Consider the following 72,089-nt stretch of genomic DNA (forward strand, 5'->3'; position numbering starts at 1 on the left):
GAGTTAGAGGAGAGGTGATGGCAAACCCGATCTGCAGAGCCTAAGGGCAGCTCCTCAAAATTTGAAATTCGGACATCTGGGAGGCAGGAGGATAGGCTTTTCTGTCTGATTTGTTTGTCTAAGATGGCCACGAAATGGAGGGGTGTCCTCATTGGTCCATCTGAGATTCTACCTCTCTGGGAATTCTGCCAGGCACCTAAGAGTTTGATGTCTTTCTGGGGAAGAGGAAAACGCTGTTTTCCATCTCAGGGGTCCTGTCCAAACAGGGATTCCAGAGATGGGTTATTGGTCCAGACACCTGGAAAACCCAACCATGGCTTCAGTTTTGTGCCTAGGGGCATGACAGACCCTCTCTGTGGGATCCTGGTCCAGCTCCCAAGGGGATTCTTTGGAAAGGGGTCTCATTCAGAGGGTCACAATGCCAGTTTGTGCCTAGCTTCCCATCCTGTGTTGGCGTGGTCTCATGGGCCATGCACTTGGCTCCCACTCTGAGGGTTGGACAGCCATCTAAACATTCAGTTTTCTGGCCATGGGGAAGGATGATTACTTTTTTGTGCTTCAGGATCCCCTATGGGCAGGAATTTGAGCTAAGCCTGGGACAGATACCTGAATACTCAGGTTGGTTCGATATGATGGCCTCAGGCTAAGGCTGGACCCACCTGAAGGATATGGGGCCCACTATCTGGGTGGCTGACCGGAGGTCGGGGATCGGGCTGTGTCAGACAGAACATTTGTGCAGAGGTCGGCCTATTATATTGGGGTGCCATTGAGGGCCGTGCAGGAGGATCCTCATGTGGGTTTCTGCGAAGACCCATAGAGCAATTCTTCTTTCTGGTGGGCAGGCAGAAGGCAGCGTTGTGGCTCCAGAATTCCCAATATGGAGGGCTTGCAGGGGGGGAGTGTGAGCACAGAAGTCTGAAAACACAAGCCACGGATAAGCTCAGTGCCTAGCACATGGCCATTCCAATGTGCAGTGGTTGTTTCGAGATCTCCAGCACCTGAGTATGGGCGAGGGTCAGATGTCTGCTCATGCTGGAGTTTGTGTCCATAAGGTCAACGAATTGTGGGGTGGCCTCAAGAATTCTTGGAGATTTTCCCAACATGACCTTGTGAGCTGCTCCAAACAGCAAGGTGTCCTACTGCAGGACAGGGGAAGTCTGCTTACTAGGCTCCAGGGTCCCCCATAAGGAAAGATTTGATAGCAGAGCTCTCTGAATGGAGGCCTGTGAAGCCTTCCTTGCATTACCATTGCAGCCAAGGAACAGGGCGGGCTTGATATGCTGGTTCTGGTTCCAATTTCCAAGTGATCTAATTTGACGGATGTTCTCAGTCTATCAAGTCACAATGCTGCTTGGTGTCCAGGGAGACCTTAGAATGTGGTGGTGGGTCTGAGGCCATGCAGGATTCTCCTACCTGAGGGTTAGACCCAGTTCCCAGGAGCCAGGTTCCCTTTTCGGGATAGATGGGTTCTGTTGTATGGCTCAGGGACCACATGTCCGATCATATGTTGGATTTCAATAACAGGCCTCTGGGCACAGAGGCCTGAATATCTAGGGTAGGGTTCTGATGAGGTTGTAGTGGCATGTCAAGTTCAACCTTCGAACTCAGGGCCTTTGACCTGCATGTCTTCCTGGAGGTAGGTGCTGAGGCTGTGTCAGACTGTGCATTTTTTCCAGAGCGGCCTATGAAATTGGGGTGGGCTCAGGGGCCTTGCAGGTTTCTCCTAGCGGATATGGATCCTGCTAACTGGGTGGCTGCCAGGAGGTCAGGGCTCGGGCTGTGTCAGACAGAGCATTAGTGCACAGGGTGGCCTATCATACTGGGGTGCCATAGAGGGCCACAAGAAACCATGTGTCTCAGGAAACTGAGATGGCAGAGTTTCTCCAGAGAGCAGGCCCAGTGATGTAGTGGGTTCTGGTGGCCCCATCCTGGAGGCCATGTGGTTAAGGGCTCTGGGACCCAAGTCTTCAGACACAAAATTGGGTAAGAGTTAGGGGCGAGGTGATGGCAGGCCCAATCTGCAGATCCTATGGCAGCTCCTCAAGATTTGAAGTTCGTGCGACTGGGAGGCAGGAGTAAAGGTTTTTCTGTCTGGATTTTGTCTATGATGGCCTTGGAATGGTGGGGTGTCCTCATGTGTCCATGGGATATTCTACCTTTCTGGGGATTCTGCCTGGCACCCAAAAGTTTGGTGTTTTACTCGGGGAAGGAGAGAGCGTGGTTCACCTTGTCAGGTTTCCTGTCAAAACAGGGATTCCAGAGATGGGTTCTGGATCCTTGTGTCTGGATAAACCCACAAAGGCTTAGGATTTGGTCCTAGGGGCATGACAGGCCCGCTCTGTGGGGCCCTGGTCCAGTTCCCACGGGATATGCTGGAAATGTGTCTCAGGGTGAGGGTCACAATGCCAGTTTGTGCCCAGCTATCCATCCTGAGTAGGTGTTGGCTCTTGTTCCATGCACCTGGATCCCAATCTGAAAGTCGAAACACCTTCTCAGCGTTGAGTTTTCCTGCCATGTGGAAGGAGGAGTACTCTGTTGTTCTTCAGGTTCCCCCTGGAACCTGAAGGAATTAGGCAGGAATTTGAACTATAATTGGGATAGGTATGTGAATATCCAGGTTGGTTCGAGATGAAGGACTCAGGTCAAGGCAGGTCACACCTGCCTGATATGGATCCCGCTAACTGGGTGGCTGCCAGGAGGTCAGGGCTCGGGCTGTGTCAGACAGAGCATTAGTGAACAGGTTGGCTTATCATATTGGGGTGCCATAGAGGGCCGTGCAAGTGGATCCTCATGTGGGGTTTCATGCAGACCCTTAGGGCACTTCTTCTTTCTGGTGGGCAGGCAGAAGGCTGCATTATGGCTCCCAAATTCCCAATATTGAGGGTTTGAAGGTTAGGAGTGTGAGAACAGAAGGCTGAAAACACAAGCTATGGTTAAGCTCAGTGCCGAGCACATGGCCGATCCAATGTGCAGCGGTTGTTTCGAGATCTCCAGCACCTAAGTACGGGTGAGGGTCAGATGTCTGCTCACAATGGAGTTTGTATCTATGATGGCCAACAAATGAAATATCCAGAACCTGAGTAAGGGCGGATGTCAGATATTTGCTCACACTGGAGTATGGGTCTATGATGACGGAGAAATGGAGGAGCGGCATCAAGAGGCCATGAAGGATTCCACATGTTGATGCATGTGAGATGCTCTAAACAACAAGGTTTCTTTTTCTACTGGACAGGTGGAGTCTGGTTTGTTTGCTCCAGGGTTCCCCATGTGAAAAGTATGGGTAGCAGAGCTCTTCCGCTTGGATGCCTGGAAAGCACTCCTCCATTGACCAATGCAGCTGAGGAACATGGCAGGTTCTTAAGGGTGGCTCTGGGGCGAAGTACCAAGTTCTTGAGTTGACATGGAATCTCTTGCAGATGGGCCACAATGCTGGTTTGTTACCAGGTAGATCTTAGAATGTGTTGGTGGCTAAGGTGCCATGCATGATTCTCCTACCCTGAGGGTTTAACACAGGTCGAAGAGCATGGTTTCTTTCTGGGGATAGGAGATGTAGTGTTGTGTGGCTCAGGGACCACATATTGTATCATAAGTTCATATTCCAGAACAGGACTCTGAATACAGATGCCTGTCAACATAATCTAGGGTTCCAATGAGGTCCCAGGGGCATGAGAGGTTCAATCTTCAGACTCAGGACAGTTGACTTGGATATCTGCCAGGACGTAGGTGATCAGGGTTTTTCAGACTGCGCACTTGTATCCAGAGTAGCCTCCAATATTAGGGTGGCCTCAGAGGGCTTGCATGTTTCAACCTACTCTGGAGGGTTTGGGTAACTCTGACAGACACAGTTTCCATGGGGGTGGCAGGCACAGTCCTGTTTTGTGGCTTCAGAGACCCCATCCTGTAGGGCATGTGTGCCATGGTTTTGGGAGGAAAGTCTGCAAACACAAACTCGTGTTAGGGTTAGTGGCGAGGTTATCGCAGGGCAATGCGTAGACCTGGAGGGCTACTCGTCAGGAAAAGTAATCCGAGTGACTCGAAGGTGGAAGCACATGCTTTTACATCTGGATTGTGTTTCCAGGATGGCCTCGGAATGCAGCTGTGGACTCATGGTTCCATGGGAGATTTTTCCTCTCTAAGGATCCTGATGGCTCCCAATAGTTTGATGGCTTTTCGGGATGGGAAGAGTGCTATTTTCGATCTTAGGTGTGCCCCAAAACAGGGATTCCAGAGATAGGCTCTGGGTCTGGGCACATGGAAAATCCCACCAAGGGTTAGGATTTGGGCCTATGGGCATACCAGGACTGCAATGCAGGATCCTGGTGGTGCAACTGAGAGGGCTCGTTTGAAAGCATGCTCAGGCTGAGCGTCACAATGCCTGTTTGTAACCAGGGTGGCTCTCATGAATGGGCATGGTCCCATTGCCCATGTGCTGGCTCCCACCCTGAGGGATGGACACCCATTACAATGGCCAGGTTTCAGCCATGGGGAAGGAGGAGTTATGTATTGTGCTTCAGTTTCCCCCATTGGCTGGGATTCCAGGCAATGTCTGCGGACAGATGCCTGAATACCAAGGATGCATAGAGATGACAGATTTGGGCCATGGCCATTCTCACATGCCGGATATGGGCCCCATTCTCTGGGTGGCCGATACGAAGTCTGGGCTCAGGCTCTGTCAGACACAGCAATAGTGGCCAGAGAAGCCTATAAATCAGGGTTCCCTTGAGGGCCGAGCAGATTGATCCTCATGTTGGGTGTCTGCACAGACTCACGAAGCACTTCTTCTTTCTATGGTGAAGGAAGAATCCATCATGGTGGCTCCAGAATTCCCTATTAAGAGGGCTTGGGGACAAGTAGGGTGAGTATGCAATTGTAAACACCAGCTATGCTTGAATTGAGTTCCAAGCAGAAGTCAGTTCCAATGTGCAGCAGCTTATAGGAGATATCCAGCACCTGAGTAAGGGCAGATGTCAGATGTTTGCTCACACTGTAGTTTGTGTCTAGGATGACCGACAAATGGAGAGGTGGCTTCAAGAGGCCATGGAGGATTACCCACGCTTAGTATTGTGAGATGCTCCAAACAACAAGGTTTCCTTCTAATGGACAGGAGGAGTCTGGTTTGTTTCCTTCAGGGTCCCCCATGTGGAAAGTTTGGGTAGCAGAGCCCTCCCCCATGGATGACTGGAGAGCACACGTCCAATGGTCATTGCAGCTGAGGAACATGACAGGTTTGTTTTGGTGGTTCTGCGGCCAAGTACCAAGGACTTGAGTTGACTTGGAATCTCTTGCAAAGGTGTCCCAATACTGGTTTGTTACAAGAGAGGTCTTATAAGGTGCTGGTGGATAAGGATCCATGAAGAATTCTCCTACCCTGAGGGTTTTCCACAGGTCGATGCGCACAGTTCCCTTTTTGGGAGAGGAGATGTTCTGTTTTGTGGCTACAGTACATATGTTGTATCCTAACTTGGTATTCAAGAACAGGCCTCTGAGGACAGATGCTTGAAACCTAATCTAGGTTTCCAAAGATGTTCTAGGTGCACTCAGGTTCAATTTTCTGACTAGGGCACATTGACTTGGGTGTCTGCCTGGATGTAGTTGATCAAGGTGTTTCAGACTGTGCATTTGCATCCAGAGCCACTTCCAATTTTGGGGTGGGCTCCGGGGCCTTGCAGGTTTCTCCTAATCTGGAAGCTTTGGGCAACTCTGATGGGCACTGTTTCCTTGGGGATGGAAGGCCCAGTCTTGTGGTAAGTCTCCAGAGACCCCATCCTGGAAGGCATGAGAGCCATGTTTTGGGAGGAAAGTCTGCAAACAAAAATTTGGGTTAGGAATAGTGCCGAGGTGATCGCAGGCCCAATGCATATACCTAGAGGGCAGCACTTCAGGAACTGTAATTAAGGTGACTGGAAGCTGGTAGCACAGGTTTTTCCATAAGGATTGTGTGTCCAGGATGGGTTCGGAATATAGCTGTGGTCTCATGGTTCAATGGGAGACTTTTCCTCTCTAAGGATCCTTGTGGCTTTCCATAGATTGTGGCTTTTTTGGAGAAGAAAAGAGTGCTCTTTTCCATCTTAGGGGTGCCCCAAAACAGGGAAGAGTGCTGTTTTCAACTTAGGGGTTCCCCAAAACAGGGATTCCAGAGACGGGCTCTGGGTCTGGGTGCCTGGAAAATCCCAGAACGTTTTAGGATTTGGGCCTAGGGGCGTTCCAGGCCTGCAATGAGGGATCCTAGTGGTGTAACTGAGGGGGCTTGTTTGAAAGCATGCTCAGGCTGAGCATCACCATGCCTGTGTGTGCCCAGGGGTCCTTCAGGAGAGGGTGTGGTCTCATTGGCCATACAGCTGGCTCCCACTTTGAGGGTTGGACACCCAAAGCAACAGCCAGGCTTCCTGCCATGGAAGGAGGAGTTCTCTATTGTGCTTCAGGTACCCACATTGGCAGTGTTTCCAGCAAAGGTGTGGGGAAAGGTGCCTGAATACAAAGGATGTATAGAGATGACGGACTTGGGCCATGGCCAGTCTCACATGCTGGTAATGGGGCCTGCTCTCTTGGTGGCTGACACTGTGTCGGGGCTCATGTTCTGTCAGAACACAGCACTAGTGGCCAGTGCAGTCTATAAATCGGGGTTCCCTTGAGGGCCGAGCATATTTATCCTCATATGAGGTTTCTGGGCAGACTCACCAGGCACCTCTCCTTTCTATGGGTAAGTCAGAAAGCTGCGTTATGGCTCCAGAATTCCCTATCATGAGGGCTTGGGGACTAGTAGGGTGATGATGGATTTGTAAACACAAGCTATGGTTCAATTCAGTCCCAAGTAGAAAGCAGTTCCAATGTGCAGCGGCTTATTTGAGATATTCAGCAGCCGAGTAAGGGCAGATGTCAGATATTTGCTCACTCTCAATTTGTGTTTATTTTGACTGACAAATGGAGGGTGGCACCAAGAAGCCATGGAGGATTTCACACGCCAAAGCTTGTGAGATGCTCCGAATAGCAAGGTTTCCTTCTACAGGACAGTTGAAGTCTGGTTTGTTTGCTCCAGGGTCCCCCATGTGGAAAGTATGGGTAGCAGAGCCCTTCAACTTGGAAGCCTGGAAAGCACAACTCCATTAACATTTGCAGCTTAGGAACATGATAGGTTCGTTTGGTGGCTCTGGGACGAAGTACCCAGGCCTTGAGTTGACAGGAATCTCTTGCAGTTTGGTCACAATGCTGGATTGTTATGAGGGATATCTTAGAATGTGCTGGTGGCTAATGTGCCGTGCAGGATTCTCATACACGGAGGTTTGGCACAGGTCAAAGAGCACAATTTCCTTCCTGGGACAGGAGATGTTATGTTGTGTGGCCCAGAGACAATGTGATGTATCCTAACTTGTTGTTCCAGAACAGGCCCCTGAGCACAGATGCCTAAAACCCTAACCTAGGGTTCCAATACAGTCCTAGGGACATGTCAGGTACAATCTTCTGACTCAGGACCATTGACTTGGCTCTCTGCGAAGATGTAGGTGATCAGGTTGTTTCAGACTGTGCATCTGCGTCCAGAGTGGGCGCCAATATTGGGGTTGGCTCAGGGGCCTTGCTGGTTTCTCTTAAAATGAAAGGTTTGGGCAACTGTGACGGGCACAGTTTCCTTGGTGATAGCAGCACAGTCCTGTAGTGTGGCTCCAGAGACCCCATGCTGTTGGGAATGTGATCCATGGTTTTTGGAGAGAAATCTGCAACCACAAATTCAGGTTAGGGTTAGTGGTGTTGTGGTCTCAAGCCTAATGTGGAGACCTGGAGGGCAGCTCGTCAGAAATTATAATTGGGGTGATAGGAAGGTGATAGCACAGAATTTTCTATCAGGATTTTGTGTCTAGGATAGCCTTGGAATGAAGGTGTGTTCTCATGGGTCTATGGGACACTTTTCCTCTCTAAGGATCCTGGCGGCTCCCCATAGATTGATGGCATTTTCGGGGAAGGGAAGAATGCACTTTTCCATCTTAGGGTTGCCCCAAAACAGGGATTCTAGAGATGGGCTCTGGTGTCTGTGGGCCTTGAAAAGCCACCAAGTGTTAGGATTTGGGCCTAGGAGCATAATGGAACTGCAATACAGGATCCTGGTGGTGTAACTGAGAGAGCTTGTTTGAAAGCATGAAGAAGGGACTGGTGAGTCTGCCCAGAAAGTCCCCATGAAGATCAATCTACTCGGCCCTCAAGGGAACCAGGATTTATACTCGCCCTGGCCACAGGTGCTGTGCCTGAAAGTGTCTGAGCCTGACATCGTGTCAGCGACCCAGAGTGTGGGTCCTCATCCAGCATGAGAGACCAGCCATGGCCCAGGGCCGTCATCTCTACCCATCCCTGGTATTCATGCAACTGTCCCAAACCTTTGCTGAAATCCCTACCAACAGGGGAACCTGAAGCACAATAGAGAACTCCTCATTCCATATGGCAGGAATCCTGACTGTTGGAATAGATGTCAAACCCTCAGAATGGAAACCATCTGCATGGCCAAGGAGACCACTCCCACTCCTGAGGGCCGCCCTGAACACAAGCAGTCATTATGACCCTCAATCTGAGCATGCTTTCATAGAAATGCTCTCAGTTGCAATTCAAGGATCCAGCATTGCATGACTGGTATGCACCTAGGCCCGAATCCTAACTCTTGGTGGGATTTTCCATGTGCCCATTCTCAGAGTCCGTCATTGGAATCCCTGTTTTGGGGTACCCCTAAGATGGAACAAAGCACTCTTCGCTTCCCCTAGAAAGCAACCAAACTATTAGGAGCCGCCGGGATCCTTCAGAGGAAAAATCTCCCACGCACCCATGAGACAACACCTGCATTCCAAAGCCATCATGGATACAAAATACAGATATAATAGCCTGTGCTACTGCCTTTGAGTCACCTGATTTACAGATCCTGACGTGTTGCCCTCTAGGTCTATGCATTGGGCCTGCAATCATCTAACCACTATTCCTAACCCAAGTTTTTGTTTGCAGACTTCTCTCCCAAAACCATGGCTCACATGCCCTTCAGGATGGGGCCTCTGGAGTCACACCACAGGACCATGCCTACTATCCCTAAGGAAACTGTTCCCAACACAGATGCCCAAACCCTCCATTTAGGATAAACCTGCAGGGCCCCTGAGACCACCCCCACATTGCAAAATGCTCTGGGCGCAAATGTGCAGTCTGAAACATCCTGATCACCTCCATCCAGGCAGACACCCAAATCAATGGACTTAGTCAGATGATTGTACCTGTCATGCACCTAGAACCTCATTGGAAGCCTAGATTAGCTTTTCAGGCATCTGTCCTCAGAGGCCTCTTCTGGAATACCAACTTATGACAGAACATATTGTCCCTGAGCCCCACAACAGAACATCTCTTGTCCCCAGATGAAAGCTGTGCTCAGGACCTTTGTCAAACCCTCAGGGTATATGAATCCTGCACAGCCCCTTAGCCACCAGAACATACTAAGATCTCCCTGGTAACAAACCAGTATTGTTACACATATTCAAGAGACTCCATGTCAACTCATGACCTTGGTACTTCGACCCAGAGCCACCAGAACGAACCTGCCATGTTCCTCAGCTGCAATGGTCAATGGAGGGTTGCTTTCCAGGCATCCATGCGGGGTGCTCTGCTACACAAACTTTCTACATGGGTGACCCTGGAGCAAACAAACCAGACTTCCCCTGTCTGGAAGAAGTTACACTTGCTGTTTGGAGCATCTCATAAGCCACAGCTTGGTAAATCCTCCATGGCCTCTTGATGCCACCCCTACATTTGTTGATCATCATAGACACAAACCCCTGCATGAGCAAACATCTGACATCCGCCCTTACTCAGTTGTTAGATATCTCGAATAAGGCGCTGCACATAGGAACTGCCTTCCGCTTGGCACTGAATTGAACCATAGCTTGTGTTTAAAATGCCATACTAACCTACTGGTCTGCAAACCCTCTTGATAGGGAATTCTGGAGCCACAACGCAACATTCTTCCTTCTGCATAGAAAGAAGAAGGGCCTGGTGCGTCTGGCCAGTAACTCTACATGAGGATACATCTGCTCAGCCCTCGAGGGAACCCCGATTTATACGCTGCCGTGGTCACTAGTGCTGTGTGACAGAGTCTGAGTCCTGACCTCGTGTAAGTCACCCAGGGGGCGGTGCCCATATCCAGCATGTGAGACTGGCCATGGACCAGGGCCATCATCTCTTCCCACTTTGGTATTCAGACCTTTCCTAGAATCCCTATCAGTGGGGGAACCTAAAGCACAATAGAGAACTCCTCCTTCCCCATGGCAGGACTCCTGGAAGTTGGGATGGATGCCAACCCTCGAAGTGGGAGCCAGCTGCATAGCCAATGAGACCACGCCCACTCCGGAAAGCTGCCCTGGGCACAAGAAGTCATTGTGAATCTCCGCCTGAGTATGCATTCAAACAAACATTCTCAGTTGCACCTCCAGGACCCGCATTGCAGGCCTGGTAGGCCTCTAGGCCCAAATCTTAAATCTTGGTGGGATTTTCCAGGTGCCCAGACCAAGAACCCATCTCCAGAGTCCCTGTTTTGGGGCACCCCTCAGATGGAAAACAGCACTCTTCCCTTCCTCGGTTAAGGCACCAAACTATTGGGAGCCGCCATGATCATTAGAGAGGAATAATCTCCCATGGACCCATGAGACCACACTTGCATTCCAAGGCCATTCTGGACACATTATACAGACAAAAAAGCCTGTGCTTCTGCCTTCGAATCATCCAACCTACAGTTTCAGACAAACTGCTCCCCAGGTCTACACAATGGGCCTGTAATTACCTTGCCATTAACCCTAACCCGAACTTGTGTTTGAAGACTTCTCTCCCAAAACCATGGCTCATATGCCCTCCAGGATGGGATTTCTGGAGCCACACCACAGGAGAGTACCTGCAATTTCCCAAGGAAAAAGTGTCCATCACAGTTGCCCAATTATCTCCAGATTAGGAGAAATCTGCAAGGCCCCTGAACCCAGCCCAATACTGGCCGCCATTCTGGGTGCAAATGTACAGTCTGAAACTACCTGATCACCTCCTTCCAGGCAGACACTGAGTCAATGGCCCTGAGTCAGAAGATTGAACCTGGCATGCCCCTACGACCTCATTGAAACTCTAGATTAGGTTTTCAGGCATCTGGCCTGAGACGCCAGATCTGGAATACCAATATGATACAACATATGGTCCCTGAGCCCCACAATAGAACATCTCCTGACCCCAGACGTTATACGTGCTCTTGGACCTGTGTCAAACCCTTAAGGTAGATGAATCCTGCATGGCCCCTTAGCCAACGGCATTTCTAAGATCTCCCTGGTAAGAAACCAGCATTCTTACCCATATTCATGAGATTCCATGTCAAAATAAGTCCTAGGAACTTCGCCCCAGAGCCACCAGAATGAACCTACTATGTTTCTAAGCTGCAATGGTCAGTGGAGGTGTGGTTCCCAGGCATCCATACGGGAGTGCTCTGCTACACAAACTTTCCACATGGGGGACCCTGGAGACAACAAACCAGAATTTCCCTGTCCGGTAGAAGAAAACCTTCTGTTTGGAGCATCTCACAAGCCCCAGCTTGGTAAATCCTCCATGGCCTGTTGACGCCACCCCTCCATTTGTCAGTCATCATAGACACAAACTCCAGCATGAGCAAACATCTGACATGCACCCTTACTCAGGTGCTGGATTTCAATTCAATCGCTGCACACTGAAACTGCCTTTCACTTGACTGAATTTACTTGGGTTTACTTGCCATTACTTGGGTTTATTCTATCCTCAACCTCCTGGTCAGCAAGCCCTCTTGAGAGGGAATTCTGGAGCTATAACACAACACTCTGTATTCCCCATAGAAAGAAGGGTCTGGTGAGTCTTCCCAGAAACTCCACATGAGGACCAATTTTCTCGGCGCTCAAGGGAACCCTGACTTATAGACTGCCCTGGGCACTAATGCTGTGTCTAACATAGCCGGAGCCAAGACTTAGTGTCAGCCACCCAGAGATCGGGGCCCATATCCAGCATGTGAGACCGGCTATGGCCCAAGTCCGTCATCTCTTCCTATCCTTGATATTGAGGCATCTGTCCCCAGATCTTTGCTAGAATCTCTGCCAATGGGGTAACATGAAGCACAATAGAGAACTCCTTCCCCATGGCAGGAATCCTGGCTGATGGGATGCGTGTTCAACCCTCAGTGTGGGAGCCAGCTGCATGACCAAGGAGACCACACCCACTCATGAGGGCCACCCTGGGCACAAACAGGCATTGTGACCCTCAGCCTGAGAGTGGTTTCAAACAAATGCTCCCAGGTGGACCACCAGGATCGCACATTGCAGGCCTGATAACACTTAGGCCCAAATCCGAACCCTTGGTGGGATTTTCCAGGGGCCCAGACACAGAGCCCATTTCTGGAATCCCTATTTTGGGGCACCATTAATATGGAAAACAGCAGGGGGACAAGATGGCCGGGAAATAGGAGGAGACGCCTTTTTCAGCCAGTACCCCAAAGTGAGCTGATTGCCTACCAAAGAACTCCATTCACCCATGAAATCAGTCTGAGATCAGAATTATACACGTTTGGATCTCTACAGGGACAGAAGACGCCAGTGGGCAGGGAAAGCAGAGTGGGAATGGGGGACTGATATCAGAAGATAAACAAAAGAGGGAGGGAGCCACCAGAGGCGACAAATTGGAAAGTAACACGCCAATACGAGTGAGAGTGCCCTGCATCTGGGGACCAGCATTAACTTGGAAACTGGTTGAAAGCACTCCAAAAGAGCAAAGGATCACGGGGGACAATTGTGGGAATCGGGGCGGCTAGGGACAGGGGCTTAAGTCCCCAGTCCCAGGACAGCCTCCCTGGCGCTGAGGCAGAAAGAGTGTGGTGGAGAAACCAGGTCTTGGTCCCTAAGCCATCAGCACGCCCAAGAAAGCTTGGGTTCTAGCTCCTGTGAGGGGATGGGAGCCCCGCCAGTCAGCAGACCGCATGAGCCCTACCAAAAAGCCTGAGATACATGCGCACGTCCCTCATGCTCCCCTGAGTTACAAAGGCCCGACCGGCGCTCTTTGACCTGCACCATTGTTTCAAAGCCTAAGCTGTGCGCCCCAAACTCTCCCCTGACAGAGGTGCGCAAAAGCCCAGCCTGGTGCTTTTGGACCTGCTCCCCATTCTCAGTGCCTGAGACGTACGCACGACCCATAGCCGCCTCTGAAAAAGGTGCGTGCAAGCAGGGCACTCTTAGACCCAGCAAGACCAGGCACTCCCAGCCCAGGCCAGCGGCAAAATCTCGGTGTGCAATTGCTGCTTGGAACCTCTCTGGTTGTCGGGAGCTCCCAGACAGCTCCCAATGCCTTGGCTTTGGGTACAAACAAAAGATCCTGCACCCCCAGGGTTTGCAACTTGGAGCCTGCTCTGCCAGTAGCCAAGGGGGAACTTATTTAGGCTCTGCACCCAGACTGAGGCTTCTCTCTGAGAGGGAGATCAGGGTGCGGTTTGTTTTCCTCTAAAACTACAAAAACCATCAAAGGCAATCAAGGTGAGAGAAAAAAAAAAGTGAAGAAACATAAAAACCGTCAGAGAACAAAAGCCTGAAAAAAACCAGTTTCCTCGGGGGCGCCTGGGTGGCTCAGTGGGTTGGGCCACTGCCTTCGGCTCGGGTCATGATCTCAGGGTCCTGGAATCGAGTCCCGCATCGGGCTCTCTGCTCAGTAGGGAGCCTGCTTCCCTCTCTCTCTCTCTGCCTGCCTCTCCATCTACTTGTGATTTCTCTCTGTCAAATTAAATAAAATCTTAAAAAAAAAAAAAAACAGTTTCCTCAGAGCCCACCCCCTTGAGGGGGGCAGAGGACTTAACTCAGGAAACATCATTGACTGACAACAACCGTGGCAGGCCCCTCCCCCAGAAAACAAACCAAGAAAAAAAAAAGGACTACAAGAGAACAACCACTACTTCATAGGAAAATTTGTATTGTTCACTCATTCCCACTATTTCGGTTCATTTTTTTTTTACACATAGGTAATTTTTTAACCTATTTATCATCACAGAAAGTTGTACAGTACATCAAATTCCATAATACCTTTCTAACCTGAACTTTTTGATACATACACCTGTTTCTCTTTTGAATTTTTTTGAATTCCTTTTTTTAAATTTTAGTTTAGTGTAGTCTAGTTTATTCCTTTTTATTTTTATCCTCTAATATTCATATAGAGTTAAACTTCAAAGTAATCCCTTTTCCCCAATCAATACTACCCCTATAGGTAAACCAATTTTTAATCCCCTTTATCTTAGGAAATTTGAGTCCTTTAACAAAGATATCAAGATACATCCAGGAAGAATCAAAACTACCTTCCTCGTTCACACTGAGAATTTATAAGAACTCTCCCATCTCCTCCACCAGTGTTTCTGTGTTTTTTGTGTTAGTCCTGAGAGCATATACATCTTACACTTGGGGTTCTTTTTGACGAGGTTCTTTCTTTATTTTCATATATTTTTTTTTCTCTTGTCATATTCTTCTATCAGTCTTTTCATCTCTTTTTGTTTGTCTACTTCATAAATCTTACCTTGGGGATTATCTGGCCTGAACCTTCTTTTTCATCTTCCCTTTCTTTCATATATATATATATATATATATATATATATATATATATATATATATCTTTTTTTCCCCTTCTTTTCTTTTTTCTTTTTCCTTATCTTTTCTTTTGTCTCTCGTTGGGAATCCTGATTGCTCAGAAGTGTTCCAGGGTGCACATTGACAGCACCACGGTTGATATATCCAGCTACATCTGTTCCGTCATCTCCCACCAAAATGACTAGGAGGAGGAATTCCCAACAGAAGAAAAATACAGAGGATGGACCTTCTGCAACAGAGCTAACAGCTATCAACAGAGCTAACAGCTATTCAACAGAGAATTCAGGCTAACAATTATCCAGGCAATATCTAGGTTGGAGAAAGCCATGGATGACCAATCGGAATTGATTAGGACCGAACTGAAAGCGACCAGACAGGATGTTCACAATGTTAGGGAGGAGCTTAAAACTACCAGGGCAGAGTTTCACAATGCTCTCAGTGAGTTCCAATCTAATGTAAACTCTCTCAAAGCTAGGTTAACTGAGACAGAAGATAGAATTAGTGATCTGGAAGACAAACAAATAGAGAGAAAGGATAAGGAGGAAGCCTGGAACAAACAGCTTAGAAACCACAAAAACAGAATCAGGGAAATAAATAATGCCATGAAGCATTCCAACGTCCAAATTATTGGAATTCCTGAAGGGGAGGAGAAAGAAAGAAGTCTAGAAGATAGAGTGGAACAAGTCCTTCATGAAAATTTTTCCAATCTCACGAATGGAACCAGCGTTCATGTACTAGAGGCTGAATGGTCTCCACCAAAGAGTATATATTCCAAAAAAAACATCATGACACCTGATAGTCAAATTGAGGAATTATAATTGTAGCTATAATCTCTCGAAAGCCGCCAGGGCAAAGAGGCTCCTTACTTACAGAGGGAAGCCCATCAGAATACCGTCAGACCTGTCCACAGAGACCTGGCAAGCCAGAAGAGGCTGGCAAGATATATTCAGGGCATTATATGAGAAGAACATGCAGCCAAGAATACTTTATCCAGCAAGACTGACATTCAAAATGGATGGAGAGATAAAGAGTTTCCAAGACCGGCAAGGCTTAAAAGACTATGCAACCACCAAGCCGACACTGCAGGAAATATTAAGGGGGGTTCTATAAAAGAGGAAAAATCGAAAGAATAGCATTGAACAGAAATATAGAGACAGTCTACAGACAGAAAGACTTCAAAGATAACTCAATGTCAATAGAAACGTATCTATCAATAATCACTTTCAATGTGAATGGCCTAAATGCGCCCATAAAATGGCACAGCGTTGCAGATTGGATAAAACGACAGGACCCATCCATATGTTGGCTACAGGAGACGCATTTTGAACCTAAAGATACACACAGACTGATAGTGAAGGGATGGAGAAGCATCATTCATGCCAATGGGACTCAAACGAAGGCTGGGGTAGCGACTTTCATATCAGATAAATTAGACTTCAAACTAAAGACTGTAGTCAGAGATACAGAAGGACACTACATAATCCTTAAAGGGACTATCCACCAAGATGATCTAACAATTGTAAATATCTATGCTCCCAATATGGGAGCAGCCAATTACTTAAGAAAACAGTTAATCAAGATAAAGAGTCATATTGATATGAATACACTAATCGTAGGAGATCTTAACACGCCTCTCTCAGAAATAGACAGATCATCAAAGCAGAAAATCAATAAAGAAACAAGAGCACTGAATGACACATTGGACCAGATGGACCTCATGGATATATACAGAACATTCCACCGTAAAACAACAGAATACTCATTCTTCTCAAGTGCACACGGAACCCTCTCCAGAATAGACCACATACTGGGTCACAAATCAGGACTCAACCGATACCAAAAGACTGAGATGATTCCCTACATATTCTGTGATCACAATGCTTTGAAACTGGAGCTCAATCACAAGGAAAAGTTCTGAAGGAACTCAAACACCCGGAAGCTAAAGGCCACCTTGCTTAAGAATGCTTGGATCAACCAGGAGATCAAGGAAGAAGTGAAACAATTCATGGAAACCAATGAGAATGAAGAAACTTCTGTCCAAAACCTATGGGATACAGCAAAGGTGGTCCTAAGGATGAAATACATAGCCATCCAAGCCTCCCTCAAAAAAACTGAAAAATCCAGAATACACCAGCTCTCTCTACACCTTAAAGAACTGGAGAATCAACAACAAATCAAACCAACTCCACACATAAGAAGGGAAATCATCAAGATTAGAGCTGAGATCAATGAGGGAGAAACCAGAGATACAGTAGAACGTATCAATGAAACTAGAAGCTGGTTTGTTGAAAGAATCAATAAGATTGATAAACCGTTGGCCACACTAATCCAAAAGAAAAGAGAGAAAGCCCAAATTCATAAAGTTATGAATGAAAAGGGAGATATCACAACTAACACCAAGGAAGTAGAAACAATCATCAGAAGTTATTATCAACAGTTATATGCCAATAAGCAAAGCAACGTAGATGAAATGGATGCATTCCTGGAAAACTATAAACTACCAAAATTGAACCAGGAAGAAATCGACAACCTGAACAGACCGATAACTAATAACGAAATTATTGAAATTATAGTGATCAAAAACCTCCCCAAAAACAAGAGCCCCGGACGTGATGGATTCCCTGGAGAATTCTACCAAACCTTCAAAGAAGAAATAACACCTATTCTCCTGAAGTTGTTTCAAAAAATTGAAGCAGAAGGAAAACTTCCAGACTCTTTCTATGAAGCCAGCATTACCCCGATCCCCAAACCAGGCAAGGACCCTACCAAAAAGGAGAATTTCAGACCAATATCACTGATGAATATGGATGCTAAGATTCTCAACACGATCCTAGCCAACAGGATCCAACAGCACATTAAAAAGATTATTCACCATGATCAGGTGGGATTCATCCCTGGGTTACAAGGATGGTTCAACATTCGCAAATCAATCAATGTGATACAACAAATTCATATGAGAAGAGAGAAGAACCACATGGTCCTCTCAATTGATGCAGAAAAAGCATTTGACAAAATCCAGCATCCGTTCCTGATTAAAAAGCTTCAAAGTATAGGGATAGAGGGAACATTGCTGAACCTCATCAAATCTATCTATGAAAGACCCACAGCAAATATCATCCTCAATGGGAAAAAGCTTGCAGCCTTCCCATTGAGATCAGGAACAAGACAAGGATGCCCACTTTCACCACTCTTGTTCAACATAGTATTAGAAGTCCTAGCAACAGCAATCAGACAACAGAGAGAAATAAAAGGTATCCAAATTGGTAATGAAAAAGTCAAACTCTCTCTCTTCGCAGATGACATGATTCTTTATATGGAAAACCCAAAAGACTCCACCCCCAAACTACTAGAACTCATACAGCAATTCAACAACGTGGCAGGATACAAAGACAATGTGCTGAAATCAGTGGCTTTCTTATACACTAACAATGAAAATACAGAAAGGGAAATTAGAGAATCGATTCCATTTACTATAGCACCAAGAACCATAAGATACCTGGAAATAAACCTAACTAAAGAGGTAAAGGATCTGTACTTGAGGAACTACAGAACACTCATGAAAGAAATTGAAGAAGACACAAAAAGATGGAAGACCATTCCATGCTCCTGGATCGGAAGAATAAACATTGTTAAAATGTCTATACTGCCTAGAGCAATCTATACTTTTAATGCCATTCTGATCAAAATTCCACCGGCATTCTTCAAAGAGCTGGAGCAAATAATCCTAAAACTTGTATGGAATCAGAAGAGACCCCAAAACGCTAAGGAAATGTTGAAAAACAAAAACAAAGCTGGGGGCATCACGTTACCTGAATTCAAGCTTTATTACAAAGCTGTGATCACCAAGACAGCATGGTACTGGCATAAAAACAGACACATAGATCAGTGGAACAGAGTAGGGAGCCCAGATATGGACCCTCAACTCTATGGTCAATTAATCTTTGACAAAACAGGAAAAAATATACAGTGGAAAAAAGACAGTCTCTTCAATAAATGGTGCTGGGAAAACTGGACAGCTATATGTAGAAGAATGAAACTCGACCATTCTCTTACACCGTACACAAAGATCAACTCAAAATGGATAAAAGACCTCAACGTGAGACAGGAATCTATCAGAATTTTAGAGGAGAACATAGGCAGAAATCTCTTTGATATCAGCCACAGCAACTTCTTTCAAGATACGTCTCCAAAGGCAAAGGAAACAAAAGTGAAAATAAACTTCTGGGACTTCATCAAAATCAAAAGGTTCTGCACAGCAAAGGAAACAGTCAAAAAAACAAAGAGGCAACCCACGGAATGGGAGAAGATATTTGCAAATGACAGTACAGACAAAAGGTTGATATCCAGGATCTATAATGAACTTCTCAAACAAAACCCACACTAAACAGACAAACACATCAAAAAATGGGCAGAAGATATGGACAGACACTTCTCCAATCAAGACATACAAATGGCTATCAGACACATGAAAAAATGCTCATCATCATTAGCCCCCAGGGAGATTCAAATTAAAACCACATTGAGATATCACCTTACACCAGTTAGAATGGCCAAAATTAACAAAACGGGAAACAACATGTGTTGGAGAGGATGTGGAGAAAGGGGAACCCTCTTACACTGTTGGTGGGAATGCAAGTTGGTGCAGCCTCTTTGGAGAACAGTGTGGAGATTCCTCAAGAAATTAAAAATAGAGCTTCCCTATGACCCTGCAATTGCACTCCTGGGTATTTACCCCAAAGACACAGATGTCGTGAAAAGAAGGGCCATCTGTACCCCAATGTTTATAGCAGCAATGGCCACAGTCGCCAAACTATGGAAAGATCCAAGATGCCCTTCAACGGATGAATGGATAAGGAAGATGTAGTCCATATACACTATGGAGTATTATGCCTCCATCAGAAAGGATGAATACCCAACTTTTGTAGCAATATGGACGGGACTGGAAGAGATTATGCTGAGTGAAATAAGTCAAGCAGAGAGAGTCAATTATCATATGGTTTCACTTATTTGTGGAGCATAACAAATAGCATGGAGGACAAGGGGTGTTAGAAAGGAGTAGGGAATTTGGGTAAATTGGAAGCGGAGGTGAAACATGAGAGACTATGGACTCTGAAAAACAATCTAAGGGGTTTGAAGTGGTGGGGTGGTGGGAGGTTGGGGTACCAGGTGGTGGGTATTATAGAGGGCACGGCTTACATGGAGCACTGGGTGTGGTGAAAAAATAATGAATACTGTTTTTCTGAAAATAAATAAATAAATAATAATTTAAAAAAAAAAAAGATTAAAAAAAAAAAAAACTTCCAGTCTCTTTATATGAAGCCAGCATTACCCCGATCCCCAAACCAGGCAAATAACCTACCAAAAAGGAGAATTTTAGACCAATGTCCCTGATGAATATTAATGCTAAGATTCTCAACAAGATCCTAGCCAACAGGATCCGACAGCATATTAAAAAGATTATCCACCATGATCAGGTGTGATTCATCCTTGGGCTACAAGGATGGTTCAACATTCACAAATCAATCAATGTAATACAACAAATTAATATGAGAAAGGAGAAGAACCACATGGTCCTCTCAATTGATGCAGAAAAAGCATTTGACAAAATTCAGCATCTGTTCCTGATTAAAATGCTTCAAAGTATAGGGATAGAGGGAACCTTCCTGAATTTCATAAAATCTATCTATGAAACAACCACAGGAAATATCATCCATAATGGGAAAAGTCTTGCAGCCTTCCCGTTGATATCATGACCAAGACAAGGATGCCCACTTTCACCACTCTTTTTCAACAAAGTATTAGAAGTCCTAGCATCAGCAATCAGACAACAAAGAGAAATAAAAGGTATCCAAATTGGTAATGAAGAAGTCAAACTCTCTCTCTTCACAGATGACATGATTCTTTATATGGAAAACCCAAAAGACTCCACCCCCAAACTACTAAAACTCAAACAGCAATTCAGCAACGTGGCAGGATATAAACTCAATGTGCAGAAATCAGTGGCTTTCTTATACACTCACAATGAAAATACAGAAAGGGAAATGAGAGAATCGATTCCATTTATTATAGCACCAAGAACCATATGATACCTGGGAATAATCCTAACCAAAGAGGTAAAGGATCTGTACTTGAAGAACTACAGAACACTCATGAAAGAAATTGAAGAGGACACAAAAAGATGCAAGACCATTCCATGCTCTTGGATCGGAAGAATAAACATTGTTGAAATGTCTATCCTGCCTAGAGCAATATATACTTTTAATGCCATTCTGATCAAAATTCCACCAGTATTCATCAAAGAGCTGGAGAAATAATTCCTAAAATATGTATGGAATCAGAAGAGACCCCAAAACACTAAGGAAATGATGAAAAACAAAAACAAAGCTGGGGGCATCACGTTACCTGAATTCAAGCTTTATTACAAAGCTGTGATCACCAAGACAGCATGGTACTGGCATAAAAACAGACACGTAGACCAGTGGAACAGAGTAGAGAGCCCTGATATGGACCCTCAACTCTATGGTCAAGTAATCTTCGACAAAACAGGAAAAAATATACAGTGGAAAAAAGACAGTCTCTTCAATAAATGATGCTGAGAAAACTGGAAAGCTATGTGTAGAAGAGTGAAATTCGACCGTTCTCTTACACCATACACAAAGATAAACTCAAAATGAATAAAAGACCTCAACGTGAGACAGGAATCCATCAGAATCCTAGAGGAGAACATAGGCAGCAATCTCTTTGATATCAGCCACAGCAACTTCTTTCAAGATACGTCTCCAAGGCAAAGGAAACAAACGTGAAAATATTCTTTTCATCAAAATCAAAAGCTTCTGCACAGCAATGGAAACAGTCAAAAAAACAAAGAGGCAACTCACGGAATGGGAGAAGATATTTGCAAATGACAGTACAGACAAAAGGTTGATATCCAGGATCTATAATGAACTTCTCAGAGTCAACACACACAAAGCAGACAATCATATTAAAAAATGGTCAGAAGCGGCGCCTGGGTGGCTCAGTGGTTTAAAGCCTCTGCCTTCGGCTCGGGTCATGATCTCAGGGACCTGGGATTGAGCCCCACATCAGGCTCTCTGCTCAGCAGGAAGCCTGCTTCCTCCTCTCTCTCTCTATCTACTTGAGATCTCTGGCTATGAAATAAATAAATAAAATCTTAAAAAAATGGGCAGAAATTATGGACAGACACTTCACCAATGTAGACGTACAAATGGCTATCAGACACATGAAAAAATATTCATCATCATTAGCCCTCAGAGAGATTCAAATTAAAACAACATTGAGATATCACCTTACACCAGAATGGCCAAAATTAACAAAACAGGAAACAACATGTGTTGGAGAAGATGTGGAGAATGGGGAATGCAAGTTGGTGCAGCCTCTTTGGAGAACAGTGTGGAGATTCCTCAAGAAATTAAAAATAGAACTTCCCTATGACCCGGCAATTGCACTCCTGGGTATTTACCCCAAAGACACAGATGTCGTGAAAAGAAGGGCCATCTGTACCCCAATGTTTATAGCAGCAATGGCCACAGTCGCCAAACTATGGAAAGAACCGAGATGCCCTTCAACAGATGAATGGATAAGGAAGATGTGGTCCATATACACTATGGAGTCTTATGCCTCCATCAGAAAGGATGAATACCCAACTTTTGTAACAACATGGATGGGACTGGAAGAGATTATGCTGAGTGAAATAAGTCAAGCAGAGAGAGTCAATTATCATATCATATCATATCAAATTTCACTTATTTGTGGAATATAACAAATATCATGGAGGACAAGGGGTGTTATAGAGGAGAAGGGAGTTGGGGTAAATTATAAGGGGAGGTGAATCATGAGAGACTATGGACTCTGAAAAACAATCTGAGGGTTTGAAGTGGCAGGGGTGTGGGAGGTTGGGGTACCAGGTGGTGGGTATTATAGAGGGCACAGATTGCATGGAGCACTGGGTGTGGTGAAAAAATAATGAATACTGTTTTTCTGAAAATAAATAAATTAAAAAAAAAGATGTAAAACAGCACTCTTCCCTTCCCTGAAAAAGGCACCAAAGTATTGGTAGCCACCAGGATCCTTGAGAGGAAAAATCTGCCATGAACCCATGAGACCACACCTGCATTCCGAGTCTATCTTGGACCTACAATACAGTTACAAATCGTGTGCTACCACTTTCGAGTCATCTGATTTACAGTTCCTGATGAGCTGCCTTCCAGGTCTGTGCATTGGGCCCACAATCACCTCGCCATTAACCCTAACCCGAGTTTGTGTTTCCAGACTTCCCTCCTAAAACCATGGTTCACATTACCTCCAGGTTCTGATATCTGAAGCCACAACACAGGACTGTGCCTGCGATCCTCATGGAAACTGTGCCCATCACTTTTGCCCAACACCTCTAGATTAGGAGAAACCTAAAAGGCCTTGAGCCCAGTCCAGTAATGGAGTCCATTCTGGACGCAAATGTACAGACTGAAACACCCTTATCACGTCAATCCAGGCAGACGGATCCAAGTCAATGGTCCTGAGTCAGAAGATTGAACCTGACATGCCCCGAGGACTTCATTGGAACACTAGATTAAGTTTTCAAGTATCTGTCCTCAGAGGCCTGTTCTGGAATACCAACTTAAGATACAACATATGGTCCCTGAGCCACTGAACTGAACATCTCCTCCCCGAGAAATAAGCCATGCTCTTGGACCTGTGTCAAACCGTCAGGGTAGATGAATCCTGCATGGCCCCTTAGCAACCAGCACATTCAATGTTTCCCTGGTAACAAATCAGCATCGTGAGCCATCTTCATGAGACTCCATGTCAACTGAAGGCCTCAATACTCGCCCCAGAGCCACCAGAACGAACCTGCCATGTTCCTCAGCTGCAATGGTCAATGGAGGGGTGCTTTCCAGGCATCCATGCAGGGTGGTCTGCTACACAAACTTTCCACATGGAGAAACCTGAGAAAACAAACCAGACTCCCACTGTCCGGTAGAAAGAATCTTTGATGCTTGGTTTATGCTTGGGGCATCTCACAAGCCCCAGCATGAAAAATCCTCCATGGTCTTTTGACGCCACCCCTACATTTGTGGGCCATCATAGACACAAACTCCAGCCTGAGCAAACATCTGACATCCGCCTTAACTCAGGTGCTGGATATTTGAAACAGTAACTGCACACTGGAACTGCCTTTTGCTTCACACTGAATTTAACCATAGCTTTGTATTACTATTCTAACCTCACCCTACTGGTCCACAATATCTCTTGATAGGGAATTCTGGAGCCACAACGCAGCATTCTTCCTTCCATATAGAAAGAAGAAGGACCTGTTGAGTCTGTCCAGAAACTGCACATTAGGATCAATCTACTCTGCCCACGAGGCAACCCCGATTAAGAGTTTTCCATGGCTACTAGTGCTGCATCTGACAGAGCCTGAGCCCCGAACTCATGTCAGCCACCCAGGGGTCAGGGCCCATGTTCAGCATGAGAGATCAGCCATGGCGGCGCTTGGGCATCATCTCTACCCATCGTTGGTATCCAGGCATCTGTCCCCTGACCTTTACTGGAATCTTTACCAATGGGGAACCTGAAGCACAATAGAGAACTCCACCTTCCCCATGGCAGGAATCCTGGTTGTTGGGATGGTTGTCCATCCTGCAGCGTGGGAGCCAGAGGCATGGCCAATGAGACAACACCCACTCCCGAGGGCCGCCCTGGGCAAAAGCAGGCATTGTGTTCCTCAACTTTTGCGTGCTTTCAAACAAAGGCTCTCAGTTGTATCTCCAGGATCCCACATTGCAGACCTGGTATTCTCCTAGGACCAAATCCTAAGACTTGGTGGGATTTTCCATGCCACCATACCCAGAGCCCGTCCCTGGAATCTCTGTTTTGGAGCACCTCTATGATGGAAAGCAGCACTCTTCCCTTCCCCGAGAAAGGTTCCAAACTATTGGGAGCTGCCAAGATGCTTAGAGAGGAAAAATCTCCCATGGACCCATGAGACCACACCTGCATTCTGAGGCCATCCTGGACACACAATCCAGATACAAAAGCCTTTGCTACCGCCTTCGAGTCACCTGATTTACATTTCCAGATGACCTGCCCTACAGACCTATGCATTGGGCCTGTGATCACCTCGCCATTAACCCTAACCCAAGTTTGTGTTTGAAGACTTTTCTCCCAAAACCATGGGTCACATACCCTCCAGAATGGGGTCTCTGGAGCCACACCACAGGAAAGTTCCTGCCACCCCCAAGGAATCTGTGTCCTTCACAGTAGCCCTAAACTTACAATTAGGAGAAACCTGCAAGGACCCTGAGCCCAGTCCAATATTGGAGGCCGCTCTGGATGCAAATACGCAGTCTGAAACACCATGATCACCGCCATCTAGGCAGACACCCATGCCAATGGTCCTGAGTCAGATGATTGAAATGGACATTCCCCTAGGACCTCATTGGAAGCCTATATTAGCTTTTCAGGCATTTCGCCTCAGAGGTCTATTCTGTAATACCAATATGATACAACACCTGGTCACTGAGCCCCACAATAGAATATCTTCTGTCCCCAAACGGAATCCGTGCTCTTCGACTTGTGTCAACCTTCAGGGTATATGAATTCTGCACAGCCCCTTTGCCACCAGCACATTCTAAGATCTCCCCAGTAACAAACCAGCATTGTGACCCATCTTCATGAGATTCCATGTCACATCAAGTCCTTAGTAATTCGCCCCAGAGCCACCAGAATGAACCTGCCATGTTCGTAAGCTGCAATGGTCAGTGGAAGTGTGCTTTCCAGGCATCCATGTGGGAATGCTCTGCTACCCAGTCTTTCCACATGTGGGACCCTGGAGCAAATAAACCAGACTGCTACTGACCGGTAGAAGGGAACCTTCTATTTGAAGCATCTCAGAAGAACCAGCGTGAGAAATCCTCCATGGCCTCTTGACACAACCCCTCCATTTGTCGGTCATCATAGACAAAAACTCCAGCATGAGCAAACATCTGATATCCGCCCTTATTTAGTTTCTGGATTTTCATTTCCACGGGTGCACACTGGAACTGCATTTAGCTTGACACTGAATTTAACCATAGCTTGGGTTTAGAATTCCATCCTCATCCTCCTGGTCTGCAAGCCCTCTTGAGGTGGAATTTGAGAGCCACAAAGCAACATTCTGCATTCCCAATAGAATGAAATGGGCCTGCTGAATCTGCCCAGAAACTCCACATGAGGATCAATCTACCTGGCGCTCGAGGGAACCTTGATTTATAGGCTGTCCTGGGAATTAGTTCTGTGTCTGACAGAGCCTGAGCCAAGACCTAGTATCAGCCATCCAGAATTCTGAGCCCATGTCCAGCATGTGAGATTATCCAGGGCCCAAGTCCGTCACCTCTACCCATCCTTGGTATTCAGGCATCTGTCCCCAGACCGTTGCTGGAATCCCTGCCAATGGGGGAACCTGAAGCACAATAGAGAACTCCTCTTTCCCCATGGCAAGAACCCTGGCTGTCGATATGGGTGTCCAAACCTCAAAGTGAGAGCCAGCTACATGGCCAAGGAGACCACGCCCACTCTTGAGGGCCACCCTGGGCACAAGAAGGCATTGTGATCCTCAGCCTGAGCATGATTTCAAACAAGCCCTCTCAGTTGCACCTCCAGGATCCCGCATGCAGTCCTGGTAAGCCACTAGGCCCAAATCCTAACACTTGGTGGGATTTTCCAGAAGACCAGACACAGAGTCTGTTTCTGGAATCCTTATTTTGGAGCACCCCTCTCATGGAAAACAGCACTCTTCCCTTCCCTGAGAAAGTCATCAACTATTGAAATCCACCAGGATCCTTAGAGAGGAAAAATCTCTCATGGACCCATGAAGCCACAACTTCATTCCAAGGCCATCCTGGACATACATTCCAGACAGAAAAGCCTTTGCTACCGCCTTTGAGTCACCTGATTAACATTTCCTGATGAGCTCCCCTCTATGTCTATGCATTGGGCCGGCGATCACCTTGCCACTATCCCTAACCCGAGTTTGTGTTTGTAGACTTCCCTCTCAAAACCATGGCTCACATGCACTCCAGGTAGTGGTATCTGGAACCACACCACGGGGGTGTACCTGTCTTCCCCAAGGAAACTGTGTCTGTCCCTATTGCACAAACCCTCTAGATTAGGAGAAACCTGTGAGGCCCCTGAGTCCACACCAATATTGGAGGCCACTCTGGACGCAAATGCACAGTCTGAAACACCCTTTCACCTACATCCAGGCTGACAGCCAAATCAATGCTCCTGAGACAGAAGATTGAACCTGACATGCCCCTACAATTCATTGGAAAACTACATTATGTTTTCAGGTATCTGTATTCAGAGGGATGTTCTGAATTTCAACTTATGATACAACATGGTCTCTGAGCCACACTACAAAACATCTCCTGTCCCCAGAAGGAAGCCGTGCTCTTGGACCTGTGTCAACACTCTGGGTAGATGAATCTGCAAGGCCCCCTGGCAACCAGCACATTCTCTGATCTCCCTGACAACAAACCAGCATTGTGACCCATCTTCATGAGACTCCATGACAACTCAAGGCCTTGGTACTTCGCCCCAGAGCCACCAGAACGAAACTGCCATGTTCCTCAGCTGCCATGGTCAATGTAGGTGTACTTTCCAGGCATCCAGCGGTAGTGCCCTGATACCAACTTTCCACATGGGGAGCCCTGGAGAAAACAAACCAGACTCCCCTGTATGGTAAAAGGAAACCTTGCTGTATGGAGTATCTCACAAGCCCAAGCGTGGGTATCCTCCATGGCCTCTTGAGGCCACCTATCCATTTTTTGGTCATCATAGGCATAAACTCCAATGTGAGCAATCAACTGACATCCACGCTTGCTCAAGTGCTGGATATTTGAATCAGCTGCTCCACACTGGAATTGCCTTTTGCTTGGCACTGAATTTAAAAGTAGCTTGGGTTTACAATTCCATCCTCACCCTAGTGTTCAGTAAGCCCTCTTGATATGGAATTCTGGAGCTACTTACTTGCCCATAGTAAAAAAAAGGGCCTGGTGAGACTGCCCAGAAACCCTACATGAGGATCAATCTACTCGACCCTCGAGGGAACCCCAATATGTAGGTTGCCCTGGCTACTATTGCTGTGTCTAACAGAACCTCATCTCCAACCTTTTTTCAGGACCCAGAGGGCAGATCCCATCTCCAGAATGTGAGACTGGCCATGGCCCAGGGCTGTCATCTCTACCCATTCTTGGTTCAGGCATCTGTCCCCAGACCTTTGCTGGAATCCCTCTAATTGGGGGAACCTGAAGCACAATAGAGAAATCTTCCTTCCCCATGGCAGGAATCCTGGCTGTTGGGATAGGTGTCCAAACCTTAGAGTGGTAGCTAGCTGAATGGCCAAGGAGAGCCCGCCCAATCATGAGGGCCGCCCTGGACACAAACAGGCATTGTGACCCCCCAACCTGAGCATGCTTTGAAACAAATGCTCTCAGTTGCATCTCCAGGATCCTGCATTGCAGGCCTGGTAAGTCCCAAAGTCTAAGTCCTAACCCCTGGTGGGATTTTTCAGGCACCCAGAACCACAGCCCGTCTCTGGAATCCCTGTTTTGGGGCACCCCTAAGATAGAAAATAGCACTCTTCCCTTTGCCGAGAAAGCCACCATAGTATAGGGAGCTGCCAGGATCCTTAAGAGGAAAAATTTCCCATGGATCCATGAGACCACACCTGCATTCTGAGGCCATCCTGGACACATAAGCCAGATACAGAAGTCTGTGCTACCGCCATCGAGGCATCTGATTTACAGTTCCTGACGAGCTGCCCTCCAGGTCTATGCATTGCGCCTGTGATCACCTCGCCGCTAACCTTCACCCAAGTTTGTGTTTTCAGACTTCTCTCCCAAAACCATGGCTCATATGTCCTCCAGGACAGGATCTCTGGAGCCACATCAAAGGACTATGCCTGCCATCCCCAAGGAAAATGTGTCCATCACAGTTGCCCAAATCCTCGAGATAAGGAGAAACCTGCAAGAACCCTGAGCCCACTCCAATACAGGAGCCCGCTCTGGACACAAATGCACAGTCTAAAACACCATGATCACCAGAATCCAGGCAGACACCCAAGTCAATGGTCCTGAGTCAGAAGATTAAACCTGACATGCTCCTATGACCTCACTGTCACCCTAGATATGGTTTTCAGGCATCTGTAATCAGAGGCCTGTTCTGGAGTACCAACTTATAATACAACATATGGTCCCTGAGCCCCACAACAGAACATCTCCTTTTCCCAGAGGGAAGCCGTGCTCTTGGACCTGTGTCAAACCCTCAGTGTAGATGAATCCTGCACGGCCTATAGCCACCAGCAGATTCTAAGATCTCACTGGTAAAAAGCCAGCATAGTGAGCCATCTTCATGAGATTCCATGTCAACTCAAGGCCTTGGTACTTCGCCCCAGAGCCTCCAGAATGAAACTGCCATGTTCCTCAGCTGCAATGTTCAATGGAAGTGTGCTTTCCAGGCATCCATGTGGGAGTGCTCTGCTACACAAACTTTCCACATGTGGGACTCTCGAGCAAACCAGACTGCCCCTGTCCAGTAGAAGGAAAACTTGCTGTTTGGAGCATCTCACAAGCCCAAGTGTGGGAAATCCTCTATGGCCTCTTGTCACCTCCCCTCCATTTGTTAGTCATCATAGACACAAACTCCAGCATGAGTAAACATCTGACGTCTGCCCTTACTCTGGTACTGTCTATTCAAATCAGCCGCTGCACAGTGGAAATGCCATTCGCTTGTCACTGAATTTATCCATAGCTTGGGCTTACAATTCCATGCTCACCCTACTGGTCCAAAAGCCCTTATGACAGGGAATTCTGCAGCCACAACACAGCATTCTGCCTTCCCTATAGAAAAAAGAAGGGCCTGGTGAATCTGCCCAAATATTCCACATGAGGATCAATCTACTCAGCCCTCGAGGGAACCCCAAATTTTAGACAGTCTTGGCCTCTAGTGATGTGTCTGACAGAGACTGAGCCCCCGACCTCGTGTCAGCCACCCAGAGGGCGGGGACCATATTCAGCATGTGAGACAAACCAAGGACCAAGGCTGTCATCTCTACCCATCCTTGATATTCAGACATCTGTCCCCAGACATTTCCTGGAATCCCTACCAATGGGGGAACCTGAATCACAATAGAGAAATCCTCATTCCCTATGACAGGATTCCTGGAAGTTGGGAATGGTGTCCAACACTCTGAGTGGTACCCTACTGCATGGCCATTGAGACCACGCCTATTCCTGAGGGCCACCCTTGGCAAAGGCTGGCATAGTGACCCTCAGTCTGAGTATGCTTTCTCATTCATCCCTCCAGGATTTGCATTAGAGGCCTGGTAAGCCCCTAGGCCCAAATCATAATCCTTGGTGAGTATTTCCAGGTGCCCAGAGCCAGAGCACGTCTCTGCAATCCCTGTTATGGACCACCCTTAATATGGAATACAGAACTCTTCCTTCTCTGAGAAAGCCACCAAACTATAGGGAGCCGCCAGGATACTTGGGAGGAAAAATCACCCATGGACACCTGAGACCACACCTGCATTCCTAGTTCATCATGGATACACAATCCAGATACAAAAGCCTGTGCTACCGCCTTCGAGGCACGTGATATACAGTTCCTGATGAGCTGCCTTCAAGGTCTATGCATTGGGCCTATGATCACCTCGCCACTAAACCTAACCCGTGTTTGTGTTTGCAGACTTCCCTCCAAAAACCATGGCTCACATGGCCTCCAGGATGGGGTCTCTGGAGCCACACCACAGGACTGTGCCCACCATTGCCAATGACTCTGCCCAACAAATTTGCAAAATCCTTCCAGATTAGGAGAAACCTGCAAGGCCCCTGTGCCCACCCTAATACTGGTTGCCACTCTGTACACAAATTCACAGTCTGGAACACCCTGATCGCCTACATCTAGGCAGACATCGAAGTCAATGGTCCTGAGAGAGAAGATTGAACCTGACATTTCCCTAGGAATTCATTGAAACCCTAGATTAATTTTCAAGCATCTATCCTCAGAGACCTGTTCTGGAGTACCAACTTATGATACAACATGTGGTCCATGAGTACAACAGAACATCTCCGGTCCCAGAAGGAAACCGTGCTCTTCAACTGGTGTCAAACCCTCAGGGTAGATGAATCCTACATGATCCCTTAGCCATCAGCACATTGTAAGATCTCCCTGGTAACAAACCTGCATTGTGACCCATCTTCATGAGACTCCATGTCAAGTCCAGGCCTTGGTACTTAGCCCCAGAGCCACCAGAATGAACCGGCCATGTTCCTAAGCTGCAATAGTCAATGGAGGTGTACTTTTCAGGCATCCATGTGGGAGTGCTCTTCTACCTAAACTTTCCACATGGGGGACACTGGAGCAAATAAACCAGACTCCCCCTGTTCGGTAGAAGGAAACCTTGTTGCTTGGAGCAACTCACACATCCCAGCGTGTGAAATCCTCCATGGCCTCTTGACGCCACCATTCCATTTGTCAGTCATCAAAGACAAAAACTCCAGCATGAGCAAATATCTGACATACACCTTTACTCCAGTGCTGGATATCTGGAATCAGCCACTGCACACTGGAACTGCCTTTCGCTTGGCACTGAATTGAATAGTATCTTGGGTTTACAATTCCATCCTCAGCCTACTGGTCCCCTAGCCCTCTTGATAGGGAATTCTGGGACCACAACACAGCTTTTTGCCTTCCCTTTAGAAAGAAAAAGGGCCTGGTGATTCTGCCCAGAACCTCTACATGAGGATCAATCTGCTCGGCCCTCGAGGGATCCCCGATTTATTGTCAGCCCTGGTCACTAGTTCTGTGTCTGACAGAGCCTGAGCCCTCAACTCATGTCAGACACTCAGAGAGTTGGGCCCATATCCAGCATGTGAGACTGGCCATGTCTCGGATCCCTCATTTCTACCCATCCTTGATATTCAGGCAACTTTCCCCAGACATTTGATAAAATCCCTAACAATGGGGGAACCTGAAGCACAATAGGGAACTCCTCCTTCTCCATGGAAGAAATCCTGGTAGTTGGGATGGATGTCCTACCTTAAAGTGGGAGCCAGCTGCATGGCCAAGGAGACAACGCCCACTCATGAGGGCCACCCTAGGCACATCAGGCATTGTGACACTCAGACTAGCATGCTTTCAAAAAAAAGCTCTCACTTGCACCTCCAAGTCACGCATTGCAAGACTGGTACTCCCATAGGCCCAAATCCTAATACTGGTGGGACTTTCCAAGCACCCAGAACCACAGTCCATCCCTCGAATCCCTGTTTGGAGAACCTCTAAGATGGAAAACAGCACTCTTCTCTTCAACGAGAAAGCCACCAACTATTGGGAGCTGTCAGGATCCTTAGAGAGGAAAAGTCTCCCATGGACCCATTAGACCACACCTGCATTCCGAGGCCGTCATGGACACACAATCTGGATTCAAAAACCAGTGCTACCACTTTTGAGGCACCTGATTTAAAGTTCCTGATGATCTGCCGTCCAGGTCTATGCATTTGGCCTATGATCACCTCACGACTAAACCTAACCTGAGTTTGTGTTTGCAGACTTCTCTCCCAAAACTATGGCTCACATGCCCTCCAGGATGGGGTCTCTGGAGCCACAACACAGGACTGTGCCCAACATCTCCAAGGAAACTGTGCCCATAAAAGTTGCCCAATCCTTCCATTTAGGAGAAAACTGCAAGGCCCTAGAGCCTACCCAAATAGTGGAGGCCTCTCTGTACACAAATGTACAGTCAGAAAACCCTAATAGCCTACATCTAGGCAGACACTGAAGTCAATGGTCCTGAGTAAGATTATTGAAACTGACATTCCCCTAGGTCTTCATTGAAAGCCTAGATGAAGTTTTCAGGCATCTGTCCTCAGAGGCCTGTTCTGGAATAACAACTAATTATACAATATTTGGTCCATGAGCCCCACAACAGAACGTCTCTGATCCCCAGAAAGAAACCGTGTTCTTCTACCGGTGTCAAACCCTCAGGATAGATTAATCCTACATGGCCCCTTAGCCACCAGCACACAGTAAGATCTCCCTGGTAACAAACCTGCATTGTGACCCATCTTCATGAGACTCCACGTCAACTCCAGGCCTTGGTACTTCGCCCTAGAGCAACCAGAATGAACCTGCGATGTTCCTCAGCTGCAATGGTCAATGGGTGTGCATTCCAGACATTCACGTGGGAGTGCTATGCTACCCAAACTTTCACATGGGGGAACCTGGCATAAACAAACCAGACTCCCCCTCCCCGGTAAAAGGAAACCTTGCTGTTTGGAGCATCTCACAAGCCCCAGCTTGTGAAAACCTCCATTACTTCTTGACTCCACTCCTCCATTTGTTGGTTATCATAGACACAAACTCTGGTTTGAGCAAATATCTGACATCCACCCTTATTCTGGTGCTGGATGTGTTTAATAAACCACTGCACATTGGAACTGCCTTCTGCTTGGCACTAAATTGACTGTAGCTTGTGTTTACAATTCAATCCTCAACCGACTGGTCTACATGCCCAATTTATAGGGAAATCTGGAGCCACAATGCAACATTCTTCCATCACCATCGAATGAAGAAGTGCCTGGTGAATCTGCCCAGAAACCCCACAGGAGGATCAATCTGCTCGGCCCTCGAGTCAACCCCTATTTATAAGCTGCCATGGACACTAGTGCTCTGTCTGACAGACCCTGAGCCCCGACCGAGTTTCAGCCACCAGAGAGCAGGCGCCATAACCAGCATATGGTATGGTCATGGCCCAGATACGTCATCTCTACACATCCTTGATATTCCGGGCACTGTCCCCAGAATTTTGCTGAAATCCCTGCCAATGAGGGTACCTGAAGCAGAATAGAGAACTCCTCCTTCCCCATGGCAATAAACATGGCTGTTGGGATAGGTGTCCAACCATCAACAGGGAGCCAGTTACAAGACCAAAGAGACCACACCCACTCCTGAGGTTCACCCTGGGCACAAACAGACATTGTAACCCTCAGCCTGAGCATGTTTTTGAACAATCCCTCTCAGTTGCACCACTATGATCCGGCATTGCAGGCCTCATACGCCTCTCGGCACGAATTCTAAAACTTGGTGGGATTTTCCAGGTGCCCAGACCCAGAGCCCGTCCTGACATCCCTGTTTTGGGGCACCCTCAGATGGAAAACAGCTCTCTTCCATTCTCCGAAAAAGCCACCAAACTATGGAGAGCGACCAGGATTCATAGAGAGGAAAAGTATCCCAAGGACCCATTAGACCACACCTGTATTCCGAGGCCATAATGGACACACAATCCAGATACAAAAGCCAGTGCTACCACCTTTGAGGCACCTGATTTACAGTTCCTGATGATCTGCCCTCCAGGTCTATGCATTGGGCCTATGATCACCTCGCCACTAAAGCTAACATGAGTTTGTGTTTGCAAACTTCTCTATCAAAAGCATGGCACACGTGCCTTCCAGGATAGGGTCTCTGGATCCACACCACAGGACTGTACCTGCCATCCCCAGGGAAACAGTGCCCATCACAGTTGCCCAAAATTCTAGATTAGGAGAAACCTGCAAGGCCCCTGAGACTACCCAAATATTGGTGGCCGCTCTGAATGCAAATGCGCAGTCTAAAACAGCCTGATCACCTACTTCCAGGCAGACAGCCAAATCAATGATCCTGAGTCAGAATAGTGAACCTAACATGCCCTAAGGACGACATTGGAACCATAGATTTGGTTTTCAGACATCTGTCCTCAGAGGCCTTTCGGGAATGCAAACATAGGATATAACATGTGATCCCTGGGACACAACAGAACATCTCCTGTCCCCAGAAGGAAACCGTGCCCTTCCATCTGTGCCAAAGCCCAGGTTTTAGAGTCCTGCACAGCACCTTTGCCACCAGCACAACCACAGGGTAGTAGAATCCTGCACAGCACCTTAGCCACCAGCACATACTAAGATCTCCCTGGTAACAAACCAGCGTTGTGGGACCATCTGAAAGAGATTCCATGTCAACTCAAAGACTTGGTACTTCGCTCCAGAGACACCAGAACTAACCTGCCGAGTTCCTCAGCTGCAATGGTCAATGGAGGTGTGCTTTCCAGGCATCCATGCGGTAGAGCTCTGCTACCCAAACTTTCCACATGGGGGAACCTGGAGCAATAAACCAGACTTCACCTGTCCAGTAGAATGAAAGCTTGCTGTTTGGAGCAGCTCATAAGCCTCAACGTGAAAACCCCTGCATGGCCTCTTGACGCCACCCCTCTGTTTGTCAGTCATCATAGTCACAAACTCCAGTGTGAGCAAATATCTGACATCCGCCCTTACTCAGGTGCTGGATACCTCGAATAAGCAACTGCATATAGGAACTGCCTTCCCCTTGGCACTGAATTGAACCGTAGCTTGTGTTTACTATTCCATCCTCACCCGACCGGTCCCCAAGCCCTCTTGATAGGGAAATCTGGAGCAACAATGCAGCACTCTGCCTTTCCTATAGAAATAAGTGCCTGGTGAGTCTGGCCAGAAAACCCACATGAGGATCAGTCTGTTCGGCCCTTGAGTCAACCCCGATTTATAGTCTGCCATGGCCACTAGTGCTGTGTCTGACAGAGTCTGAGCCCCAACCTAGTGTCAGTCACCAGAGAGGGGGACCCACCTCTAGCATTTAGGATTGCCATGACCCAAGTATGTCACCTTTACCCATCCTTGGTTTTCAGGCACCTGTCCCCAGATCTTTGCTGGAATCTGTGCCAATGGGGGAACCTGAAGCACAATAGAGAACTCCTCCTTCCCCATGGCAATAAACTTGGCTGTTGGGATGGGTGTCCAACCCTCAACGGAGAAGCCAGATACAAGACCAAGGAGACCACGCACACTACTGAGGGCCGCCCTGGTTGCAAACAGGCCTTGTGAGCCTCAGCCTGAGCATGCTTTCAAAGAATCCCTCTCAGTTGCACCACCATGATCCTGCATAGCTGGCCTTGTACGCCCCTAGGCCCATAAGCTACCCCTTGGTGGGATGTCCCAGACGTCCAGAACCAGAGCCCGTCTCTGGAATCCATGTTTTGGGGCACCTTTAAGAGGGAAAATAGCACTCTTCCCTTCTCCGAAAAAGCCACCAAACTATGGAGAGACACCAGGATCCATAGAGAGGAAAAGTCTCCCATGGACCCATGAGACCACACCTGCATTCCGAAGCCATCCTGGACACACAATTCAGAGAGAAAAGCCTGTGCTACTGCCTTCCAGGCACCCTAATTAAAGTTCCTGATGAGCTGCCCTACAGGTCTATGCATTGGGCCTACAATCACATCACCACCAAGTTGCTAACCCGAATTTGTGTTTGCAGACTTCTCTCCCAAAACCATGGCTCACATGCCCACAAGAATGAGATCTCTGGAGAAACACCACAGAACTCTGGCTCCCATCCCCAAGAGCACTGTGCATATCCAAGTTGCCCAAGCCTTCCAATTTAGGAGAAACCTGTAAGGCCCCTGCACCCACCCCAATATTGCCGGCCATTCTGGACACAAATGCACAGTCTGAAGCATCCTGATCACCTACATCCAGGGAGACAGCCAGGTCAATGATCGAGAGTTATAAGATAGAACCTGAAAAGCCCCTAGGCCTTCAATGGAACCCAATTAGGTTTTCAGGCATCTGGCCTTAGTGGCCTGTTCTGGAATACCATTTTATGGCTCATAATGTGGTCCCCGAGCCACACGACAGAACATCTCCTGTGCCCAGAAGGAAAACGTGCTCTTTCACTGGGGGAGTCTGGTTTGTTTGCTCCTGTGTCCCCCATGTGGAAAGTTTGGGAAGCAAAGCTCTCTCACATGGATGCCTGGAAAGCACACCTCCATTGACCATTGCAGCTGAGGAACATGGCAGGTTCATTCTGGTGGTACTGAGCGACGTACCAAGGCCTTAAGTTGACGGGGAATCTATTACAGATGGGCCACAATGCTGGTTTGTTACAAGGGAGGTCTTACAATGTGCTCGTGGCTAAGTTGCTGTGCAGGATTCTCCTACGCTGAGGGTTTGGCACAGGTCGAATGCACGGCTTCATTGTGGGGAAAGGACAAGTTCTTTTGTGTGGCTCAGGGACCCAACGTTGTATTATAAGGTGGTATTCCAGAATAGGCCTTGGAGGACAGATGCCTGAAAACCTATTCTAGGGTTCCAATGAGGTCCTAGGGGCATGTCTGGTACAATCTTCTGCCTCAGGCCCATTGACTTGGGTGTTTGCCTGCATTTAGGTGACCAGGGTGTTTTAAACTGTGCATTTGCTTCCAGAACAGCCTCCAATATTGGGGTGGCCTCAGGGTCCTTGCAGATTTCTCCTAATCTGGTGGGTTTGTGCAACTGTGACTGGAAAAGATTCCTTGTGGATGGCAGGCCCAGTCCAGTAGTGTGGCTCCAGAGACCCCATCCTGTAAGGAATGTGAGCCATGGTTTTGGGAGAGAGGTCTGCAAACACAAACTCGGGTTAGGGTTAGTGGCGAGGTAATCTCAGGCCCAATGCATAGACATGGAGGGCAGCTCGTCAAGAACTATAATTAAGGTGACTGGAAGGAGGCAGCACAGGCCTTTTTATCTGGATTGTGTGACCAGGATGGCCTCGGAATACAGGTGTGGTCTCATGGGTCCATGGGAGATTTTTCATCTCTAAGGATCCCCTCTGCTCCCAATACTTTGGTGGCTTTTCCGGGGAAGCCAAGAGTGCTGTTTTCTATCTTAGCCCTGCCCCAAAACACGATTCCAGTGACAGGATCTTGGTCTACATGCCTGGAAATTCCCAAGAAGGCTTAGGATTTGGGCCTAGAGGCGTCCCAGGCCTGCAATGCAGGAAACTGGTGGTGCAACTGGGAGGGTTTGTTTGAAAGCATACTCTGGCTGAGGGTCACAATGCCTGTTTGTTCCCAGGCCGGTCCTTAGGAAGGGGCGTGGTCTCATTGGCCTTGTAGCTGGCATTCAATTTGAGGATTGGACACCCATCCCAACATCCAGGTTTTCTGCAATTGGGAAGGTGTTCTCTATTTTGCTTCAGGTTCCCCCATTGGCAGCGATTCTGTAAAAGGCCTGCAGACAGGTGCCTGAATACCAAGGATGGGTAGAGTTGATGGACTTGGGCCATGGCTGGTCGCACATGCTGGATATGGTGCCCTCTCTCCGGGTGGCTGACACGGGTTCGGGGCTCAGGCTCTGTCAGTCACACCACTAGTGGCCAGGGTAACCTGTAATTCGAGGCAGCCTTTAAATCCCTCGATGGCTGAGCAGATTGATCCACATTTGGCATTTCTTGGCAGACTCTCCAGGCACTTCCTCTTTCTAGGGGGAAGGCAGAATGCTGCAATGTGGCTTGAGAATTCCCTACCAAGTGGGAGGTGAGGATGGAATTCTAAACCCAAGCTACAGTTAAATTCAGTGCCACACAGAAGGCAGTTCTCGTGTGCTGTGGCTCATTCGAGATATTCATCACCTGAGTAAGGACGATGTCAGAGTTTTGCTCACACTGGAGTTTGTGTCTATGATGACCAACAAATGTAGGGGTGGCCTCAAGAGGCCATGGAGGATTTCGCTCGATGGGGCTTGGGATATGCTCCAAATGGTAAGGTTTCATTCTACTGGACAGGTGGAGTCTGGTTTATTTGCTCCAGTGTCCTCCATGTGGAAAGATTGGGTAGCAGAGCACTTCCGCAAGGTTGTGTGGAAAGCACACCTCCAATGATAATTGCAGCTATGGAACATGTCAGATTCGTTCTGGTGGTTATGGTGCAAAGTATCAAGGCCTTGAGTTGACATGGAATCTCTTGCAGATCGGTCTCAATGCTAATTTGTTACCGGAGAGATCTTAGAATGTGCTGGTCCCTAAGGGGCCATGCAGGATTCTACAACCCTGAGTGTTTAACACCTGTCCAAGAGCATGGTTTCCTTCTGGGTACAGGAGAAATTCTGTTGTTTGGTTCACAGAGCACACGTTGTATTTTAAGTTGTTTTTCCATAACAGGGTTCTGAGGACAGATGCCTGAAAACCTAATCTAGGGTTCCAATGAGGTCCTAGGGGCATGTCAGTTTCAATCTTCTGACTCAGGACCATTGATTTGTGTGTCTGCCTTGATGGAGGTGATCACGGTGCGTCAGACTGGGCTTTTGCATCCAGAACTGCCTCCCATATTGGGGTGAGCTAAGGGGCCCTTCAGGTTTATCCTAATCTAGAGATTTTGGGCAACTGTGACGGGAACAGTTTCCTTGGGGATGGCAGGCACAGTCCTGTGCTGTGGCTCCAGAGACCCCATTCTGGAGAACATGTGCGCCATGGTTTTGGGAGAGAAGTATGCAAACCCAAATCGGGTTATGGTTAGTGGTGAGGTGATCGCAGGCCCAATGCATAAACCTGAATGGCATCTCATCCGGAAATGTATTTATGGTGACTGGAAGGCTGTATCAGAGACTTTTCTATCAGGATTGTGTGTCTAGGATGGCCTTGCAATGCATGTGTGGTCTCATGGGTCCATGAGAGATTTTTTTCCTCTCTAAGGATCCTGGCGGTTCCCCATAGTTTGATGGCTTTTTCAGAGAAGGGAAGAGTGCAGTTTTCCATCTTAGGCGTGCTCCAAAACATCCATTCCAGAGCCAGGCTCTGGGTCTGGGCGCCTGGAAAATCCCATGAAGTGATATGTTTCGGGCCTAGGGCCATACCAGGCCTCCAGTGCGGGATCCTTGTGGTGCAACTGAGAGGGCTTGTTAGAAAGCAAACTCAGGCTGAGGGTCACAATGCCTGTTTGTGCCCAAGGCTGCCCTCAGGATTGGTTGTGGTCTCATTGGCCATGCAGCTGGCTCCCACTCTGAGTGTTGGACATCAGTCTCAACAAACTGGTTCCTGCCATCTGGAAGAAGGAGTTCTCTATGGTGCTTAAGGTTCCCCTGTAAGGGTCTGGTTGGCCAGAGGGAGTCATTTTGTGTTTATGTAGTGAACTTAGATTGACCCTATGCAGTAAACTTAGATTGACCCCACCCTTCCCAGAGGAACTTACTTGCAAAGTCTAGATACAAGGAAAGTTCAGGCCAGGTGAAGACATCCAATCAGTGAGGCATGCATATATCTACTAGGGTAAATTGAAATACAATTGGGCACCAGTGTGTTACCTAGCATTTTTTTTTTTCTGTGTGTGGTGATTTAGCATGACTGTGCAGTGTTCTCTGTGTATTACAATCTCATTGGCCATGTGTGTATAACCTGGCTAAATACCTCTATAAAAGTTAGTCTGGGAGACTGGGAGGGGTCGCCTCTTTGCAAGAGATGGCCCTGACCAGTCAGTTTGATTCTCAAGGCTGGCATGAAATAAAGCTTTGCTTGACCTTCATTTTGTATTAGTCTCACTCCTTTGATTATGGACCCAATCATTGGAGGGGGCATCAGATTCAAATGATGAGAACTGGGTCAGCATCAGAATTTTTGTGAAAAGCCTCCAGAAGTAAGTTCATGGGATTTTATCTGTCTGTCTAGTTAGAGCTCCAGGGTATGGTGTACCAGGGAGAAGATGGATGCAGCCGTGCCCCCCAGGGCTGGAGTGGTTGCGGGGATGCCCCATCCCTCTGCTGGTAGATCCAAGGGGGGGATCGAGTCCCTGGGCGTCGAGGGTTTCAAGTCGCCCTAGGCTGTAGCTGGGGTGTTCAAGTCCCCCAGTCAGTCAGGGGCCTGCCGGGGTATCGGGTCCCCATAGGTGGTTGGGGGATCAAGTCCCCTTAAAAGGCGAGGGGGTTCGAGTCACCCTAGTAGGCCAGGGGTTTCAAGTCCCCCTTGACGGACAATGGGTTCGAGTCCCCGTGGGCATTCAGGGGTTTGAGTCCCCCAAGACAGTCAGTGGGTTCGAGTCCCCCTGGGTGATTGGGGGGTTTGAATCCCCCTGGGACGTTGAGGGGCTCAAGTTCCCCTAGGTGGTCGGGGGATAAAGCCCCCACCAGTGGCAAGTTATGGGTAAGAATCCTTTAACCTGCGGTTGTCTTTGCCTGGTCCTTTTGTTGTCTGTTGTGTTGCTTGTTATAATTCAAGGAATGGGGCAAGCAGAGAGTAAGGGGACTCTGACTTCATCTCTCCGTTCTTCATAATAGATGTAAGGCTTCTTGCTCACTCATTTTGTGTGTTAAGGGCTAAGACTGGAGTCAACTGGGGTAAGTCGAATGTCGGGTTAAGGTGCCCAATCCTCGCTCATTGGAGCCAGGCATGGAATATAGTGCCTAGTGAGACACTTTTGGTAAGCAGAACTGGCACTGCAGGATGAACCGACCTTGAGACAGACACTTTAAGGAATATTCCCAAGCAGCTGCCGAAACTCCCTTTGTTTTGGGGAATTCCTTACCTTTTCTTGCCCTACGTGGACTGCATAGACCATCCGCCTTGCTGGCGGGAAAGCATGGCATCTGACGTGGAGATGGTTATTTGTCTATCTCAAGGTTTTAATGGGTAATTGTTAAAGTGGCTTCCGAAGTCTTTGGTAACCTGAAACTGTGAAGAGTTGCTTGAATGACAAATGGAATTAAATTTGTTGGACATGTAGGTCTTATCCAAATGAGATAAAATGCTAGAGTGTTGGCTCCTGGAACTGGGTTAGTGCTTTTGAAATCTGCTGGTGAACACGTTCTGTGCTTAATTGATTGATAAATTTGCCATCTAAAGAATTCTGGTGTACTAACTCACAATTGGTTTATATTCAGTCTTCAGTAGAGGTTCAGGTATTTCTAAGAGTACAAAATTCTGTTAAGTGTAATTAAGACTGATGGAAATGAGAAAAGCAACTCTGTATGTAAAAAGTAGGAGATATGTGAAAGTTTGAATCTGAAGAGTGCCTGACTGTGTGAATGTGTCTGTATGGCTCCACTTCTGCTATGGAGTCTGAGTGGGCTGCACCTTGAGTCTTGCAGGCATAACGGTCATCTACTCCATGGAGTGTCCTGGTCCGGGGTTTATACAAACAGACCTTAGCTAAGATGCTCCTAAGTTCCCACGAGGGACGCGAGCAGGACAGCATCTGAAAGATCCCCCTCCCTTTTTCTGCAACATCATTCACAATGGGGGGGAAACCTAGTAAACTCATTACCTGCTTATTTAAAAAGAAAAAGACAATGATATAGAAAATCTGCTTTTCTCTCTGTTTAAAAGACAAAGTTTTCGGGGCACCTGGGGGGCTCAGTGGGTTAAGCCGCTGCCTTCGGCTCAGGTCATGATCTCAGGGTCCTGGGATCGAGTCCCGCATCGGGCTCTCTGCTCTGCAGGAAGCCTGCTTCCTCCTCTCCCTCTCTCTGCCTGCCTGTCTGCCTGCTTGTGATCTCTGTCTGTCAAATAAAAAAAAAAGACAAAGTTTTCTTAAGTTAACTGATCTGTTATGGTTTTTTCTTTGCCTGCCCAGAAAATTCAGTGTCTATGTTTTGTTTGATCAGGTGTTTAACATCCCTAATTATATTTAGGCATGTGTTTTAAAACTTTCTAAGGTTTTAGCAGTTGTTGACAGGATTTAAACCAATGATAAACCTTGGGTTACATTTGGGAAAATGTCATGCATTTCCTAAAGTTTTAATACGTTGATAGATCACCAGTTGATATTGTGATTATGGAAATGTTACATGTCACAGAAGTAACCTGATTTTCTTGCCAGTTACACTGTAAATTCTCATTGCACCAGCTCTTTACCATATCTGTTCTGAGATTTTGTCATTTGTAATTGTTTAATTCTCTTGTAAGATAAATTCCGTCTCAAATAAAATTCACACGGGAGACTTTCAGGACAAATACAGGTCTTTGATATGTTGAAATTCTGGAACTGAAATGGGTAAGAATTTACAGATGTAAAAACTGCATTCGGATGATTCTCTGGGGGGGACAAGATGGCGGGGTACTAGGAAGAGGCATCTCTTCATCTGGTACCCCAAAGTGAGCTGATTACCTACCAAAGAACTCTGATCACCCATGAAATCAGCCTGAGATCAGAATTATACACGTCTGGATCTCTACAGGGGCAGAAGACGCCAGTGAGCAGGTAAAGCGGAATGGGAATGGCGGACTGATATCAGAAGATAAACAAAAGGGGGAGGGAGCAACCAGAGGCGACCGGTGGGAAAGTAATACCCCAATACGAGCGAGAGTGCCCTGCGTCTGGGGACCAGCATTAACTTGGAGACTGGTTGAAAGCACTCCAAAAGAGCAAAGGATTGCGGGGGGCAAATTGTGGGAATCAGGGCAGCTAGGGACAGGGGCTAAAGTCCCCGGTCCCAGACGGCCTCCCAGGCACGGAGGCAGAGAGAGTGCGGCGGAGAAACCGCTCCTGGTCCCTAAGCCGCCAGCCCACCCCAGAGCGCGTGGGTTCCAGCTCCTGTGAGGGGATGGGAGCTGCGCCGGTCTGCAGAACGCGCGCTAGCCCTACCACAAAGCTTGAGATGCGCGCGCACGTCGCTCCAGCTCTCCCAGGTTACTAAGGCCTGGGGGCGCTTCTTGACCCACGCCATTGCTTCAAAGTCTAAGCCGCGCGTGTGCGAAACTCTTCCCCGGACAGAGGCGCGCAAAAGCCCAGCCTGCGGCTTACGGACCAGCGCCCCGTTTACAGTGCCCCAGACGCGCGCCCGACCCACAGCCGCCTCTGAAAAGAGGTGCGCGAAGGCCTGGCACTCCCAGCCCGGGCTGGCTGCAAAATCTCAGTGTGCGATCGCTGCTTGGAACCTCTCGGGCGGTCAGGAGCTCCCAGACAGCCGCCACTGCCTTGGCTTTGGGGACGAGCAAAAGATCCTGCGCCCCAAGGGTCTGTAACTTGGAACCTGCGCTGCCAGCGTCCAAGGGGGAATTTATTCAGCTTCGGCACCCAGACTGAGGCTTCTCTCTGAGACGGAGATCAGGGTGCGGTTTGATTTCTTCTAATACTACAAAAACCATCAAAGGCGGTCAAGGTGAGAGGAAAAAAAAAAGTGAAAAAGCAAGAAAAAAAAAAAACCTGCCAGAGAACAAAAGCCTGAAAAAAACCAGTTTCCCCAGAGCCCATCCCCTTGAGGGGGGCGGGGGACTCAACTCAGGAAACATCATTGACTGACAACCCACGTGGCAGGCCCCTCCCCCAGAAAACAAACCAAGAAAGAAAAAAAAAAAAAGGACTACAAGAGAACCACCACTACTTCATAGGAAAACTTGTATTATTCACTCGTTTCCACTATTCCGGTGTGTTCCAGGGTGTACCTTGACTGCACCAGAGTTGATACATCCAGCTACATCTGTTCAGTCTTCTCCCACCAAAATGACTAGGAGGAGGAATGCCCAACAGAAGAAAAATAAAGAGGATGGACTTTCTGCAACAGAGCTAATGGCTATCAACATAGACAATATGTCGGAAAGAGAATTCAGGCTAACAATTATCCAGGCAATAGCTAGGTTGGAGAAAGCCATGGATGACCAAACAGAATTGATTAGGGCCGAACTGAAAGCGACCAGACAGGATGTTCACAATGTTAGGGCGGAGCTTAAAGCTACCAGGGAGGAGGTCCACAATGCTCTCAATGAGTTCCAATCTAATCTAAACTCTCTCAAAGCTAGGGTAACTGAGACAGAAGATAGAAGTATTGATCTGGAAGACAAACAGATAGAGAGAAAGGATCAGGAGGAAGCCTGGAACAAACAGCTTAGATCCCACGAAAGCAGAATCAGGGAAATAAATGATGCCATGAAGCGTTCCAACGTCAGAATTATTGGAATCCCTGAAGGGGAGGAGAAAGAAAGAAGTCTAGAAGATATCGTGGAACAAGTCCTTCATGAAAATTTTCCGAATCTCGCGAATGAAACCAGCGTTCATGTACTAGAGGCTGAAAGGTCTCCACCCAACATTATACACTCCAAAAAAACATCACGACACTTGATAGTCAAATTGAGAAATTATAATTGTAGGTATAATCTCTTGAAAGCCGCCAGGGCAAAGAGGCTCCTTACTTACAGAGGGAAGCCCATCAGAATACCGTCAGACTTGTCCACAGACACATGGCAAGCCAGAAGAGGCTGGCAAGATATATTCAGGGCACTAAATGAGAAGAACATGCAGCCAAGAACACTTTATCCAGCAAGACTGACATTCAAAATGGATGGAGAGATAAAGAGTTTCCAAGACCGGCAAGGCTTAAAAGACTATGCAACCACCAAGCCGATTCTGCAGGAAATATTAAGGGGGGTTCTATAAAAGAGGAAAAATCCCAAGAATAGCATTGAACAGAAATATAGAGACAGTCTACAGAAAGAAAGACTTCAAAGTTAACTCGATGTCAATAAAAACGTATCTATCAATAATCACTCTCAATGTGAATGGCCTAAATGCACCCATAAAATGGCACAGGGTTGCAGATTGGATAAAACGACAGGACCCATCCATATGCTGTCTACAAGAGCCCCATTTTGAACCTAAACATACACGCAGACTGAAAGTGAAGGGGTGGAGAAGCATCTTTCATGCCAATGGGACTCAAAAGAAGGCTGGGGTAGCGATTCTCATATCAGATAAATTAGACTTCAAACTAAAGACTGTAGTCAGAGATACAGAAGGACACCACATAATCCTTAAAGGGACTATCTACCAAGATGATCTAACAATTGTAAATATCTATGCTCCCAATATGGGAGCAGCCAATTACTTAAAAAAAACTGTTAATCAAGAAAAAGAGTCATATTGATATGAACACACTAATCGTAGGAGATCTTAACACGCCCCTTTCTGAATTAGACAGATCATCGAAGCAGAAAATCAATAAAGAAACAAGAGCACTGAATGACACATTGGACCAGATGGGCCTCATAGATATATACAGAACATTCCACCCTAAAACAGCAGAATACTCATTCTTCTCAAGTGCACACGGAACCTTCTCCAGAATAGACCACATACTGGGTCACAAATCAGGACTCAACCGATACCAAAAGACTGAGATGATTCCCTGCATATTCTCAGATCACAATGCTTTGAAACTGGAGCTCAATCACAAGGAAAAGTTCCGAAGGAACTCAAACACCTGGAAGCTAAAGACCACCTTGCTTAAGAATGCTTGGATCAACCAGGAGATCAAAGAAGAACTGAAACAATTCATGGAAACCAATGAGAATGAAGAAACTTCTGTCCAAAACCTATGGGATACAGCAAAGGTGGTCCTAAGGGGAAAATATATAGCCATCCAAGCCTTGATCAAAAAAATTGAAAAATCCAGAATACACCAGCTGTCTCTATACCTTAAAGAACTGGAGGATCAACAACAAATCAAACCAACTCCACACATAAGAAGGGAAATCATCAAGATTAGAGCTGAGATCAATGAGGGAGAAACCAGAGATACAGTAGAACGTATCAATGAAACTAGAAGCTGGTTTTTTGAAAGAATCAATAAGATCAATAAGCCACTGTCTACACTAATCCAAAAAAAGAGAGAAATCCCAAATTCATAAAATTATGAATGAAAAGGGAGAGATCACAACTAACGCCAAGGAAGTAGAAACAATCATCAGAAGTTATTACGAACAGTTATATGCCAATAAGCTTAGCAACCTAGGTGAAATGGATGCATTCCTGGAAAAATATAAACTACCAAAATTGAACCAGGAAGAATTCGACAAACTGAATAGACCGATATCTAATAACGAGATTGAATCAGTGATCAAAAACCTCCCAAAAAGAAGAGCCCAGGACCTGACGGATTCCCTGGGGAATTCTACCAAACCTTCCAAGAAGAAATAACACCTATTCTCCTGAAGCTGTTCCAAAAAATTGAAGCAGAAGGAAAACTTCCAGACTCTTTCTATGAAGCCAGCATTACCCTGATCCCCAAACCAGGCAAGGACCCTACCAAAAAGGAGAATTTCAGACCAATATCACTGATGAATATGGGTGCTAAGATTCTCAACAAGATCCTAGCCAACAGGATCCAACAGCACTTTAAAAAGTTTATCCACCATGATCAGGTGGGATTCATCCCTGGGCTACAAGGATGGTTCAACATTCGCAAATCAATCAATGTGATACAACAAATTCATATGAGAAGAGAGAAGAACCACATGGTCCTCTCAATTGATGCAGAAAAAGCATTTGACAAAATCCAACATCCATTCCTGATTAAAACGCTTCAAAGTATAGGGATAGAGGCAATATTCTTGAACCTCATCAAATCTATCTATGAAAGACCCACAGCAAATATCATCCTAATGGGAAAAAGCTTGCAGCCTTCCCATTGAGATCAAGAACAAGACAAGGATGCCCACTTTCACCACTCTTGTTCAACATAGTATTAGAAGTCCTAGCAACAGCAAACAGACAACAGAGAGAAATAAAAGGTATCCAAATTGGTAATGAAGAAGTCAAACTCTCTCTCTTCGCAGATGACATGATTCATTATATGGAAAACCCAAAAGACTCCACCCCCAAACTCCTAGAACTCATACAGCAATTCAGCAACGTGGCAGAATACAAAGTCAATGTGCAGAAATCAGTGGCTTTCTTATACACGAACAATGAAAATACAGAGAGGGAAATTAGAGAATCGATTCCATTTACTATAGCACCAAGAACCATAAGATACCTTGGAATAAACCTAACTAAAGAGGTAAAGGATCTGTACTTGAGGAACTATAGAACACTCATGAAAGAAATTGAAGAAGACACAAATAGATGGAAGACCATTCCATGCTCCTGGATCGGAAGAATAAACATTGTTAAAATGTCTATACTGCCTAGAGCAATCTATACTTTTAATGCCATTCCCATCAAAATTCCACCGGCATTCTTCAAAGAGCTGGAGCAAATAATCCTAAAATTTGTATGGAATCAGAAGAGACCCCGAATCGCTAAGGAAATGTTGAAAAACAAAAATAAAGCTGGCGGCATCACGTAACCTGGTTTCAAGCTTTATTACAAAGCTGTGATCACCAAGACAGCATGGTACTGGCATAAAAACAGACACATAGACCAGTGGAACAGAGTAGAGAGCCCTGATATGGACCCTCAACTCTATGGCCAATTAATCTTTGACAAAACAGGAAAAAATATACAGTGGAAAAAAGACAGTCTCTTCAATAAATGGTGCTGGGAAAACTGGACAGCTATATATAGAATAATGAAACTCGACCATTCTCTTACACCGTACACAAAGATCAACTAAAAATGGATGAAAGACCTCAACGTGAGACAGGAATCCATCAGAATCTTAGAGGAGAACATAGGCAGAAATCTCTTTGATATCAGCCACAGCAACTTCTTTCAAGATACGTCTCCAGGGGCGCCTGGGTGGCTCAGTGGGTTAAGCCGCTGCCTTCGGCTCAGGTCATGATCTCAGGGTCCTGGGATCGAGTCCCGTATCGGGCTCTCTGCTCAGCAGTGAGCCTGCTTCCTCCTCTCTCTCTCTCTCTGCCTACTTGTGATCTTTCTCTGTCAAATAAATAAATAAAATCTTTTAAAAAAATGATACGTCTCCAAAGGCAAAGGAAACAAAAGCGAAAATAAACTTCTGGGACTTCATCAAAATCAAAAGGTTCTGCACAGCAAAGGAAACAGTCAAGAAAACAAAGAGGCAACCCACGGAATGGGAGAAGATATTTGCAAATGACAGTACAGACAAAAGGTTGATATCCAGGATATATAATGAACTCCTCAATCTCAACCCACACGAAAAAGACAAACACATCAAAAAATGGGCAGAAGATATGAACAGACACTTCTCCAATCAAGACATACAAATGGCTATCAGACACATGAAAAAATGCTCATCATCATTAGCCCTCAGGGAGACTCAAATTAAAACCACATTGAGATATCACCTTACACCAGTTAGAATGGCCAAAATTAACAAAACGGGAAACAACATGTGTTGGAGAGGATGTGGAGAAAGGGGAACCCTCTTACACTGTTGGTGGGAATGCAAGTTGGTGCAGCCTCTTTGGAGAACAGTGTGGAGATTCCTCAAGAAATTAAAAATAGAGCTTCCCTATGACCCTGCAATTGCACTCCTGGGTATTTACCCCAAAGATACAGATGTCGTGAGAAGAAGGGCCATCTGTATCCCAATGTTTATAGCAGCAATGGCCACAGTCGCCAAACTATAGAAAGAACCAAGATGCCCTTCAACGGATGAATGGATAAGGAAGATGTGGTCCATATACACTATGGAGTCTTATGCCTCCATCAGAAAGGATGAATACCCAACTTTTGTAGCTATATGGACGGGACTGGAAGAGATTATGCTGAGTGAAATAAGTCAAGCAGAGAGAGTCAATTATCATATGGTTTCACTTATTTGTGGAGCATAACATATAGCATGGAGGTCAAGGGGCGTTAGAGAGGAGTAGGGAATTTGGGTGAATTGGAAGGGGAGGTGAACCATGAGAGACTATGGACTCTGAAAAACAATCTGAGGGGTTTGAAGTGGCGGGGGGATGGGAGGTTGGGGTACCAGGTGGTGGGTATTATAGAGGGCACAGATTGCATGGAGCACTGGGTGTGGTGAAAAAATAATGAATACTGTTTTTCTGAAAATAAATAAATTGTGGGAAAAAACTGCATTCGAACTAAACCAGAATTATTCACAGGAGACTAGGTGAACTGAAAGACTGTTATGTTGTATCTCTTGATGTTTTGTCTTATGTTTGCTCTTCCAGACTAGGGAAACTTACTCTTAAGTTATCTGTAACTTAGAAAGATAAAATGCAGTCATTTGTAGCCAAATCAAGGTATTCAAATCTTTCTCTCTATCTGAACCCTCTGAAATCAAAAAGCCTCTGTAAGTGTTCTTTCTTCCATGGCAATCAGTTATTTGCATAAGTTCAATAAGAATCCATTCTCCTTATAACAGGTCATCATTGGAAACACTGGTTATTTTATTTTTCATGGCTTTATACTGGAATGCCATATTAGAAAAGACTCATATATGACTAGAGAGGTTAAAGGAACTAAGGTTGACTTTATTAAACCTGGAACCGTAAAGCCCTTTGGAACTGTTGGCCTGATACCTTGCTTACAGAGTTACCAGCAGCCTCACCAGGTGAGTAAAGGATGTTATTTCCTGGCAGGTGCAGGAACCACAGGATTCTTTGGGGGCCTCAGGAAGAAAAAAAATCACCCAAATCAACAAGTATAGCAGGCATGTCTGATGGCAAGTATGTAGCTTGGCTTCTGGCCTGGAGAGGCTATCATAAGTTCAACCTAGAGATTCCTTATGAGAAGTTCCAGGAGAGCAGATTCTAAAAGATTTATATGATCCTTCACTGTTCTTTCTGAGCTTATGTAAACAATTAGGACAAGCTTGTTAAAACTGGTCTTGTTTTCAAATAAATTAGTCCTGATTTGGCTATCTATGAAAATGAGGGTTATTTTAGAGAGAAAAGTTATGTTTTAATAACACACCTTTATGGATGTTAAATTCTAGATTTGATTGTCTTTAAATGTTTGTTTACTTAAGATAGACAACTTGAGGTAAATTTCAGGGAAGTTGCATGATAGCTCACTTAGACGATCTTGCTTTGTCAGTCAGTCACCCCAGATATAGGGAACTTCAGAAAATTGAAGGATTTGAAAGGAAGAATCTGACTGAGTTAGTGGGAATAGCCGAAAAGGTGCTTAATGAGAGGGATGAACAGAAGGATGAAAAGCAGACACATAAAACTGGTTTACGTTTTGGCATTACATGAGGCAGAGAGGAGATGGGTAGGGGATAGTAAATGGAAGGAAAAGCCTAAGCACAGAGAAGGCAGGCAGGAAGACTTAGATTCAGATCAGTGTGGTTACTCTAAGGAAAGAGAACATTGGGCCAGGGAGTTCCCCAAAAGGAAGACAACAATGCTTGCTACCAGAGATTGAAGGGGTTATGTTTCGGAGCCCCTCCCCGAACCTCAGGTAAAAATTGAAGTGGAGGGGAAATCAGTTTTTTTTTTTTTTTGGTCGACATGGCAGCCCAATTTTCATTATTATTTAAACCTATTAGAGCACTACTTGGAGAGGAATTCTGGGTACAAGGAGCAAATGGCACAGAGAGACATAAGTGGGCAACAGAAAGGACTTTAAATTTCGCATGAGGAATAGTTAAACATCAATTTTTGATCATCCCTAATGCCCCATATAACTTGATGGGATGAGATCTCCTCCATAGGTTAAGAGCTGGCATTCAGTTCTCAGAAGGAGGCATGACTGTAACCTTGAGACATCCCACTGTACAAGTGCTTATGGCAGCAGTAAATGAAGACCTCCTTTATGAGCCAGTCTCAAAACCAGAGGAAACAAAGTTGGGGGAGCCTTCTCCAAATCCTATAAGAGGAGTTTCCCGAGGTCTGGGTGCAAGGGAAGCCCTCTGGCTTGGCCAAGGAACAGCCTGAAGTGGTGGCAAAATTAAAGGCAACAGGTATGGCTGTTCGCATTCGGCAGTACCCACCTTCCCTGGGAAGCAAAGGAAGGGAACAGAAAACACATTAACTTCAAGGGGAGGTGATCCAAGGGAACACACCTTTGCTGCCCGTCAAATAGGCCGAGACTGGGGAGTACTGTCTTGTCCAGGACTCGTGGGAAGTTAATAAATGGGTTGAAGATATCCACCCGACGATGCCTAACCCCTATACCCTACTCTCTCTCATAGCCCCCCCAAAAACTTGTATACCGTCTTAGAGCTCAAGGATGCATTTTTTCTGTATGTCTTTATCAAAGGAATTCTCAGCACCTTTTTGCTTTTGAGTGGTCTGACCCACAAGAAGGATTCCAAGGCCAGCTCACCTGGACAACACTTCCCCAAGGGTTCAAGAATTCACCCACTATCTGTGACAAGGCCCTACATGAGAAGTTGCATGAGGACAGAACCTCCAACCCACTACTCACTCTGTTACAGTACGTTGATGATTTGCTAGTAGTTGCTGAGGACTATGAGTCATGCTTGCGGGGGATGAGAGCTCTCTTACAGACTCTGCATGAAAAAGGGTATTGGGTGTCAGCGAAGAAAGCACAACTCAGTCAGAGCCATGCCACTTAAAGGCTTTGATCTCTATGAGGGAGTGCATTCACTGTCTGAGTCCAGGAAACAAGTGATCACACGATACACCTGCCCCAGCACATCGTGACAAGTGAGGGAGTTTCTTGGGACAGTGGGCTACTGTAGGCTGTGGATACCGCCATTTGAGGAGATTGCCTGACCTCTCTACGAACCGGCAAAACGGGGGCTTACCATGATAGAGTGGACAGCTGAGGCAGAAGGAGTATTTCAGGAATTACAAACAACCTTAATGAGTGCCCCAGCATTGACCATTCCAGATGTTACCAAGCCCTTCCACATTGACCAGGACACCAAAAGGGGACTGATCTGATTTCAAAAGAAAGCAGATCAAGCTTCAAAGCAAGCAGCCTGAGAAACAGTGCAAGAGCTGTTTACACTCCCAGCTCTACCCCTATTAGAAAAACTGAACTATTCAGAGGAAGATTTAAAGTATTTACCAAAATGGGATAAATTAGACTATGAAGGAGACTGGGCTAAGACTATAAGAGGACATTTAATTCTTCTTCGAAGACTAGGTAAGAAGTTAGTAGACCAGACACATCAGGGTACTTATTTGGGGATACGCAAACCCAAGGACCTTATAGGCAAGCAATTCCAGGTTTCTAAATTAGGGCATATGGTTCAGGATGTAGTTGATAGATATGCTCAATGAAGGCCGTTGAGGTGGGGGGAACTAGAATTGGAAGAGGGAAAAGAGAAAGAGGTAAGGTACCAGGAATTTATTGGGAAATTGATTTTACAGAAACAAAACCTCTAATATATGGACACAAATATATGTTAGTTTTTGTAGATACCTTTTCAGGCTGGGTAGAGTCTTTTTACACCAAACATGAGATGGCAGGAGTGGTTGGCAAAAAAAGGTTACTAGAAAAAATAATTCCTAGGTTTGGGCTGCCTCTCGCGATCGGGTCAGACAATGGCCCTGCATTTGTGAGCTCAGTCACACAGACATTGGCCAAGGCTGTCGGCACAAATTGGAAACTACTTTGTGCCTATCAGACCCAGAGTTCTGGGCAAGTAGAGAGAATGAACCAGACTATTAAAGAGACCTTGACAATGCTAATTCTGGAGACTGGCAGTGGATGGGTGGGTCTCCTCCCTTCGCCCTCCTAGGGAATGATGTACACCATATTTAAACAAGGTGACCCCATTTGAAATAATGTTTGGGAGACTGCCGCCACCACCACCCCCAGTCTGTCCTCGGCTACAAGAGGTTTCCCTAGCAGAAATTACTGATAAATCTGTACTCCAGTCACTGCAGGCATTACAGTCTGTCTTTAAAAAAAGCCCATGCAGGGATCCTGACTGCTCACACTGGGATGGAGACGGAGGTGGAACCACATCGTTACCAACCCAAGGACTTGGATTGGATACGTCACTATCAAGTGGGGAACTTGGAACCTCGCTGAAAGGGACCATTTACTGTTATCCTGACCACCCCCACAGCAATTAAAGTAGAAGGCATCAGGGCCTGGATTCATGAGGGTCATATCAAGCGAGCTGAGGATGATGATGCCCACCAGAAGTAGAAGCCTCAGCCAATGGACCCCGCTGACCATGGACTAAAGCTAAGACTCAAAAGACTATGAGTTTTTTGTTGCTCTTATTGTTACCTGTTTATGCAAAGTATAGGTAGGAAATTAGATGAAGCAGTCAATGGCTAACTCATCAGCTGACTGTGCACTAGTGTCATTTGTACAAAAGAAAACTAGAGCGATAACAATGTTAGACTTACATGCTCAATATAACCTCTTACAACCAGAGAACATGGAGCTGGCTGAAAAGTCAAGGATTTGACTAATCTCCAAAGAAAAGAGGGAATGTAAGGGCCTGGTTGGCCAGAGGGCGTCATTTTGTGTTTATGTAGTTAACTTAGATTGACCCTATGCACTAAACTTAGATGACCCTGCCCTTTCCAGAGGAACTTAATTCCAGAGACTAGATACAAGGGAAGGTCAGGCCAGATAAAGACATCCAACCAATGGGGCACGCATATATCTCCTAGGGTAAATTGAAATTCAGTTGGTCACATGGGTGTTACTTAGCATTTTTTTTTTCTGTGTGAGGCAGACATACCATGCATGTTCAGTATTCTCTGTGTACTGCAATCTCATTGGCCACCTGTGTATAGCCTGGCAAAACTACCTCTACAAAAGTTAGTCTGTGAGGCTGGGAGGGGTCACCTCTTTGCAAGAGATGGTCCTGACCAGTCAGTTTGATTCTCGATGCTTGGCACAAAATAAAGTTTTGCTTGACCTTTGCTCCGTATCAGTCCTGCTTCTTTGATTATGGACCCTAACACCCCCATTTACAGAGATTCCAGGAAAGGACTGGGGAGATATGCCTGAATGACAAGGATGGGTAGAGATGATGGACTTAAGCCATGACCGGTCTCACATGCTGGGTATGGGCCCCCCTCTCTGGGAGGAGGGCACTAGGTAGGGGCTCAAGCTCTGTCAGACAAAAGAACTAGTGGCCAAAGCAGCCTATAAATCGGGGTTCCCTCGAGGACTGAGCAGATTGATCCTCAAGTGGGGCTTCAGGACAGACTCACCAGGCACTTCTTCTTTCTATGGGGATGGCAGAATGCTGTGATGTGGCTGGAGAATTCACAAGACTTCACATGGAGTTTCTTGTTGATGGGTCTCAATGCTAGTTTGTTTCCAGGGAGATCTTAGAATATGCTGGTGGCTAAGGAGCCATGCAAGATTCTCTCACCTTGAGGGTTTAACACAGGTTTAAGGGCACAGATTCCTTCTATGGACAGGAGATGTTCTGTTGTGTGGCTCAGGGAACACATGTTGTATCCTAAGTTGATATTCCAGAACAGGCCTCTGAAGACAGATGCCTGAAAACCTAATATAGGGTTCCAATTAGGTCCTACGGGCATGTCCGGTTCAATCTTCTGACTCAGGACCATTGACTTGGGTGTCTGCCTCGATGGAGTTGATCAGGGTGTTTCAGACACACATTTGCGTCCAGACCAGCCTCCAATATTGGGATGGGCTCAGCGGCCTTGCAGGTTTCTTCTATACTGGAGGGTTTGGGAATATGTGACACCCACAGTTTCCTTGGGGATGGCCGGCACAGTCCTCTGGTGTGGCTGCAGAGACCCCATCTTGGAGTTCATGTGAGCCATGGTTTTGGGAGAGAAGTCTGCAAATACAAACTCAGGTTAGGGTTAGTGGCAAAGTGATTGCATAGAACTGGAAAACAGCTGATCATGAACTATAATTAGGGTGACTCAAAAGTGGTAGTACAGGCTTTAATATCTGGATTGTGTGTCCAGGATGGCCTCACAATGCAAGTGCGGTCTCATGGGTCCATGAGAGATTGTTCCTCTCTAAGGATCCCAGGGCCTCCCAATACTTTGTTGCCTTTTTCGTGGAAGGGAAGAGTGATGGCTTCTAACATAGGGGTGCCCCAAAATAGGGATTCCAGAGATGGACTCTGGGTCTGGGTGCTTGGAAAATCCAACCAAGGGTTAGTATTTGGTCTTAGGGGCATACCAGGCCTTCAATGCCTGATCCTTGTGGTGCAACTGAAAGGGCTGGCTTGAAAGCATGCTCAAACTGAATGCCACAATGCCTGTTTGTGCCCATGGTGGCACTCAGAAGTGGGCGTGGTCTCTTTGTCCATGCAGCTGGCTCCCCCTCTGAGGGTTGGAAACCCATCCCAAAAGCCACGTTTCCTGCCTTGGGGAAACCGGAGTTCTCTATTGTGCTTCAGTTTCCCCCACTGGCAGGGATTCCAGCAAAGTTCTGGGGACAGATACCTGAATACCAAGGATGGGTAGAGATGACAGACTTAGGACATGGCCGGTCTAACATGCTGGATATGGGCCCAGCTCTCTGGGTGGATGACAGGTGGTCGGGACTCAGGCTCTGTCAGACACAGAACTAGTAGCCAAGGTAGCCTATAAATCGAGGCAGCCTATAAATCCCTCAAGGGCCAAGCAGATTTAACCTTATGTGGGATTTCCTGGCAATTTCAACAGGCACTACTTATTTCTGTTGGGACGGCATTATGTTGTGTTGTAGTTCCAGAATTCCCTATCAAGAGGGCTTGGCAACCAGTCCGGTGAGGGAGGAATTGTAAACACACCCTACCTTTAATTTAGTGCCAAGCAGAAGGAAGTTCCAATGTGTATCAGCTGATTCGAGATATCCAGCACCTGAGTAAGGGCGGATGTCAGATGTTTGCTCTCACTGGAGTTTGTGTCTATGATGACCAACAAATGGAGGGGTGGCGTCAAACGGTCATGGAGGATCTCCCAAGCTGAGGCTTGTGAGATGCTCCAAACAGCAAGGTTTCCTTCTACTGGACAGATGGAGACTGTTTTGTTTGCTCCACGATCCTCCATGGGGAAAGTTTGGGTAGCAGAGCTCTACCGCATGGATGCCTGGAATGCACAACTCCATTGACCATTGCAGCTGAGGAACATGGCATGTTCGTTCTGATGGCTCTAGGGCGATTACCAAAGCCTTGAGTTGATAGGTAATGGCTTGCAGATGGGTCATAATGATGGTTTGTTACCAGGGAGATCTTAGAATGTGCTGATGGCTAAGAGGCCGTGCAGGATTCTCACACCCTGAGGGTTTGAAACAGGTCTAAGAGCACGGTTTCCTTATGGGGATATGAGATGTTCTGTTGTGTGGCTCAGGGACCACATGTTGTATCATACGTTGGTATTCCAGAACAGGCTTCTGAGGACAGAGGCATGAAAACCTAATATAGGGTTCCAATGTGGTCCTAGGGGCATGTCAGGTTCAATCTTCTGACTCAGGACAATCGACTTGGATGTTTCCCTGATGGAGGTGATCAGGGTGTTTCAGATGCATATTTGCGTCCAGACCGGTCTCCAATATTGGGATGGGCTCAGGGGCCTTGCAGGTATCCCCTAAACTGGAGGGTTTGGGCATATATGATGCCCACAGTTTCCTTAGGGATGACTGGCACAGTCCTGTGATGTTGCTGCAGAGACCCCATCTTGGAGGGCATGTGAGGCATGGTTTTGGGAGAGAAGTCTGCAAACACAAACTCGGTTTAGGGTTATTGGTGATGTGATCTCATGCCCATTTCATAGACCTGGAGGGCAGCTCGTCAGGAACTGTAATTACGGTGACTTGCAGGTGGTAGCACAGGCTTTTCTATCTGGATTTTTTGCCCAGGATGGCTCGGAATGCAGGCGTGGTCTCATGGATGCTTGAGAGATTTTTCCTCTCTAAGGATCCCAGCGGTTCCTAATACTTTCTTGGCTTTTTCAAGGAAGGGAAGAGTGTTGTTTTCCTTCTTAGGGGTGTCCCAAAACAGGGTTTCCAGAGACGGCCTCTGGGTTGGGCGCATGGAAAATCCCACCAAGGGTTAGGATTTGGGACTAGGGGCATACCAGGCCTTCAAAGCTAGATCACGGTGGTTCAACTAAGAGGGCTGACTTGAAAGCATGCTCAGGCTGAAGGTCTACATGCCTGTTTGTGCCCAGAGTGGACCCCACAAGTGGGCATGGTCTCACTGGCCATGCATCTGGCTCCTACTCTGAGGGTTGGAAAACCATCCCAAAAGCCACGTTTCCTGCCTTGGGCAAATAGGAGTTCTCTATTGTGCACAAGGTTCCCCCATTGGCAGGGATTCCAGCACAGGTCTGGGTACAGATGCCTGAATACCAAGGATGAGTAGAGAGGATGGATTTTTGGCCATGGCCAGTCTTACATGCTGGACATGGGCCCGACTCTCTTTGTGGCTGAAAAGAGGTCGGGGCTGAGGCTCTGTCAGACACAGCACTAGTGGCCAGTGAACCTATAATTGGGGTTCCCTCGAGGGCTGAGCAGACACATACTCATGTGGGATTTCCTAGAAGTCTCTCAGGCACTTCTTCTTTCTATGGGGAAGGCAGAATGCTGCCTTTTGGCTCAAGAATTCCCTATCAAGAGGGCATGGTGAAGAGTAGGGTGACAATGGAATTGTAAACCTAAGACACAGTTTAATTCAGTGCCAGGCCAAAGACAGTTCTAATGCGCAGTGTCTTATTTGAGATATCCAGCCCATGAGAAAGGGCAGATATCACATGTTTGCTCACACTGGAGCTTGTCTCTATGATGAGCAACAAATGGAAAGGTTGCGTAAAGAGGCCCTGGAGCATTTCCCACACTGAGGCTTGTGAGATGCTCCAAACAGCAAGGTTTCCCTCCACTGGACAGGTGGAGTCTGATTTGATTGTTCCGGAGTCCCCCATGTGGAAAGTTTGGGTAGCAGAGCTCTCCCGCATGGATGCGTGGAAAGCATATCTCCATGGACCATGCAGCCGAGGAGCATGGCAGGTTAATTCTGGTGGCTCTGGGATGAAGTACTAAGGTCTTGAGTTGACATGGAATCTCTAACAAAGTTTCACCATGCTGGTTTGTTAAAAGGGAGATTTTAGATGTGTTTGTGGCTAAGGTGCCATGCAGGATTCTCCTACCCTGAGCATTTGGCACAGGCCCAAGAGCACGGTTTCCTTCTAAGGGCAGGTTTTTTTCTGTTGTGTGGCTCAGGGACCACATGTTGTATTATAAGTTGTTATTCCAGAACAGACCTCTGAGGACAGATGCCTGAAAACCCAATTGGAGTTCTAATGCGGTACTAGGGGTGTGTCAGGTTCAATCTTCAGACTCGGATCCATTGATTTGGATCTCTGTCTAGATGTAGGAAATGAGGGTGTTTCAGACTGCACATTCGTGGCAAGAGCGGCCTCCAATATTGGGGTGGGCTTAGGGGCTTTCCAGGTTTCTCCTAATCTGGAGGGTTTGGGCAACTGTGACAGCCAAAGTCTCCTTGGGGATGGAGATACAGTCCTGTGGTGTGGCTCCAGAGACCAGATCTTGGAGGGCATGTGAGCCAAGGTTTTGAGAGCGAAGTCTGCCAACACAAACTTGGGTTAGGGTTAGTGGCGATGTGATTGCAAGCCCAGTGCATAGACCTGGACCACAGATTGTCAGGAATTGTAATTAGGGTGACTCTAGATGGTAGCACAGGCTTTTATATCTGGATTGTGTGTCCACGTGGCCTCAGAATACAGGTGTTGTCTCATGAATCCATGAGAGATTTTTCCTCTCAAAGGATCCCGGCAGTTCCCAATAGTTTGGTGGCTTTTTCGGGGAAGGGAAGAGTGCTGATTTCCAACTTAGGGGTGTCCCAAAACAGGGATTCTAGAGACGGGCTTTGTGTCTGGGCCTCTGAATAATCCAACCAAGGGTTAGGATTTGGGCCTAGGGGCGCCCCAGGCTTGCAATGCAGTATTCTGGTGGTATAACTGAAAGGGATTGTTTGAAAGCAGGCTGAGGGTCACAATGCCGGTTTGTGCCCAGGGTGGCTCTAAGGTGTGGGTGTGGTCTCATTGGCCATGCAGCTGGCTCCCACTTTGAGGGTTGGACACCCATACCAACAGTCAGGTTTCCTGCCATGGGGAAGGAGGAGTTCTCCATTGTGCTTCAGGTTCCCCCATTGACAGGGATTACAGCAACGGTCTGGGGACAGATACCTGAATACCAAGGATGGGTAGAAATGATGGCCTTGGGCCATGGACGGTCTTACGTGCTGATTCAGGCCCCGCTCTCTGGAAGGCTGACATGATGTCAGGGCTCAGGCTCTTTCAGACACAGCACTAGTGGCCAGGGCAGTCTATAAATCAGGGTTCCCTCAAGGCAGGAGTAGATTGATCCTCATGTGGGGTTCCTGGGGAGACAACCAGGCACTTCTTCTTTTTATGGGGAAGGCAGAATGCTGTGTCGTGGATCCAGAGTTTCCTATCGAGTGGGCATGGGGACCAGTAGGGTGAGGATGGAATTGTAAACACAAGCTATGGTTAAATTCAGTGCCAGGCGGAAGGCAGTTCCAATGGGCTTCTTCTGATGCGAGTTATCCAGCATGTGAGTAAGGGTGGATGTCAGATGTTTGCTCACACTGGATTTTGTGTCTATGATGACACAAATGGGGGGTTGGTATCCAGAGGCCATGGAGGATTTCCCGTACTGAGGCTTGTGAGATGCTCCAAACAGCAAGGTTTCTTTCTACTGGACAGTTGGAGTTTGGCGTGTTAGTTCCAGGGTCCCCCATATGGAAATTTTGGGTAACAGAGCTCTCCCACATGGATGCCCAGAAAGCATATCTCAATGGACCCCACAGCTGAGGAACATGGCAGTTTCTTTCTGGTGGCTCTGTGGTGAAGTACCAAGGCCTTGAGTTGACATGGACTGTCTTGCACAGGGGTTACAATGCTGGTTTGTTACCAGGGAGAACTTAGACTGTGCTGGCGGCTAATGTACCATTCAGGAGTCTCCTACCTTGAGGGTTTGACACAGGTCCAGGAGCACGTTTTCCTTCTGGGGACAGGAGTTTTTCTGCTGTGTAGCTTAGGGACCACATGTTGTATCATAAGTTGCTATTCCAAAACAGGCCTCTGAGGACAGATGGATGAAAACCTAATTGGGGTACCAATGAGGTCCTAAGGGCATGTGTGTTTCAATCTTCAGACTCCGGACCATTGACATGATTGTCTGCCTAGATGTAGGGACTAATGGTGTTTCAGACTGTGCATTTGTGTCTAGAGCAGTCTCCAATATTGGGGTGGGTCCAGGGGCCTTGCAGGTTTTTCAAATCTGGAGGGTTTGGTCAAGTGGGTTGGACAAAGTTTCCCTGGGTATGGCAGGCAAAGTCCTGTGGTGTGGCTCCAGAGACAACATCCTGGAGGGAATGTGATCCATGGTTTGAGGGAGAAATCTGCAAACACAAACTAGGGTTAGAGTTAGTGGAGAAGTGATCGCAGGCCCAGTGTGTAGACCTGGAGGGCAGTTTGTCAGGAACTGTAATTAAGGTGATGCGAGGCAGCAGCACAAGCTTTTATATCTGGACTCTTGTCCCGGATGGCCTCGGAATGCAGATGTTGTCTCATGGATACATGGGAGATTTTTCCTCTCTTAGGATCCTAGCGGCTCCCAATAGTTTGGTGGATTTTTGGGGAAGTGAAGAGTGCTGTTTTCTGTCTTAGGGGTGACCCAAAACTGGGATTCCAGAAACAGGTTCTGAGTCTGGGCCCCTGGAATATCCCAACAAGGGTTAGGATTTGGGACTAGGGGCATAGCAGGCCTTCAGTGCAGGATTCTGGTGGTTCAACTGAGAGGGCTTTTTGAAAGCATGCTCAGGCTGAGGGTAACAATGCCTCTTTGTGCCTGGGGCAGCTCCCATGAGTGACCGTGGCCTCATGGGCCACACAGCTGGTTCCCACTCTGAGGGTTTATCACCCAACCCAAGAGCCAGGTTTTCTGCTATTGGGAAGGAGGAGTACTCCTGGGCTTCAGTTTCCCCCATAGGCAGGGATTTGAGCTATGTTCTGGGGAGAGATGCCTGAATATCCAGGTTGAGTAGATGTGACGGCTTTGGGCCATCAGGATTTGGGTCAACAGGTCCCACCTGCAGAATATGGGGCCCACTGTCTGCGTGGCTGAATGGAGGTCGTGGCCCAGGCTGTGTCAGACAGAGCCTGAGAGCCCACGGTGGCCTATGATATTAGCATTCTGTCAAGGGTCATGCAGGTGGATCCTCATGTGGGTTTTCTTGGCAGACTCACCAGGCACTTCTTTCTGTGGGACAGGCAGAATGCTGTATCGTGTCTCCAGAATTCCCTATCAAGAGGCCTTGGGGACCAGGAGGGTGAGGATGGAATGGTAAACACAAACTACAGTTCAATCGATCGCCAATCAGAAGGCTGATTGGAGCTATCCAGCACCTGAAAAATGGCGGATGTCAGATGTTTGCTCACACTGTAGTTTGTGTCTATGATGACCGACAAATGGAGGGATGGCACAAGAGGCCATGGAGGATTTCCCATGCTGTGACTTGTGAGATGCTCCAAACAGCAAAGTTTTCTTTTACTGGACAGGGGGATTTTGGTTTGTTTGCTCCAGGTTCCCCCATGTGGAAATTTTGGGTAAAAGAGCTCTCCTGCCTCGATGCCTAGAGAGCACACCTCTATGGTCCATTGCAGCTTAGGAAATGGCAGCATCGATCTGGTGGCTTTGGGGCTAAGTTCCAAGCACCCTGAGTTGACATAGAGTTTCATGCTGTTGGATCACAATGCTGGTTGGGATCCATGGAGAAGTTAGAATGTTGGTGTGGTCAGAGGGCCATGCAGGATTCTCCTACACTGTGACTTGGACACAGCTACCCAAAGCAAGGTATACTTCTGGGGACAGGAGGGGTTCTCTAGTGTGGCTCAGGGACCACATGTTGTAATATAAGTTTATATTGGGTAACAGGCCCCTGGGGATTGGAACCTGAAAATCTAAGCTCTGGTATCGATGAAGTCCTAGAGGCATGTCAGGTTCAATCTGCTGACTCAGGGTCTTTGACTTGGATGTCTGCCTGGAGGCAGGGTTTCATTGTGTGTCAGAATGCGCATTTGGGTCCAGAGCATTCTTCAAAATGGATGTGTGCTCAGGGGCTTTGTACTTTGCTCCTAATCTTCAGGGTTTTGGCAACAGTGAGGATAGAGTTTCCTTTGGGAGGTTAAGCACAGTCGTCTGGTGTGGTTCCAGAGGCCCCCACCTGAGGGCATGTGGGCCAGGGCTTTGGGGACAGAAATCTGGAAACGCAAACTAGGGTTAGGGTGAGGGCAGAGGTAATCACAGGCCCGATCTGCAGGCCCTGAGTGCAGCTCATATTGTACTGAAACTAAGGTGTCATAGAGGTGGTAGCGTAGGCTTTTCTATCTGGATTGTGTGTCCAGGATGGTTGCAAAATGTAGGAGTGTTTCATGGTGCCATGGGAGATTCCTCGTCTCTGGGGATTCTGCCCAGCTCCAAGAGTTTGGTGTCTCTGGGGGAAGGGAAGACTGCTATTTTCTGTCTCAGGGGACATCCACAAGATGCATTCCAGAGGCAGATCCTTGTTCTGGGCACCTGGAAAACACGAATGCAGGTGAGGATTTGGACCTAGGAACCTGGCAGGCCCGCTCTGTGGGCTCCTGGTCCAGCTACTGAGAGAGTTTGTTTGAAAGTAGGCTCACGCTGAGAGTCACAATGCTTCTTTGTGCCCAAGGAGGCTCCCATGAATGGCTGCAGTCTCATGGGCCATGTAGCTGGTTTCCACTCTGAGGGTTGGACACCCATCTCAACAGCCAGGTTTCCTGCCATCAGGAATGAGGAGTACTCTTGTGCTTAAGCTTCCCCTATAGGCAGGGATTTGAGCTACGGTCTGGGGAGAGATGCCTGAATACCCAGGTTGAGTAGAGATGACGGCTTCGGGCCATGGCATTTCCCACCTGCATAATACGGGGACCATTATCTGCATGGCTGTCTGGACGTTGTGGTTCAGGATGTGTCAGACAGAGCCTGAGTGCCCATTGCAGCCTATGACATTACTGTGTTGTCGAGGGCCATGGAGGTGGATTCTCATGTGTGCTTTCTGGGCAGAATCACCAATCAGGACTTCTTTCTGCATGGTAGGCAGAATGCTGCACTCTGGCTCCAGAATTCCCTATCAAGTGGGCTTGTGGACCCGGAGGTTCAGGATGGAATTGTAAACACAAGCTATGGTTAAATTCAGTGTCAAGCGGTAGGCATCTCCAGTGTGCAGTGGCTGATTTGAGATATCCAGCACCTGACCAATGGCGGGTATCAGATGCTTGCTCACACTGGAGTTTGTGTCTATAATGACCGACAAATGGTGGGGTGGCATCCCAAAGTCATGGAGGATTTCCCACGCCGGGGCTTGTGAGATGTTCCAAACAGCAAGCTTTCCTTCTATTGCACAGGGGGAGTATGGTTTCTTTGCTCCAGGGTCCCCCATATGGAAAGTTTGAGTAGCAGAGAAATCTTGCATTGATGCCAGGAAAGCACAACTCCACTGACCTTTGCAGCTGAGAAACATGGCAGGTTCAATCTGGTGCCTATGGGGCGAAGTTCCAAGAGGCCTGAGTTGACATGGAGTTTCATGCTGTTGGATCAGAGTGCTGGTTTGCATCCAGGGAGACGTTAGAATGTTGGGATGGTCAGGGGCCCATGCAGGATTCTCCTACCCTGAGTCTTGGACACAGCTACCAAGAGCAAGGTATCCTTCTGGGGACAGGAGGGGTTCTTTTGTATGGATGAGGGAACAAATGTTGAAATAGAAGTTGGTATTGGAAAACAGGTCTCTGGCGACCGGCACCTGAAAACCTAAGCTCAGGTATAGATGAAGTCCCAGAGTCATGTCAGGTTCAATCTTCTGACTCAGGGCCTTTGACTTGGATGTCTACTTGGAGGCAGGTCCTCATTGTGTGTCAGAATGTGCATTTGGGTCCAGAGAGTTCCTTTGAATTGAGGTGGGCTCAGGGGCTTTGTACTTTGCTCCTAATCTTCAGCGTTTTGGCAACAGTGAATGGCAGACTTTCCTTCGGGAATGTACGCACACTTGTCCATAGCTCCAGAGACCCCATCCTGGAGGGTATGTGGGCCTGGGCTTTGGGGACAGAAATCTGCAAACGCGAACTAGGGTTAGTGTGAGGGCTGAGGTGATCACAGGCCCAATCTGCAGGCCCTGAATGAAGCTTATAGTGTACTGAATTTAGGGAGGCATGGAGGCAGTAGCACAGGCTTTTCTGTCTGGATAGTGTGTTCAGGATGATCGCAAAATGTATGGGAGTCTTCATGGGGCCATGGGAGATTCTTCGTCTCTGGGGATTCTAACCAGCTCCCAAGAGTTTGGTGTCTCTGGGGGAAGTGAAAATTGCTGTTTTCCGTCCCAGGGGACCACCAAAAGAGGCATTGCAGAGACAGTTTCTGGGTCTGGGCGTCTGGAAAATATGAACGAGTGTGAGGCTTTGGCCTTAGGGACCTGGCAGGCCAGGTATGCAGACTCCTGGTCCTGCTACCGAGGGGGTGTGTTTGAAAGCAGGGTCACACTGAGGATCACAATGCCTGTTTGTGCCCAGGGTGGCTCCCATGAGTGACCGTGGTCTCATGGGCCATGCAGCTGGTTCCCTCTCTGAGGGTTGGATACCCATCTCAACAGCCAGGATTCCTGCCATCAGGAATGAAGAGTACTCCTGTGCTACAATTTCCCCCATAGGCAGGGATTTGAGCTATGGTCTGGGGAGAAACGCCTGAATAACCAAGTTGAGTAAATGTGATGGCTTCGGGCCATGGCAGGTCCCACCTGCAGTATATGAGGTCCACTGTCTGCGTGGCTGACTGAAAGTCATAGCTCATGCTTTGTCAGACAGAGCCTGAGTACCCATGGCGGCCCAAGATATTAGTGTCCCGTCGAGGGCCATGCTGGTGGATCCTAATGTGGGGTTTCTGGGAAGACTCACCAGGCACTTCTTTTTGTGGGGCAGGCAGAATTCTGCGGTTGCGACTCAAGAATTTCCTAGAGGGCGTGGGCAAAAGGAGGGTGAGGATGGAATTGTAAACACAAGCTAAGGTTAAATGCAGTGACAATGCAGTGACAAGCAGAAGGCAGTTCTAGTGTGCAGCATCTTATACGAGATATCCCGCACCGGAGTAAGGGTGGATATCAGAAATTTGCTCACACTGGAGTTTGTGTCCATGATTACAGCCAAATGGAAGGATGGCTTCACGAGGCCATGGGGGATTTCCCATGCTGTGACTTGTGAGATGTTCCAAACACCAATGTTTCCTTCTACTGGACAGGTGGTGTCTGGTTTGTTTGCTACAGGGTTCACATTATGGAAAGTTTGTGTAGCAGAGCTCTTCCTCATGGATGCCTGAAAGCACAACTCCATTGACCATTGAAGCTGAGGAACATGGCAGGTTTGATCTGGTGCCTCTGAGGCGAATTTCCAAGAGGCCTGAGTTGACATGGAGTTATATGCTATTGGGTCACAATGATGGTTGTTATCAAGGGAAATGTTAGAATGATGGGGTTGTCATGGGACCATGTAAAATTCTCCTGCACTGAGTCTTGGACACAGCTGCCAAGAGCAAGGTATCCTTTATCTGATATGTCGTTTGCAAATATCTTCTCCAAAGAACTTAGCAAACTCAACACCCAAAGAACAAATAATCCAATCAAGAAATGGGCAGAGGACATGAACAGACGTTTCTGCAAAGAAGACATCCAGATGGCCAACAGACACATGAAAAATTGCTCCATATCACTCGGCATCAGGGAAATACAAATCAAAACCACAATGAGATATCACCTCACACCAGTCAGAATGGCTAAAATCAACAAGTCAGGAAATGACAGATGCTGGCGAGGATGCGGAGAAAGGGGAACCCTCCTACACTGTTGGTGGGATGCAAGCTGGTGCAACCACTCTGGAAAACAACATGGAGGTTTCTCAAAATGTTGAAAATAGAACTGCCCTATGACCCAGCAATTGCACTACTGGGAATTTACCCTAAAGATACAAACGTAGTGATCCAAAGGGGCACATGCACCCGAATGTTTATAGCAGCAATGTCCACAATAGCCAAACTATGGAAAGAACCTAGATGTCCATCAACAGATGAATGGATAAAGAAGATGTGGTATATGTACACAATGGAATACTATGCAGCCATCAAAAGAAATGAAATCTTGCCATTTGCGACAACATGGATGGAACTAGAGTGTATCATGCTTAGCGAAATAAGTCAAGCGGAGAAAGACAACTATCATATGATCTCCCTGATATGAGGAAGTGGTGATGCAACATGGGGGCTTAAGTGAGTAGGAGAAGAATCCATGAAACAAGATGGGATAGGGCGGGAGACAAACCATAAGTGACTCTTAATCTCATGAAACAAACTGTGGGTTGCTGGGGGGAGGGGGTTTGGGAGAAGGGGGTAGGGTTATGGACATTGGGGAGGGTATGTGCTTTTGGGTAAATTGGAAGGGGAGGTGAACCATGAGAGACTATGGACTTTGAAAAACAATCTGAGGGGTTTGAAGTGGCGGAGGGGTGGGAGGTTGGGGTACCAGTTGGTGGGTATTATAGAGGGCACAGCTTGCATGGAGCACTGGGTGTGGTGAAAAAATAATGAATACTGTTTTTCTGAAAATGAATAAATTGGAAAAAAAAAGAGCAACGTATCCTTCTGGGGACAGGAGGGGTTCTCTGGTATGGCTGAGGGACCACATATTGAAATATAAGTTGGTATTGGAGAACAGGCCTCTGGGTATAAGAGCCTGAAAACCTAAGCTAGGGTACTGATGAAGTTCAATCTTCTGACTCAGGGCCTTTTACTTAAATGTCTGTCTGGAGGCAGGTTTTCATTGTTTATCAGAATATGCACTTGGATTCAGAGTGTTCTTTGAAATTGAGCTGGGCTCAGGTGCTTTGTACTTTGCTCCTATGATTCATTGTTTTGGCAAACGTGAAGGGCAGAGTTTTCTTCGGGAGAGTAAGCACACTCGTCTGGTGTGGCACAAGAGGCCCCATCCTGGAGGGCATGTGGGCCAGGGCTTTGGGGACAGAAATCTGCAAACACAAACTATGGTTAGGGTGAGGGCTGATGTGATCACAGGCCAAATCTGCAGGCTGTGAGTGCACCTCATAATGGACCGAAATTAAGGTGTCATGGAGGCCATAGCACTGGCTTTTCTGCATGGACTGTGTGTCTAAGACAGTCACAAAATGTAGGGAATTCTTCATGGGGCCATGGGAGATTCTTCGACTCTGGGGAATCTGCCCAGCTCCCTAGATTTTGGTGTGTCTGTGGGAAGGGATGACTGCTGTTTCCAGTCTCATGGGTCCCCCAAAAGAGGGATTTCAGAGACAGGTTCTGGAACTGCATGTCAAAAACATCGAGGGTTAGGATTTGGCCCTAGGGACTTGGCTGGCCTGCCCTGTGTGTTCCTGGTCCAGCTACGAAGGCGGTTTGTTTGAAAGCAGGCTCACACTAAGGGTCACAATGACTGTGCCCAGGGCGTCTCCCATGAGTGACCGTGGTCTCAAGACCCATGCAGCTGGTTCCCATTCGAAGCGTTGGACACCCATTTCACAGGCCAGATTTCCTGCCATCAGGAAGGAGGAGAACACTTGTGCCTCAAGTTCCACCATAGGAAGGGATTTGAGCTAAGTTCTGGGGACAGATGTCTGAATAACCAGGTTGAGCAGAGATGATGGTTTTGGGCCAATGCAGGTCCCACCTGCAGGATATGTGGCCCAATGTCTAGATGGCTGACTGGAAGTCATGGATAAGGCTATATTAGACAGAGCTTTAGTGCCCATGGTGGTCTATGATATTAGGGCGTGGTCGAGGGCCATGCAGGTGGATCCTCATGTGGTGATCTAGACAGCCTCACCAGGCACATTTTTTTTCCTATGGGGTAGGCAAAATGCTACATTGGGCCCCCAGAATTCCCTATTAAGAGGGCTTGTGGACCAGGAGAGTGAGGATGGAATTGTAAACACAAGCTATGGTTAAATTCAGTGCCAAGCAGAAGGCAGTTCCAATGTGCAGCGTCTGATTCGAGAGATCCAGCATCTGAGTCAGGGCGGTTGTCCAGTGTTTGCTCACACTGGAGTTTGTGTCTATGATGACTGACAAATGGTGGTGTGGCTCCAAAGACGAGATCCTGGAGTGCATGTGAGTCATGGTTTGGGAGAGACGTCTGCAAAGGAAAACTTTGGTTAGAGTTAATGTTGAGGCGATCGCAGGCCCAATGCGAAAACCTGGAGAGCAGCTCATCAGGAACTATAAAGAGGGTGACATGAATGCGGTAGCACAGGCTATTATATCTGGATTGTGTGTCCCGGATACCCTCAGAATGCAGATGTTGTCTCATGGATACATGGGAGATTTTTCCTCTCTAAGGATTCTAGCGGCTCCCAATAGTTTGGTGGCCTTTTTGCAGAAGGGAATAGGGCTGTTTTCCATATAAGGAGTGCCTCAAAACAGGGATTCCTTAGATGGGTTCTGGGTCTGTGTTCCTGGATTATCCCACCAAGTGTTAGTATTTGGGATTAGGGGAGCACCAGGCCTGCAATGAGGTATCCTGGTGGTGCAACTGAGAGGGCTTGTTTAAATGCTTGCTCAGGCTTAGGGGCACAATGCCTGGTTGTGCCCAGGGTGGCTCCCATGAGTGACCGTGGTCTCATTGGCTATGCAGCTGGTTCCCACTCTGAGGGTTGGACACCCATCTCAACAACCAGTTTTCCTGCCCTTGGGAATGAAGTGTACTCTGGTGCTTCATGTTCCCCCATAGGCAGCGATTTGAGCTATAATCTGGGAAAGATACCTGAATACCCATGTTGGGTAGAGATGATGGTATTGGGCTATGGCCATATGCAGGATATGGGGCCCACTGTCTGCGTGGCTGTCCGGAGGTCATGGCTCAGGCACAGATCCTCAGTGCCCATTGCGGCCTATGATATTAAGGTGCTGTCAAGGGCCAGGCAGGTGGATCTTCATGTGGAGTTTCAGGCAGAAAGAGCAGGCACATCTTCTATCTTTGTGATGAGGGAGCAGGAGGCTGGCTGAGGAGGGATCAAGGGCTGGTGCCTTGCACCCCCTCTCCACTCACTCCCCTTAGTATGACATTCCTCAGGCACCCCTGACTGCCCTAAAAGAAGAACAAATTGTTATATTGCAGAGATCACAGACCTGTAAGGCAGGAGTCTCCCTTTGTTTGCAAATGTCCTTGAGATTTACAAACAAAGAAGTTACTTTATCAATAGCCCAATTTCCAAGGACACATAACTCAGTTCCTCAAGCCCTAATGCCACCCTCCCCTCTATAAGAAACCAAAGGAGGCGGAGGTAAAAAGAAAAGTAAATAAAGTTAAATTTCTTCTAAACCCCAATCCACCCTAACAAGGACACTTGATAGGAGAAATGTGAAGCTTTATCTCTAGATCTCCAAGTTAGTGATGAGAATCATTCCCAAGCATATGGCCCATTGATACACATCTAAAAAGTCTCACAAGATGATTTTTACTACTAGTAATAAATAACCCTTCTCCCAACAATAGCTAGCCCCTCAAGGTCCTGCAGACCTTGCTTCCAAAATTCCTTAGAGACTAACATCACCCCCTTTGTCCTCACCTACCCAACTCCTGTGTATATAACCAGCCACTCCTCACTGGCCCTGGGGAGCCGCATCTCTGTCTGCCCACGGGCCCTGTCTCCGTACTCTAATAAGCCACCTTTTTGCACCAGAGACGTCTTAAGAATTCTTTCTTTAGCCGTCGGCTCCAAACCTCACCCCACCGAACCCGACCTACGTTCTGGGACTTCATCATTTGTGGTAGGCAGAATGCTGCATTGTGACTTCAAAGTTCCCTATCAAGAGGGTTTGGGGAGAGGAGGGTGAAGATGGAATTGTAAACACAGTCTAGGGTTCAATTCAGTGCCAAGCAGAAGGCAGTTCCAGTGTGCAGCGACTGATGTGAGGTATCCAGGACCTGAGTAAGGGAGGATGTCAGATGCTTGTTCACACTGGAGTTTGTGTGTACAATGACTGCCAAATGGAGGGGTGGTATAATGAGGCCATGGAGGATTTCCCACCCTGGGACTTGTGAGATGCTCCAATTGCAAGGGTTCATTCTACTGGACAGGGGGAGTCTGGTTTCTTTGCTCCAGGGTCCCCCATATGGAAAGTTTGGGTTCAGAGCTCTCCCACATGGATGCCTGAAAAGCACAACTCCATTGACTACTGCAGCCAAGGAACATGGCAGGTTCGATCTGGTGCCTATGGGACAAAGTTCCAAGCGGCCTGAGTTGACATGGAGTTTCATGCTGTTGTATCATAATGCTGGTTTGTTTCCAGGGAGATGTTAGAATGTTGGGGTGGTCAGGAGCCATGCAGGATTCTCCTACACTGAGACTTGGACACAGCTACCAAGAGCAAGGTATACTTCTGGGGACAGCAGGGGTTCTGATGTGTGGCTCAAAGACCACATGTTGGAATATAAGTTGGTATTGGAGGAGAGGCCTCTGGAGACAGGCGTCTAAACATCTATACTAGGGTATTGATGAAGTCCTATAGTCATGGGAGGTTCAAACTTCTGACTCAGGGCCTTTGACTTGGATGTCTGCCTGGAGGCAGGGGCTCATTGTGTGTCAGAATGTGCCTTTGGGTCCAGAGCCTTCTTCGAGATTGAGGTGGGCTCAGAGGACTTTTACTTTGCTCCTAATCTTCAGGGTTTGGGCAACCGTGAAGGGATGAGTTTCTTTGGGAGCGTAGGGATAGTCATCTAGTGTGGCACCAGAGGCCCCATCCTGGAGGGCATGTGGGCCAGTGCTTTGGGGAGAGAAATCTTCATAAGCAAACTAGGGTTACAGTGAGGGCCAAGGTGATCATAGGCCCGATGTGCAGGCCCTGAGGGCAGCTCATAGTGTACTGAAATTAAGGTGTCATGGAGGCGGTAGCACAGGCTTTTCTGTCGGGTGTGTGTTCAGGATGGTCACAAAGGTAGGGGTGGCTTCATGAGGCCATGGGAAATTCTCCGACTCTGGGGATTCTGCTCAGCTGCCAAGAGTTTGGTGTCTCTGTGGGAAGGGAATACTGTTGTTTTCCATCTCAGAGGACACCCAAAGAGGGATTCCAGAGACAGGATCTGGGACTGGGCACCTGGAAACATGAACGAGGGTGAGGATTTGGTCCTAGGGACCTGGCAGTCCCACTCTGTGTTTTCCTGATCCAGCTACCAAAGGGTTTTGTTTGAAAGCAGCTCACGCTGAGGATCATAATGACTGTATCCAGGGAGTCTTCCATGTGTCACCGTGGTCTCATGAGCCATGCAGCTGGTTCCCACTCAGAGGGTTGGGAAGGGGGAGTACTCTTGTGTGTCAGGTTCCCCCATAGGCATGGATTTCAGCTACGGTCTGGGACAGAGGCCTGAATATACAGGTTGAGTATAGATGTTGGTTTTGGGCCACAGGAAGTCACACCAGCAGAAAATGGGACCCACTGTCTGGGTGGCTGACAGGAGGTCGTGACTCAGGCTTTGTCAGACAGAGCCTTGGTGCCCTTGGAAACCTATGATATTACAGTATCGTCGAGGGCCATACAGGTAGATCTTCATGTGGGGATTCTGGGAAGAATCACCAGGCACTTCATTCGATGGAACAAGTGGAATGATGCGTTTTGTCTCCAGAATTCCCTATTAAGAGGGCTTTTGGACCAGGGGGGTGGGGATGGAATTGTAAATATAAGCTACTGTTAAATTCAGTTCCAAGTGGGAGGCAGTTCCAGTGTGCAGCGGCTGATTCAAGTTAGCCAGCACTTGAGTAAGAGAGGATGTCAGATGTTTGCTCACACTGGAGTTTGTGTCTATGATGATGGACAAATGGTGGGGTGGCGTCTAGAGGCCATGGGGGATTTCCCACTCTGTGGCTTGTGAGATGCTCCAAACTGCAAGGTTTCATTCTACTGGACAGGGGGAGTCGGGTTTGTTTGCTCCAGTTTCCCCCAAATGGAAAGTTTGGGTA

Source organism: Neovison vison, chromosome 7 (assembly GCF_020171115.1).
Source record: "Neovison vison isolate M4711 chromosome 7, ASM_NN_V1, whole genome shotgun sequence".
Taxonomy (NCBI): Eukaryota; Metazoa; Chordata; class Mammalia; order Carnivora; family Mustelidae; genus Neogale; species Neogale vison.